This window comes from Drosophila miranda, chromosome 4, assembly GCF_003369915.1.
Source record: "Drosophila miranda strain MSH22 chromosome 4, D.miranda_PacBio2.1, whole genome shotgun sequence".
Lineage (NCBI taxonomy): Eukaryota > Metazoa > Arthropoda > Insecta > Diptera > Drosophilidae > Drosophila > Drosophila miranda.
In genome coordinates, this window is record NC_046677.1 from 3839054 (window position 1) to 3898263 (window position 59210).

The 59210-nt window shown below is 44.6% G+C and overlaps 13 protein-coding genes across 21 annotated transcripts; 4 read left to right on the top strand and 9 right to left on the bottom strand.

The window, feature by feature from the left end:
* Nucleotides 1-6351: 6351 nt before the first annotated feature.
* LOC108163044 (sarcolemmal membrane-associated protein) lies at nucleotides 6352-9606 on the bottom strand. The gene is made up of 3 exons (XM_017298099.2): nucleotides 8262-9606; nucleotides 7599-8171; nucleotides 6352-7533 (listed from the first exon to the last, which is right to left on the bottom strand). The coding sequence occupies exons 1-3, from the start codon at nucleotides 9405-9407 to the stop codon at nucleotides 6598-6600; spliced, it is 2655 nt and encodes an 884-aa protein (XP_017153588.2). The 5' UTR covers nucleotides 9408-9606; the 3' UTR covers nucleotides 6352-6597.
* A 1025-nt stretch (nucleotides 9607-10631) lies between these two features.
* Nucleotides 10632-13925, bottom strand: LOC117189138 (sarcolemmal membrane-associated protein-like). Its single transcript, XM_033394168.1, has 3 exons — nucleotides 12581-13925; nucleotides 11918-12490; nucleotides 10632-11852 (listed from the first exon to the last, which is right to left on the bottom strand). The coding sequence occupies exons 1-3, from the start codon at nucleotides 13724-13726 to the stop codon at nucleotides 10917-10919; spliced, it is 2655 nt and encodes an 884-aa protein (XP_033250059.1). The 5' UTR covers nucleotides 13727-13925; the 3' UTR covers nucleotides 10632-10916.
* A 1025-nt stretch (nucleotides 13926-14950) lies between these two features.
* LOC117189137 (sarcolemmal membrane-associated protein-like) lies at nucleotides 14951-19638 on the bottom strand. Of its 3 annotated transcripts, none has more exons than XM_033394165.1 (4): nucleotides 19520-19638; nucleotides 16900-18278; nucleotides 16237-16809; nucleotides 14951-16171 (listed from the first exon to the last, which is right to left on the bottom strand). In XM_033394165.1, the coding sequence occupies exons 2-4, from the start codon at nucleotides 18274-18276 to the stop codon at nucleotides 15236-15238; spliced, it is 2886 nt and encodes a 961-aa protein (XP_033250056.1). In that variant the 5' UTR covers nucleotides 18277-18278; nucleotides 19520-19638; the 3' UTR covers nucleotides 14951-15235. The 3 variants fall into 3 exon arrangements, with proteins under 3 accessions (XP_033250056.1, XP_033250058.1, XP_033250057.1); XM_033394167.1 differs by lacking the exon at nucleotides 19520-19638 and adding an exon at nucleotides 18945-19280; XM_033394166.1 differs by lacking the exon at nucleotides 19520-19638 and having other exon boundaries at nucleotides 16900-18432.
* Nucleotides 19639-20623: 985 nt separating this feature from the next.
* LOC108163043 (splicing factor 45) lies at nucleotides 20624-22655 on the bottom strand. 4 transcript variants are annotated; one of them, XM_033394169.1, is made up of 4 exons: nucleotides 22566-22655; nucleotides 22001-22156; nucleotides 20922-21945; nucleotides 20624-20852 (listed from the first exon to the last, which is right to left on the bottom strand). In XM_033394169.1, the coding sequence occupies exons 2-4, from the start codon at nucleotides 22136-22138 to the stop codon at nucleotides 20758-20760; spliced, it is 1257 nt and encodes a 418-aa protein (XP_033250060.1). In that variant the 5' UTR covers nucleotides 22139-22156; nucleotides 22566-22655; the 3' UTR covers nucleotides 20624-20757. The 4 variants fall into 4 exon arrangements, with proteins under 4 accessions (XP_033250060.1, XP_033250061.1, XP_017153583.1 ...); XM_033394170.1 differs by having other exon boundaries at nucleotides 22571-22649; XM_017298094.2 differs by lacking the exon at nucleotides 22566-22655 and adding an exon at nucleotides 22386-22543.
* Nucleotides 22656-24060: 1405 nt separating this feature from the next.
* On the top strand, nucleotides 24061-26689 carry LOC108162458 (protein-associating with the carboxyl-terminal domain of ezrin). Its single transcript, XM_017297203.2, has 2 exons — nucleotides 24061-24662; nucleotides 24722-26689. The coding sequence occupies exons 1-2, from the start codon at nucleotides 24453-24455 to the stop codon at nucleotides 26606-26608; spliced, it is 2097 nt and encodes a 698-aa protein (XP_017152692.1). The 5' UTR covers nucleotides 24061-24452; the 3' UTR covers nucleotides 26609-26689.
* Nucleotides 26690-27108: 419 nt separating this feature from the next.
* On the bottom strand, nucleotides 27109-32296 carry LOC108162457 (CCR4-NOT transcription complex subunit 3). The gene is made up of 11 exons (XM_017297202.2): nucleotides 31976-32296; nucleotides 31613-31768; nucleotides 31314-31411; nucleotides 30989-31138; nucleotides 30106-30924; nucleotides 29971-30040; nucleotides 29538-29915; nucleotides 29320-29478; nucleotides 28476-29128; nucleotides 28191-28400; nucleotides 27109-28064 (listed from the first exon to the last, which is right to left on the bottom strand). Exons 2-11 carry the CDS (start codon nucleotides 31635-31637, stop codon nucleotides 27966-27968), a joined length of 2661 nt encoding a protein of 886 aa, XP_017152691.1. The 5' UTR covers nucleotides 31638-31768; nucleotides 31976-32296; the 3' UTR covers nucleotides 27109-27965.
* Nucleotides 32297-33205: 909 nt separating this feature from the next.
* LOC108162460 (transmembrane protein 53) lies at nucleotides 33206-34977 on the bottom strand. The gene is made up of 3 exons (XM_017297207.2): nucleotides 34270-34977; nucleotides 33857-34217; nucleotides 33206-33800 (listed from the first exon to the last, which is right to left on the bottom strand). The coding sequence occupies exons 1-3, from the start codon at nucleotides 34542-34544 to the stop codon at nucleotides 33417-33419; spliced, it is 1020 nt and encodes a 339-aa protein (XP_017152696.1). The 5' UTR covers nucleotides 34545-34977; the 3' UTR covers nucleotides 33206-33416.
* Nucleotides 34978-35114: 137 nt separating this feature from the next.
* LOC108162459 (probable cytosolic Fe-S cluster assembly factor GL21135) lies at nucleotides 35115-36883 on the bottom strand. Of its 3 annotated transcripts, none has more exons than XM_017297204.2 (4): nucleotides 36740-36883; nucleotides 36567-36662; nucleotides 35844-36513; nucleotides 35115-35782 (listed from the first exon to the last, which is right to left on the bottom strand). In XM_017297204.2, exons 1-4 carry the CDS (start codon nucleotides 36800-36802, stop codon nucleotides 35166-35168), a joined length of 1446 nt encoding a protein of 481 aa, XP_017152693.1. In that variant the 5' UTR covers nucleotides 36803-36883; the 3' UTR covers nucleotides 35115-35165. The 3 variants fall into 3 exon arrangements, with proteins under 3 accessions (XP_017152693.1, XP_017152694.1, XP_033248431.1); XM_017297205.2 differs by having other exon boundaries at nucleotides 35856-36513; nucleotides 36740-36882; XM_033392540.1 differs by having other exon boundaries at nucleotides 36724-36868.
* A 1173-nt stretch (nucleotides 36884-38056) lies between these two features.
* Nucleotides 38057-43027, top strand: LOC108163233. The gene is made up of 2 exons (XM_017298391.2): nucleotides 38057-38508; nucleotides 42759-43027. Exon 1 carries the CDS (start codon nucleotides 38213-38215, stop codon nucleotides 38456-38458), a length of 246 nt encoding a protein of 81 aa, XP_017153880.1. The 5' UTR covers nucleotides 38057-38212; the 3' UTR covers nucleotides 38459-38508; nucleotides 42759-43027.
* Nucleotides 38504-42759, bottom strand: LOC108163232 (insulin receptor). Of its 2 annotated transcripts, none has more exons than XM_033393075.1 (7): nucleotides 41596-42759; nucleotides 41454-41534; nucleotides 41224-41384; nucleotides 41026-41151; nucleotides 40592-40945; nucleotides 40227-40497; nucleotides 38504-39966 (listed from the first exon to the last, which is right to left on the bottom strand). In XM_033393075.1, exons 1-7 carry the CDS (start codon nucleotides 42058-42060, stop codon nucleotides 38539-38541), a joined length of 2886 nt encoding a protein of 961 aa, XP_033248966.1. In that variant the 5' UTR covers nucleotides 42061-42759; the 3' UTR covers nucleotides 38504-38538. The 2 variants fall into 2 exon arrangements, with proteins under 2 accessions (XP_033248966.1, XP_017153879.1); XM_017298390.2 differs by having other exon boundaries at nucleotides 40227-40530.
* A 1277-nt stretch (nucleotides 43028-44304) lies between the features above and the next one.
* On the bottom strand, nucleotides 44305-46982 carry LOC117188669 (CLIP domain-containing serine protease 14D-like). Its single transcript, XM_033392858.1, has 6 exons — nucleotides 46877-46982; nucleotides 46635-46819; nucleotides 46183-46291; nucleotides 45917-46101; nucleotides 44559-44860; nucleotides 44305-44496 (listed from the first exon to the last, which is right to left on the bottom strand). Exons 1-6 carry the CDS (start codon nucleotides 46975-46977, stop codon nucleotides 44305-44307), a joined length of 1074 nt encoding a protein of 357 aa, XP_033248749.1. The 5' UTR covers nucleotides 46978-46982.
* A 90-nt stretch (nucleotides 46983-47072) lies between these two features.
* Nucleotides 47073-49379, top strand: LOC117188967 (LIM/homeobox protein Lhx4-like). Its single transcript, XM_033393712.1, has 7 exons — nucleotides 47073-47356; nucleotides 47480-47654; nucleotides 47772-47983; nucleotides 48049-48241; nucleotides 48317-48468; nucleotides 48535-48729; nucleotides 48820-49379. The coding sequence occupies exons 1-7, from the start codon at nucleotides 47353-47355 to the stop codon at nucleotides 49128-49130; spliced, it is 1242 nt and encodes a 413-aa protein (XP_033249603.1). The 5' UTR covers nucleotides 47073-47352; the 3' UTR covers nucleotides 49131-49379.
* A 4048-nt stretch (nucleotides 49380-53427) lies between these two features.
* LOC108163526 (chymotrypsin-like protease CTRL-1) lies at nucleotides 53428-58208 on the top strand. Its single transcript, XM_033393953.1, has 6 exons — nucleotides 53428-53614; nucleotides 55655-56020; nucleotides 56102-56210; nucleotides 56292-56476; nucleotides 57533-57834; nucleotides 57897-58208. The coding sequence occupies exons 1-6, from the start codon at nucleotides 53542-53544 to the stop codon at nucleotides 58008-58010; spliced, it is 1149 nt and encodes a 382-aa protein (XP_033249844.1). The 5' UTR covers nucleotides 53428-53541; the 3' UTR covers nucleotides 58011-58208.
* Nucleotides 58209-59210: the final 1002 nt, after the last annotated feature.

Sequence of the window (59210 nt, forward strand, 5' to 3'; positions counted from 1 at the left end):
CAATGAACATCTTCCTCCGAAATTGATGAGGGCGAATAATCTCCATCGACTTCCCAAAACCGCCTTACAATATCGCACAAATTAGTCTCGCAAGCGGAGATGACAGGGGGATCTTCAACGGCTGCTAGCGCCGCACGGGCTTTCTCAGAGTTTTTAATACTTCCTGACACTATCCAGCCAAGTTTCGTCTTCTGCAATGTTGGCAATTGGTCTGACAGTCGAATCTGTCCAACGCACATTAATTCGAAAAACAAACCAGCACCTATCAACAGATCGACACGCTGGGGCTTGGCGAAATTAGGATCAGCTAGTTTTAGGTTATTTGGCATTGGCCAATCCTTTGCGTCTAGGCCGAAGTTAGGCTGCATTCCTGTGATTGAGGCAGTGATAATTGCAGAGAGGAAACCGCGATAGCTTTCGTCTTGAGATTGCAGGACGATGTCCACAGCCTTGCTGGATGGTAGAATTGACTCTCCAATACCGGCGATTTTAACGTGAGACGGGTGAGGATCTAACTGCAGCTGATTGGCGAGTCTCGATGTTATAAAGTTAACCTGAGAAGCGGAATCTAAAATGGCACGACATGGAATAAGCGATCCAAAACGGCCCCTGACATATACGATTGCAGTAGCTAGCAGCACGTTTTGGCTAGGCAGAGATTTTTGACTCGAGGGGGAGGGCTAATATATTTGCTTGCTACTAGGGCACTTGCAGGATCATGCTGGGTCGATTCCGTGCTCGGCGACGGCAACTCAGCGTCAGCGCCCGACTGCATGTGGAGCAGTGTGTGATGCTTGGCTTGGCAATTTCTACATGCCCCTGACTTGCAGCGTTGTAATGAATGGCCTTTGTTGAGGCAGTTTAGACATAAATGGCGCTTCTTCACCTCCTTGTATCGAGAAAAAACAGGGAGATCTATAAATGCCTGGCATCGGGATATGTAGTGATCGGAGGATTTGCAATACTTGCATGTTGAGCTATTATGATCGTTAATGGAGGTGATTAGGGTGCTAGGTTTACTTTCTCCCACCTGCTGGCTAGGAATTGTTACCATAGCCGATCCCAAATTTTCCAGCATCCGACATCTTGCTTCCAAGAATGAGGCCATGCTTGACCACCGAGGCAATCCTGACGTCGGCAAGTTCTCTTCCCATTTCTCCTTGGTCTTGTGGTCCAATTTCGTGCCTATGATGAAGATCAGCAACCCATCGGAAATCTCCTGCGGGGTCGCCAAGGTCTGAAGTGCACGCAAGTGCGAATTGATTTTATCGCTGAGCGCGCGCAAGCCGATAGCCGAGCCCTTCTCCACCCCTTGCAGCCCGAAAATAGCCTTGACGTGTGCCTGAAAATGTAACAGTTTATTATCGAATCGCAACATTAGTAAATTCAACGCCTTGTCGTAATTCTCCTCAGAAAGTTCCAAGGAACGAATCGTATCCAGCGCAGCACCATCTAGACATCCACGAAGATATTGGAATTTTTCGATGATTGGTATACGATGGTCTTTGTGCACCATTGTCGAAAACATCGCGTGGAATTCTGGCCAATCCATGTAGCTCCCACTGAATCGCGGAAGCTGCAACTCGGGCATTCGAGAACGGCCTGTACTATTATAGGCGAACAACGACGAATTCCCCTCGAGAGTATGCCGAGCCGTTGAATTGGCAACATTTACCGTGCGAGCAGCCATCAACTCCCGCGACAGCCTGGACCTAACCTTGACATAAACATTCGAAAAGTCTAGCCGGGCATCATGGGCTAACTGCAGGAAATCCAGCCTTTCAAGGCTCGTTTGAGCGGCATCGAAATCCGCATTCATTCGCTCGATTTGCTCTAAGCGAGCTTGAAGTTCTGCCTCATCTAACTCGGCAAGCTCTTCCTTGGTAAGAAAGCGATCCATGGCCTTTAGTTGGCGCGCGATGGACTCGGCCTTGTGCTTGTAGAAATCTACATCACTCGGCATTGCTGCGTTCGCGACATTGGTAGGCTCAGGTGCTGCCATGTTGAGGTTTTAAAAGAGTCACTCAGCACGACCGAAAAAGACACCCTGTATACGTATAAACGTGGGAACCGAAAGCAAAGGGATTACAGCTAATGCCTTTAGCTGTGCGGCTGTGCGAGCTGTCCGATTCCGCTTTGTACTCCGCTTGTGTGTATTAGTGAGTTCGCTGCACTGCCTACCGCACTGCACTGACCGAATTGTCGCGACAGAGAAATTAATAGCCAGCAATGCGTGTATGTAGGTGTATGTAAGTGTGTTTTAGCACCGAATTGTGCTTAACCGCCGAAAATTTGCTAGGGCTAACGAATGTCGATCGCGAATGATTATTAATTGACACTGCAACTCTTCGATCACGTCGGGGTCACCAAATTTTATGTGGAGATAATGTTTTTTATCCCCAATTGGCCGACTAATTATTTCGAATTAAACAAAACTCGGCGCAGAAATAAAATTACGATATGTTCTTTAATGCGTGACATCCAAATTGCAAGTGTGGCTTGCCTGCCCTTTACATTGCCGCTCCGATCGCTAAGCGCAGCTTCGCTCGGCCGACGTCGGTAGGCAGACGCAAAGCGGAGATAGCGAAGAGCGAGCTGGCAGAGAGCGTTTAGCAGGGCAAGCAAGCGCAGAGCTTTAACAAACAAATGAGTGACATAGACATAAGTAACAAACAAAATAAGCGGCTGAGGGCCAAGAATTAGGTGCTATTTGGCAAGCAGCTAATCGGCTGGGTTCTGCTCCGAACACTGCACTTTAGGCATTTTACAGTTCTGTCTTTGGATGACGAAATCCAATACTCGGGATGGCGAAATCAATTGAAATGTTTATAGAAAAACTATTCCCGAAAGGGATCAACGATGCAAAGATCAGAAAGTTCAAGGCAGTCTTGATCCAGAAGCGACACCGAAAAGTCGAGCTAAAAACTAAGATCGCGCAAACCCTTTGTCCGGAATCCTTTGTAACCCTCAACTTAAATCTATATCTGTAAACTTAGAAGTTAAATAAAAACTTTTTAAAAACGCAATCCGCTACCGCAGTTATTTAATTTGCATGTTATAACGCCCACTGGCGTCAAATTTTTGCGTAATAAGGCCCGCGGGGTTATATGTTTCCGTCTTCGTTTTCGGATAAACAACTTAATATGTATTTTCTCCTTTGCTTTTTAAGTTTTTTTTTTCTCATATCGAACTTTTACATTTTAAATTTATTCCAGCTTATTTATTAATTCTCGGGGAAAAGCATGGATGCGTGTGGTTGCACTCGAGACTCATTTGAGTGCGCACGCTAGTATTGGGCAAGGCCACAGATACCCTACAGTCGTATGTAAATATAAAGCAAGCTATTGGTTAACATAATTTGTTTTCTGTTTATTTATATTTGCAACCTGTCCAGCAGGACAATCAGCTAATTTTGGTAGTTGAAAGGTGACATTTAATAGTACATAGAGTTACTGTCTGGCTTTTTTAAGGTGTTAGATGGGTGGGAGGAGGCAGTGGAGAGGGGTTCAGTGCGTGTTATGAGGCAGATCCAGTGGGTGTAACCTTGTTAAACGGCGGACGATGGCGCTACTATCGAGCAAATTGATCGCTAGAGGGTTGTTGTATCTGTCTAGACGATCCAGGTAGGCCTTGGTGCTCGTGGCGATTTCCTGTTAGACCCAGGGGATGTCGTGAGTGTCCTTATTGGTGAGATATGGGTGTGCTCTAGAAACGATTCTGAGAGCCTTATTTTGTAGTCTCTGGTTCTCCCGGTTACTGTGTCACAACGTCCTCACTGATACATACATAGGGCGGTGGTTCGCTGAATTTTCCCAGTTTTTTTTTTTAATCGTTCTTTTTGATAGGTCCTGCCACCACACCGTAACTCCATAGAGTAATATTGGTCTAACTATTGCTAGACATATCCATCTTAGCCCAATAGCCCAACCCTAAGCAACTGGCACTGTCGCTAAAGGAGAGCCTGCATCCATGTAATATTTGTGGGCTGAGGAGGAGGACCTTGTATTTACTCCCAAGCCGCGCGATAGTGTCCATTCCAATAGTTGCGCTAGCTTTGCGGGGATTAAGTCGCAGTGTTTGTGGGTATTTTCCCGAGAAGATAATTGCCACGTCGTCCGCGTAAGCCCCCCTTCCAGGACGCATAGAATCTTGTTGACTGCTATGTTCCACAGAAGAGGAGACAGGACACCACCATGCGGGGTGCTTCTGTTGACATACCTTGACTGGTCGGACGATCCCATCGATGATGTCACAGTCCTGCATATGAGCATCACCAAGTGACGGTCCACCCCATGGTCAGTCTGGGCTTCCGGTATGACGCCCGATACAACGTTGTTGAAGGCACTCTCAATATCGGGGAAGGCTATTAAGGCTAAGTAAGTACTCTTTGAGGTGCAGAGATTGCACTAACGCTGAGGCTTACTTCATGAAGTGCCGTTTCCGTTCCGGCAGGCATGCTGTGCGCCTGACAGCCACTTAATGTGTATAGTTGTCCTCAGTTGCAGCTCGAAGAGTCTCGCAAAGGTTTTGAGGAGGAATAGCAGTCACATAAACGTGCATTAGAAGCACTTAACCGAACATTGGCGATTTTCGCCAAACACTGGCAGTAATTCCAAGAGCAAGATACCAAAGAAATAAACGCTTACCTAAAATCATCGAATCTATGGCGCTATTTGAAGAGACTTCAGCTGACAACAGACATGAGAGTTGCAACGCAAAATGATATAACTGATGAAGATTTCTCAGAACAATTTCTGACTGTCGGCAATGGTCGAGTACCTGTCAACGAATCGAGCGGATTGATTCGAATTCATCAACAAAGTATTCCCAAACATCATTTCCACCTACAAAAATAATAAATGGTTGAGTGAGATGACCTTGAGTACATAATTCAGAGCGAGATCAATGGAACAATGCGTTCATTCAAATCTATTGATTGTGTTGCAAATGAAGATGAAGCCATCCAACTGAATCTTTAAACTCCTTGGATGTCCCTGGCTTTCCACCGCACAATTTGCGCTAAGGATTGGCTCCGCAGATTTAGTCATAGTATTCGAAACATAAACCAACCAAGACTGTAAGGGTAAGGGTTTGATGCTAAGAAAATGTATGAACAATTTAATTTACGCGACGATACTCAAAGGAGAACTCGAAGGTGAGGAAGTTCTCATTCCCAGGATTCCGATGATCCCAACAGATATGCCGTTTGACTATTAACAAATCAAAAGCCTATCTTCGAAAGTACGTGGTCTAAATCTGGAAAATCAATGTTCACTGGTCCGTCACTTCTGCGCCTGATAAAAAAAAAAATCACAAGGTGCTTGTGACTAAAGAAAAAAAACCAACCAAAAAAAAGGAAAAAAAACCTATTCAAGAATCGTTAAGAATTAAAAAAAAAAACATGATAAAATCAAAAAGTCAGCTTATTTATTGCCTGTAAGGTGGAAAAAAATCTTATAAAAATTGTTCTCTATAAATTAGCCACATTTAATTTAAACATTTTTAAGCTAGTTTTTAATATAAAACAAGTTTTTATAAAAACAGATTAAAATTATAGTGGAGTGGAGTAGCACTATGAAATAAGAACGAAGATACAATCTGTACATAAAAATCATAGCCCATTAGAAATGTTTTGTAGATGCTTATCCAAATTTGTACTTTTAAAATAATTTGTGCATAACAGCATTATGGTCTTGGATAATTTTCGATGAAACTTTCGATCGTTACGAATGCCAAGCGGCTGAAAATTGCACAATTCATTCTCAATGGTGGTCGTCGGCATAAGTGTGTTTTCAATCACCTAGAAAGAAGCTGTGCTGTTTCGGTTTCCCTCTAAGTGCATCGAACGCCTAAGAAGGTGGTACGACACGGGTCCGGGTCGTCAGCTTTTAAAGTAGATAGGTAAGTAATAACTGGCCTGCCAGATTGCAGTGCAGACATTGTCTGATTTTTTGTTGTTGTACAGGTTGTTTATTGAATTGTGGTTTGTGTTTCTGCATACATTATTACATATAATATATTCGTTTTATCTCATTTTTACATATTGCTATATCGCAAGCCTTCGTTTGTGGCCGTGTCCACGTGCACACTCTCCACCCGCTTACAAAGACATCGAAAATAAAATCAACTAAATAGTATAAATATATAAATCAACATTTAGCATATAAAATATAGCTGGTACTAGTACATCGTTATCGCAACTTAATGCTAGCTTTGAAGACGCGCTCAGGGTGCTATTGTGAGCTGGGATCTTCGACCGACTTATCCAATATTCGCTTCATGAAACCCCTTCGACAGCTTCTTCGGCTTTTCGAAGCTAGTCGTTGAGACGACTATTGAATTTTCGAGGAGTTTTATAATTAACTAACCTTGCGTTTCGTTATTTTTATTATGCACTTTTCAAATATTTGTATAATTATTTCTTATTTCTTTTCAAAAGTGGGTCGAAAAGCAAATGTGGTATAATAAAGCTCGGCTAAGGGACTACTTATGTATAACTGTGAAAATGCGGCGGACTCCTTCGGATTGCAATCCTGCTCAATAGCTCCAACAGCTCCGCGCTTGTATTTTTTGGGGTCTGGGATGATTCGGGGTGTCCTAGATGCGAATGGAGAGGAAGTAGATGAGGCAAGCAAGAGCAAGGCAGCCCAAAGGCACGAGCCGGTACAGAAGTAGCTGATTTTGGGGCTCCTCATGTTTCAGCTTGAGACGAAGCTGTAAGATTTCATTGTTAAGCTGTACATTGCTACTCTCAGATTGTTCTAGGCGTTCCTTGTAGACAATTAGCTCCTCCTCGCGTACCACCTGCGAGTCGTTTATGGCTGCGAGGTCCTCGTCCCAGGCTTTTTCAGTGTCCAGGCAAAGACTCTTGTCCTGGCCAGACGCCTGACGCGGCTCATTGTCTGCGTCTGCCTCTGCCTCCGACTCATCCTTTGCTTCTGTCTCCGTTTTAGGCTGCTCTGTATGGGCGTTACGATTAATTTCCTGCTCAAGTTGCTGCTTTAAATTGTCCATCTGCTCTTTCAGAGAGTGAATGTCGCTGGTTAGCAATACCGTCTTCTGTTTGTAACTATCACATTCCTCCTGCAGCATTTCGATAGCCTGATCTGTGGGGAAATCAGGTTCAATATTTGGAATCTCCTCATCGCGCACCAGCGTCTCTTGGCTTTTCAACTTGTGCATCAAGCCTACAGGTTGCGATTGGCTATTCGGATGCTCCAGCATTTCATCAATGCCATTCAGACGCGCATGCTTCGGCGAATTGTGAATGAATTCGTCGCTAGCAGCTTTTGCCGCCTCTCGCTTAATGCCCGCACTAAGCTCAGGTCGCATGTTTAATTCCTGCACATCGATCTCTTCATTCTGCCCCTGATCCTCATCTTCGGAGCCGACGTCGTTAAGGATAGCCTTCAGCACATCGGCGCCTAATGCGCCTCTGTTGAGATCTGAGTTTTGTAGCAACTTCTTCACCTGCGATCTGCGAATCACCTTTTTCTTGTTATCAAACTCGATCTTTTGATTGGACGTTTTAGTCTGAAAGAAGGGAGAAGGCGGGGGATATTACAAAAGCTAGCGTACGGACTATGTCATACGATTACCTTCCGATTTCCAGGCCCTGTCGTTGCTTGATCTTTCGTTTCCATGTCAAAAGCTTGCTCTACGGCTGAGTCCTTTTCCTGCGCCTCGTCCATACTTTCGTCGTCGCTGTTGTCCTCATATTCATCATCGTCATCGTCGGGAATAGCCGCGTCCAGCTGCTGCAAGACACTCTGCTCTTGAAGCTTCTGTTCGCTGTCATGCTCGTCTATGGTTTTCTGGAGTCGGACCACCTGCAGACGCAGGTCGTCCATCTCACGCTCCAGTTGTTCCTTCTGCTGCTCCAACCGCTGTTCCTCCTGTTCCTTAGCCTCCTGTTGCTGACGCAGCGACTCCTTCTTGTAGTCCATGTACTCCTGCTGAAGCTTCTCGAGCCGCGCATTGAAGTCCTGCAGCGTCTGCTTCGATGTACCGATCTGAGCACGCAGTAGTACGCAATCATTTTCAGAGGTCTCATTCGCCAACTGTGCCCTCGACAGTGCTTGCATAGCATCGCAGCGCTCTTGGTACACCTTGCGCAGAGCCTCTTTGGCAGTTAATTGATACGTTGTCTTGTCCTCCAGCATCTTTACAACCTGTCAGGGACAAAGGGACAGAGAGAGAGGAAGAAAGAGCGAGAGGTTTGTGACAGTGTCAGAGCAGCAGAAGGACAAATGAATCCTTACCTCGTTACGCAGCGCATTTTCTGGGACATTTTTCTCCATCATCTGCAGTTTCTTCTCCAGAAGGTTGATCTTGTGAATCAGCTGGTCCTCGGTTATCATGCTCTGCCAGCACATGGCCGAGTTCTTGCGCGTGGCGTCGAGCACCCCCTGCAAACTGTTCAATTTCGCCTTGAGGGTCTTCTCCCTCTGCGCGGCTTCCTGGAGAAATGAGTTGAGGCGCTGAATCTCGTCGAAACTAATTCTATTGGGTCCCAGCAGCTGCAGCTGATCCGAATCGATTGAGATGGCCTCCCTGCCATCGGGCATGAACAGTGTCACCCTGGCTATGATGCAGCCATGCACCTCCTGTCGCGAGTTCTCGATAACCTCCACGCCAAACTTGACCGTGTCGCCGAAGTGAAGCTCGGCCGGATCATTGCCCAGTTTGTTGTCGTTGATGAAGGTGCCATTGCTGGACTTGGTATCTTTGACCCAGAACCGGCCGTCCTGTGTGTACCAGAGTATCGCGTGATTGCGGGTCAAGACCTTGCAGTCAAAGATCGCGTTTTCCTCGCTGGCCTTACTCTTTGCTATCAGACGGCCAACCTTGCACTCCTGGTTCGGCTGCAGCAGAATGGACCGCGTCTCAAACTTGTGCGACTTTGCCTCGCACTGCAGCACAATTTTGGCTTCGCCCTTAGCCGTGACTGCTTCCGAAGTCGTCTCCGGGCTCATGTTTAGATCAGTGGATGACAATGATAATGCCAATCCCGGTGTCTGTGTCTGTGCTACCAACAGTGTCCCGTAGTCCGCCTCCCTCTGCTCTCTTTGCATGACCCCGTTGTTGTGTCCGCCCAATGACGTGAAAAGACTGCTGGCCGATGAAACACCCCCACCCACAGCCGTGTTGTTGGCGTTGAGAACCGAATTCAGTGTCATCTGTAGCACCTGGCTGGATGCAGGCAGTTGGGACGCCATGCGACGGTCTGGAGTGCTTGTACCCTGCAATGTGTTAGTGTTTGAGTCGGAGCCCTCCACATTATTGTTCTCCTGGTTCTCGTCCGACTCGTCCTCATTATTGCTGTCCGCCGTCTCCAGCTCGTGCTTCTCCCTCTCCATGGACTGAACAAGATCCTGCTCCGTCTTCATTGTGTTTGTCGAGTCCATATTTAAGGAGCTTTGAGATTTCTTGCGTTTTACAGTCGACGCCCCTCCTCCTCCTCCGCCAACTGCTGCTCTCACCGACGCGGTTCGGAAATTTTGAGTAAATTTGTAGTGTTTTTTGGAGAAACGAAAAAGTAAAATGTTAAAGGCACAAGCTATTTAAGTTTAAGTTAATATCTGTGTGGAAACGGGGCGAAACGACCAATACAGACTGAACTCTCACGGGCATCTTGGCTTGAGTTGAAAACACAGGGAAAAATCTCGATCGAAAGGGTTTAGAAAAATGGAGTGGAGAATAGAGAGATTTGTAAAAACCGCTCTCTCTACTCTATATATGTAAATACATACTATGTAAGAAACACACCCAATTTTGTCAGAACAGAATAGCTATTTCCTTATGGTGCGTACAAGAGTGAGTTCAGTGCAGGCGCAGAATAATGTTCCGTATTTAGTATAAAAATAGATTCTTCAAATTATAATTGAACAAACCGAATGCGAGTGCGAGCCGTTTCATGAGTGCGTGTGTGGTGGTGAGAACAGGGAGAACAGAGCCGCCAAAAAATGATCTTATAGTCGAGCGTGAAATGGGAAGGGGAAGTGCACCCCGCGCGGGTGCTCCACTATTGAGCCGGAAGATTGCTTAATACGTGCGTGCGATAAAAAACGAAACGGTGGACAGTAGCAGTAGCAACCCTTCGTCCATTCCCTCTAAGTGCATCGAACGCCTAACAAGGTGGTACGACACGGGTCCGGGTCGTCAGCTTTTAAAGTAGGTAGGTAAGTAATAACTGGCCTGCCAGATTGCAGTGCAGACATTGTCTGATTTTTTGTTGTTGTACAGGTTGTTTATTGAATTGTGGTTTGTGTTTCTGCATACATTATTACATATAATATATTCGTTTTATCTCATTTTTACATATTGCTATATCGCAAGCCTTCGTTTGTGGCCGTGTCCACGTGCACACTCTCCACCCGCTTACAAAGACATCGAAAATAAAATCAACTAAATAGTATAAATATATAAATCAACATTTAGCATATAAAATATAGCTGGTACTAGTACATCGTTATCGCAACTTAATGCTAGCTTTGAAGACGCGCTCAGGGTGCTATTGTGAGCTGGGATCTTCGACCGACTTATCCAATATTCGCTTCATGAAACCCCTTCGACAGCTTCTTCGGCTTTTCGAAGCTAGTCGTTGAGACGACTATTGAATTTTCGAGGAGTTTTATAATTAACTAACCTTGCGTTTCGTTATTTTTATTATGCACTTTTCAAATATTTGTATAATTATTTCTTATTTTGGTTCGACGATTAATTTAAATTTACGACTTTGAATTTGGTGCTCAAAAGTGGGTCGAAAAGCAAATGTGGTATAATAAAGCTCGGCTAAGGGACTACTTATGTATAACTGTGAAAATGCGGCGGACTCCTTCGGATTGCAATCCTGCTCAATAGCTCCAACAGCTCCGCGCTTGTATTTTTTGGGGTCTGGGATGATTCGGGGTGTCCTAGATGCGAATGGAGAGGAAGTAGATGAGGCAAGCAAGAGCAAGGCAGCCCAAAGGCACGAGCCGGTACAGAAGTAGCTGATTTTGGGGCTCCTCATGTTTCAGCTTGAGACGAAGCTGTAAGATTTCATTGTTAAGCTGTACATTGCTACTCTCAGATTGTTCTAGGCGTTCCTTGTAGACAATTAGCTCCTCCTCGCGTACCACCTGCGAGTCGTTTATGGCTGCGAGGTCCTCGTCCCAGGCGTTTTCAGTGTCCAGGCAAAGACTCTTGTCCTGGCCAGACGCCTGACGCGGCTCATTGTCTGCGTCTGCCTCTGCCTCCGACTCATCCTTTGCTTCTGTCTCCGTTTTAGGCTGCTCTGTATGGGCGTTACGATTAATTTCCTGCTCAAGTTGCTGCTTTAAATTGTCCATCTGCTCTTTCAGAGAGTGAATGTCGCTGGTTAGCAATACCGTCTTCTGTTTGTAACTATCACATTCCTCCTGCAGCATTTCGATAGCCTGATCTGTGGGGAAATCAGGTTCAATATTTGGAATCTCCTCATCGCGCACCAGCGTCTCTTGGCTTTTCAACTTGTGCATCAAGCCTACAGGTTGCGATTGGCTATTCGGATGCTCCAGCATTTCATCAATGCCATTCAGACGCGCATGCTTCGGCGAATTGTGAATGAATTCGTCGCTAGCAGCTTTTGCCGCCTCTCGCTTAATGCCCGCACTAAGCTCAGGTCGCATGTTTAATTCCTGCACATCGATCTCTTCATTCTGCTCCTGATCCTCATCTTCGGAGCCGACGTCGTTAAGGATAGCCTTCAGCACATCGGCGCCTAATGCGCCTCTGTTGAGATCTGAGTTTTGTAGCAACTTCTTCACCTGCGATCTGCGAATCACCTTTTTCTTGTTATCAAACTCGATCTTTTGATTGGACGTTTTAGTCTGAAAGAAGGGAGAAGGCGGGGGATATTACAAAAGCTAGCGTACGGACTATGTCATACGATTACCTTCCGATTTCCAGGCCCTGTCGTTGCTTGATCTTTCGTTTCCATGTCAAAAGCTTGCTCTACGGCTGAGTCCTTTTCCTGCGCCTCGTCCATACTTTCGTCGTCGCTGTTGTCCTCATATTCATCATCGTCATCGTCGGGAATAGCCGCGTCCAGCTGCTGCAAGACACTCTGCTCTTGAAGCTTCTGTTCGCTGTCATGCTCGTCTATGGTTTTCTGGAGTCGGACCACCTGCAGACGCAGGTCGTCCATCTCACGCTCCAGTTGTTCCTTCTGCTGCTCCAACCGCTGTTCCTCCTGTTCCTTAGCCTCCTGTTGCTGACGCAGCGACTCCTTCTTGTAGTCCATGTACTCCTGCTGAAGCTTCTCGAGCCGCGCATTGAAGTCCTGCAGCGTCTGCTTCGATGTACCGATCTGAGCACGCAGTAGTACGCAATCATTTTCAGAGGTCTCATTCGCCAACTGTGCCCTCGACAGTGCTTGCATAGCATCGCAGCGCTCTTGGTACACCTTGCGCAGAGCCTCTTTGGCAGTTAATTGATACGTTGTCTTGTCCTCCAGCATCTTTACAACCTGTCAGGGACAAAGGGACAGAGAGAGAGGAAGAAAGAGCGAGAGGTTTGTGACAGTGTCAGAGCAGCAGAAGGACAAATGAATCCTTACCTCGTTACGCAGCGCATTTTCTGGGACATTTTTCTCCATCATCTGCAGTTTCTTCTCCAGAAGGTTGATCTTGTGAATCAGCTGGTCCTCGGTTATCATGCTCTGCCAGCACATGGCCGAGTTCTTGCGCGTGGCGTCGAGCACCCCCTGCAAACTGTTCAATTTCGCCTTGAGGGTCTTCTCCCTCTGCGCGGCTTCCTGGAGAAATGAGTTGAGGCGCTGAATCTCGTCGAAACTAATTCTATTGGGTCCCAGCAGCTGCAGCTGATCCGAATCGATTGAGATGGCCTCCCTGCCATCGGGCATGAACAGTGTCACCCTGGCTATGATGCAGCCATGCACCTCCTGTCGCGAGTTCTCGATAACCTCCACGCCAAACTTGACCGTGTCGCCGAAGTGAAGCTCGGCCGGATCATTGCCCAGTTTGTTGTCGTTGATGAAGGTGCCATTGCTGGACTTGGTATCTTTGACCCAGAACCGGCCGTCCTGTGTGTACCAGAGTATCGCGTGATTGCGGGTCAAGACCTTGCAGTCAAAGATCGCGTTTTCCTCGCTGGCCTTACTCTTGGCTATCAGACGGCCAACCTTGCACTCCTGGTTCGGCTGCAGCAGAATGGACCGCGTCTCAAACTTGTGCGACTTTGCCTCGCACTGCAGCACAATTTTGGCTTCGCCCTTAGCCGTGACTGCTTCCGAAGTCGTCTCCGGGCTCATGTTTAGATCAGTGGATGACAATGATAATGCCAATCCCGGTGTCTGTGTCTGTGCTACCAACAGTGTCCCGTAGTCCGCCTCCCTCTGCTCTCTTTGCATGACCCCGTTGTTGTGTCCGCCCAATGACGTGAAAAGACTGCTGGCCGATGAAACACCCCCACCCACAGCCGTGTTGTTGGCGTTGAGAACCGAATTCAGTGTCATCTGTAGCACCTGGCTGGATGCAGGCAGTTGGGACGCCATGCGACGGTCTGGAGTGCTTGTACCCTGCAATGTGTTAGTGTTTGAGTCGGAGCCCTCCACATTATTGTTCTCCTGGTTCTCGTCCGACTCGTCCTCATTATTGCTGTCCGCCGTCTCCAGCTCGTGCTTCTCCCTCTCCATGGACTGAACAAGATCCTGCTCCGTCTTCATTGTGTTTGTCGAGTCCATATTTAAGGAGCTTTGAGATTTCTTGCGTTTTACAGTCGACGCCCCTCCTCCTCCTCCGCCAACTGCTGCTCTCACCGACGCGGTTCGGAAATTTTGAGTAAATTTGTAGTGTTTTTTGGAGAAACGAAAAAGTAAAATGTTAAAGGCACAAGCTATTTAAGTTTAAGTTAATATCTGTGTGGAAACGGGGCGAAACGACCAATACAGACTGAACTCTCACGGGCATCTTGGCTTGAGTTGAAAACACAGGGAAAAATCTCGATCGAAAGGGTTTAGAAAAATGGAGTGGAGAATAGAGAGATTTGTAAAAACCGCTCTCTCTACTCTATATATGTAAATACATACTATGTAAGAAACACACCCAATTTTGTCAGAACAGAATAGCTATTTCCTTATGGTGCGTACAAGAGTGAGTTCAGTGCAGGCGCAGAATAATGTTCCGTATTTAGTATAAAAATAGATTCTTCAAATTATAATTGAACAAACCGAATGCGAGTGCGAGCCGTTTCATGAGTGCGTGTGTGGTGGTGAGAACAGGGAGAACAGAGCCGCCAAAAAATGATCTTATAGTCGAGCGTGAAATGGGAAGGGGAAGTGCACCCCGCGCGGGTGCTCCACTATTGAGCCGGAAGATTGCTTAATACGTGCGTGCGATAAAAAACGAAACGGTGGACAGTAGCAGTAGCAACCCTTCGTCCATTCCCTCTAAGTGCATCGAACGCCTAACAAGGTGGTACGACACGGGTCCGGGTCGTCAGCTTTTAAAGTAGGTAGGTAAGTAATAACTGGCCTGCCAGATTGCAGTGCAGACATTGTCTGATTTTTTGTTGTTGTACAGGTTGTTTATTGAATTGTGGTTTGTGTTTCTGCATACATTATTACATATAATATATTCGTTTTATCTCATTTTTACATATTGCTATATCGCAAGCCTTCGTTTGTGGCCGTGTCCACGTGCACACTCTCCACCCGCTTACAAAGACATCGAAAATAAAATCAACTAAATAGTATAAATATATAAATCAACATTTAGCATATAAAATATAGCTGGTACTAGTACATCGTTATCGCAACTTAATGCTAGCTTTGAAGACGCGCTCAGGGTGCTATTGTGAGCTGGGATCTTCGACCGACTTATCCAATATTCGCTTCATGAAACCCCTTCGACAGCTTCTTCGGCTTTTCGAAGCTAGTCGTTGAGACGACTATTGAATTTTCGAGGAGTTTTATAATTAACTAACCTTGCGTTTCGTTATTTTTATTATGCACTTTTCAAATATTTGTATAATTATTTCTTATTTTGGTTCGACGATTAATTTAAATTTACGACTTTTAATTTGGTGCTCAAAAGTGGGTCGAAAAGCAAATGTGGTATAATAAAGCTCGGCTAAGGGACTACTTATGTATAACTGTGAAAATGCGGCGGACTCCTTCGGATTGCAATCCCGCTCAATAGCTCCAACAGCTCCGCGCTTGTATTTTTTGGGGTCTGGGATGATTCGGGGTGTCCTAGATGCGAATGGAGAGGAAGTAGATGAGGCAAGCAAGAGCAAGGCAGCCCAAAGGCACGAGCCGGTACAGAAGTAGCTGATTTTGGGGCTCCTCATGTTTCAGCTTGAGACGAAGCTGTAAGATTTCATTGTTAAGCTGTACATTGCTACTCTCAGATTGTTCTAGGCGTTCCTTGTAGACAATTAGCTCCTCCTCGCGTACCACCTGCGAGTCGTTTATGGCTGCGAGGTCCTCGTCCCAGGCGTTTTCAGTGTCCAGGCAAAGACTCTTGTCCTGGCCAGACGCCTGACGCGGCTCATTGTCTGCGTCTGCCTCTGCCTCCGACTCATCCTTTGCTTCTGTCTCCGTTTTAGGCTGCTCTGTATGGGCGTTACGATTAATTTCCTGCTCAAGTTGCTGCTTTAAATTGTCCATCTGCTCTTTCAGAGAGTGAATGTCGCTGGTTAGCAATACCGTCTTCTGTTTGTAACTATCACATTCCTCCTGCAGCATTTCGATAGCCTGATCTGTGGGGAAATCAGGTTCAATATTTGGAATCTCCTCATCGCGCACCAGCGTCTCTTGGCTTTTCAACTTGTGCATCAAGCCTACAGGTTGCGATTGGCTATTCGGATGCTCCAGCATTTCATCAATGCCATTCAGACGCGCATGCTTCGGCGAATTGTGAATGAATTCGTCGCTTGCAGCTTTTGCCGCCTCTCGCTTAATGCCCGCACTAAGCTCAGGTCGCATGTTTAATTCCTGCACATCGATCTCTTCATTCTGCTCCTGATCCTCATCTTCGGAGCCGACGTCGTTAAGGATAGCCTTCAGCACATCGGCGCCTAATGCGCCTCTGTTGAGATCTGAGTTTTGTAGCAACTTCTTCACCTGCGATCTGCGAATCACCTTTTTCTTGTTATCAAACTCGATCTTTTGATTGGACGTTTTAGTCTGAAAGAAGGGAGAAGGCGGGGGATATTACAAAAGCTAGCGTACGGACTATGTCATACGATTACCTTCCGATTTCCAGGCCCTGTCGTTGCTTGATCTTTCGTTTCCATGTCAAAAGCTTGCTCTACGGCTGAGTCCTTTTCCTGCGCCTCGTCCAAACTTTCGTCGTCGCTGTTGTCCTCATATTCATCATCGTCATCGTCGGGAATAGCCGCGTCCAGCTGCTGCAAGACACTCTGCTCTTGAAGCTTCTGTTCGCTGTCATGCTCGTCTATGGTTTTCTGGAGTCGGACCACCTGCAGACGCAGGTCGTCCATCTCACGCTCCAGTTGTTCCTTCTGCTGCTCCAACCGCTGTTCCTCCTGTTCCTTAGCCTCCTGTTGCTGACGCAGCGACTCCTTCTTGTAGTCCATGTACTCCTGCTGAAGCTTCTCGAGCCGCGCATTGAAGTCCTGCAGCGTCTGCTTCGATGTACCGATCTGAGCACGCAGTAGTACGCACTCATTTTCAGAGGTCTCATTCGCCAACTGTGCCCTCGACAGTGCTTGCATAGCATCGCAGCGCTCTTGGTACACCTTGCGCAGAGCCTCTTTGGCAGTTAATTGATACGTTGTCTTGTCCTCCAGCATCTTTACAACCTGTCAGGGACAAAGGGACAGAGAGAGAGGAAGAAAGAGCGAGAGGTTTGTGACAGTGTCAGAGCAGCAGAAGGACAAATGAATCCTTACCTCGTTACGCAGCGCATTTTCTGGGACATTTTTCTCCATCATCTGCAGTTTCTTCTCCAGAAGGTTGATCTTGTGAATCAGCTGGTCCTCGGTTATCATGCTCTGCCAGCACATGGCCGAGTTCTTGCGCGTGGCGTCGAGCACCCCCTGCAAACTGTTCAATTTCGCCTTGAGGGTCTTCTCCCTCTGCGCGGCTTCCTGGAGAAATGAGTTGAGGCGCTGAATCTCGTCGAAACTAATTCTATTGGGTCCCAGCAGCTGCAGCTGATCCGAATCGATTGAGATGGCCTCCCTGCCATCGGGCATGAACAGTGTCACCCTGGCTATGATGCAGCCATGCACCTCCTGTCGCGAGTTCTCGATAACCTCCACGCCAAACTTGACCGTGTCGCCGAAGTGAAGCTCGGCCGGATCATTGCCCAGTTTGTTGTCGTTGATGAAGGTGCCATTGCTGGACTTGGTATCTTTGACCCAGAACCGGCCGTCCTGTGTGTACCAGAGCATCGCGTGATTGCGGGACAAGACCTTGCAGTCAAAGATCGCGTTTTCCTCGCTGGCCTTACTCTTGGCTATCAGACGGCCAACCTTGCACTCCTGGTTCGGCTGCAGCAGAATGGACCGCGTCTCAAACTTGTGCGACTTTGCCTCGCACTGCAGCACAATTTTGGCTTCGCCCTTAGCCGTGACTGCTTCCGAAGTCGTCTCCGGGCTCATGTTTAGATCAGTGGATGACAATGATAATGCCAATCCCGGTGTCTGTGTCTGTGCTACCAACAGTGTCCCGTAGTCCGCCTCCCTCTGCTCTCTTTGCATGACCCCGTTGTTGTGTCCGCCCAATGACGTGAAAAGACTGCTGGCCGATGAAACACCCCCACCCACAGCCGTGTTGTTGGCGTTGAGAACCGAATTCAGTGTCATCTGTAGCACCTGGCTGGATGCAGGCAGTTGGGACGCCATGCGACGGTCTGGAGTGCTTGTACCCTGCAATGTGTTAGTGTTTGAGTCGGAGCCCTCCACATTATTGTTCTCCTGGTTCTCGTCCGACTCGTCCTCATTATTGCTGTCCGCCGTCTCCAGCTCGTGCTTCTCCCTCTCCATGGACTGAACAAGATCCTGCTCCGTCTTCATTGTGTTTGTCGAGTCCATATTTAAGGAGCTTTGAGATTTCTTGCGTTTTACAGTCGACGCCCCTCCTCCTCCTCCGCCAACTGCTGCTCTCACCGACGCGAACAATCCCCTCGCGGCTGTTCCAGTCGATGCTCCTCCGTTGCTCACTGTTGGGGATCCGACTGCTCCCGATGCTGTCGTCGATGTTGCTGGATCTGTTTTCTGTTCGTCATCTTTATTGTTCAGCCATTCGTTGCTCACCAAGACCATTACTGCACATCCGGAGTTTGGTAGCCAGGCGATTGGGTTCGGTTCGGAAATTTTGAGTAAATTTGTAGTGTTTTTTGGAGAAACGAAAAAGTAAAATGTTAAAGGCACAAGCTATTTAAGTTTAAGTTAATATCTGTGTGGAAACGGGGCGAAACGACCAATACAGACTGAACTCTCACGGGCATCTTGGTTTGAGTTGAAAACACAGGGAAAAATCTCGATCGAAAGGGTTTAGAAAAATGCAGTGGAGAATAGAGAGATTTGTAAAAACCGCTCTCTCTACTCTATATATGTAAATACATACTATGTAAGAAACACACCCAATTTTGTCAGAACAGAATAGCTATTTCCTTATGGTGCGTACAAGAGTGAGTTCAGTGCAGGCGCAGAATAATGTTCCGTATTTAGTATAAAAATAGATTCTTCAAATTATAATTGAACAAACCGAATGCGAGTGCGAGCCGTTTCATGAGTGCGTGTGTGGTGGTGAGAACAGGGAGAACAGAGCCGCCAAAAAATGATCTTATAGTCGAGCGTGAAATGGGAAGGGGAAGTGCACCCCGCGCGGGTGCTCCACTATTGAGCCGGAAGATTGCTTAATACGTGCGTGCGATAAAAAACGAAACGGTGGACAGTAGCAGTAGCAACCCTTCGTCCATTCCCCTTACCTTGGTTGTCCAGAGGCGGCAATAGTGGGGGCCGACCCGACAAAGGGGGAAACAATAACAGCCACCACTGTTGTGGGCGTGCGGCGCTTGGCGACTGGCGACTGAGCTAGTTATGCGCGTTCGAACAATGCGAGCGCTGTGTTGCTGATTGGCATGGAGCACAGCATAACATAACAAATTTGATTGGGGCGATGGCTTCGTGTGGCTGTGGCTGTTGCTGTTGCACTGCACAACTACATGCGAATGTTCCTGCAGCTGCAGCTGCAGTCGGTGGCTGGCTGGTTCACAAGTTCACAGTGGAGAACGATGGGTGGCGGGCGCAGAGGTGTGTGGACGGGCTGGAGTCGCGCGACTCGCCTTTTTGCAATAAAACTGAGACACATGAACTTTCTGTTTTACTTTCGCTTAATTGAATTTAATTACACAGACATAGGGCTGCGCCGCTGACGATTGAGAATTTACCGTTTTCTGCATTTGTGGAAAAAGGGAACAAGGAATGTTTTTTTGGCACACACAATTTTCCAATGGGTAATCTGCTGTCGACAATTTCATCATCGATGCGCCCTTTCACTCACCTTGGGGATTTAATAACTTTCTTCTTTTTTTTATGGTCTATAACTTGATTTATCTTTTTTTATTTCGTTTGGCTTCGATTTTAATTGTTTTCAGTTCTCCAACTCTTCACAATAGGTAGTCGTATTAGACACGACACGACACGACATTCTATTGTGACTTGCCACAATAGCAAGGTATGGTAGTCACATATTAAATCAAGTTTGCTTTAAATATAAGTAACTTGTAATAATTATCTAAATATTTATTAAAATAATATACTTACGTCGTTACAGCTACGTGCTGCGTCGTGTATAGACCGCCTAACCTATTGGCTACCAGATCAGCGAATTATGGCGCAAATGACAGTTACACTTTATACGATAAGTGTGACCGTATAAAAATATCACCTGAAATCGATAAAAAGTTTTCTCTCAGCTGATTTTAGCCCGATAGACAAATTAAAAATTCTTGAACTGGACTTTTTACAATCCTTGTCTACTCGCTCTCGCTCCTTTGCTCACTCACTGACACATGCATTTAGAGCACATTCATGCATCGAAAAGAAAAATAAATGAGAGCCGGTGCTGGAGAGACGCATCCACTGGACGATCCAGGAGACCCAGTACATCCTCCGAGCCTTACTCAATGGCTGCTATGTCTAAGAGATCGGGACTCGGGTCTGATTGCCGACAGGCTGGACAGTAACATCTACTGGTGAAATGCGACGAGCCGCCCGCGGTTTCCCTGCACCAGGACTACGTGGACTGAAGCGACTGAAACAACGGAGACATTGAGCGGGTGCACTTGACAGCACAACGTACATCACCTGTCTGCTGGTGCTGAAGGACAAACGACAGGTAGCTTGGAAGACGGGGCATGACCTCAGCCTGCCCCACCCACTGCCAGCTGGCCAAGGACGGGGTCTCCTGCATCCCACCAAAGAACAATTTCATCTTCAGCCAAGAGTAAGAGTACTTCATTCTAAACAAAGGTAGACAGTGCCACTTATTTCGTTTCGAGCGAGCGCACGAAAAAAAGGAACACAGTAGAAAACGAATAAAACGTCCTTTTTAAGAATTTTTAAATTTGTCTATCGGGCTAAATCAGATAAAAGACTCTGCACGTCGTTTTCTAGATTTCGTAATTATTAGATATTTTTCCTACATTTCATTTTACCTGAAACATATGTACATTCCATCCTAGAGTATCACAGGCGCGATCTATACCAAATAGAAACCGCATTTTTTGTTTGCAAAAACTAATTTAATTGAAAACTTTTAAATTTGTCAAAATTGTAAAATCCAGCACGCACTTGTCGTCCTCCGAAGAAACGCCCATTAAGATCTACAACAGCTGGAAGGGTAAACGTAGACGCATTAGCTAAAATGTGAAAGCAAAATAGACGATACACAATGTAGTTACCTTTAATGGCACTTTCAATGCGCTTAAACTCCACAAAGATTTTGACGGCATCTTCTGGCGAAGTTCCGAACGCTTCATGAATGATGACACTATTCACTTCCCCATACTTGGTGTTACACTCGTCCTTCACTTCTGGCTCCAGCTCCTCATCTACATCGCCAGGACCAACCATGTTTCGCAGCAAAACCACTTTACTAGGATCTTTCATTATTTCTGTAATGCTGGGCACAGGCTCAGTGGCAGCAGGTGTAGTCACTGCCATTGGAAGCTGCGGTGGTGGCATAGCCAAATGGCCCGGGCTTGACGCTGAGGGAGGCGACGTGGATGGTGGCGTCACGAACACATCCTTTTCGTGAATGATGCGTCCACCACGCTTCGAGGTCTTCTCCACTTGCAAGGCCATGGACATTCCCTGCTCTGATTTTCCCAGTCCCTGTCCATCTTTAAAACCATATTTCGCCATTATCTTGGCAGCCACCGAGCTTGCTGAGTAGGGTATTGTTACGTTGGAGGAACCATCTCCATTGTCGATGGATATCTCTTGCAGTGACGGCGGTGGAGCGATTGCGGCGCCCCCTCCTTGTTTTGCTACAGATCCCGGGGGTGGGGGACTGTATTTGTCCTCATCGCTTTGCCTCTGACCAAATCCGCTGAACTTCATTGACGGCGGTGAACGTGAGGCGTCATCTCTGTGGTTTTCTCGGCGTCCACTGCGACCACGTTTTCGATCTCTATCCCTATCGCGATCGCGGTCTTCGCGGCCGCATCCTCCAGCGCCGCCAACACCACTGTTTCGTGACTTTTCACTGTTCTTCGTTTTTTCTTTTAGTTTCTCATACTCGTTGGGCCACTGCGGATCGTACTCATCCACAAAATCCCAATCATCTTTCTTTATGCATTCAAGTACCGGAGGTGGCAAAGCGGTGCCGGAAATTACGGGTTTGGCCACCGAAATGTTCGAAAAGGGGGGAGTTTCCGATTCCGCAGGGCGCTTGGAGCGGAGATTTACCAGCGGTGTCATTAGCTGAAGATAAAAAAGTTGTACACCGGTGTAAATTATGTTCCTCAGACAATCTCACCGGTTTCTTAATCGGTTCCTTTGGTTTGGGAAGCTGCGCCTTTTTAACTGCGAGCTGGGTTTGCAGCATTTTGATGCCCGATGACCATCCATCTATTTGACTAGCTCGAGCTTTGTCTATATCGTCGTAGAGATCCATATTTTTATAATTTTCCACCTAAAAGTCAATTAGTTGATATGTATAAGTTAAAGCCAAGCCTGTTTAAAAGTGGAATCAGAATCAGAATCAAAATCCAGCCAGCATTCGTATCGGTGCGTTCCTGAACGCAGACACTTTGCTATAGTGTGCGCAAATGCGTTATTGACAAAGAAAATTCTGACGGATGCTGATTATATATATTTTTCGAGATTCAACTGATTTTCAGAGTTTGGTTAAAAGCCCCCACCGCCAAGCTTAATCCTTATCCGCGGCCGATAAAATTAAAACATAAACATGCTCCACACACACAATAAATATAAATAAACGGTCTTAAATATGCTGACGAATTATTTAAGTTCGATCACACATATTCCTCGTTTTTGATATCCGGTTTAATATTACTAGCTAGATAGAATCAATTTTCTACTTGACTGGCTTGTTTGAAATGCTTGATTTGTTTTCCTTGCTTTAATTGTTTTATTTTGGTGCCTCAACATATAGCCGAACTTAGCCCACTTAAGCCCCCTCTATTAAAATAGTTCAACTACTTGAGGTAAAAGGTGGAAAATATTAACGATTGTAAATTCTTCTTGTAGATTCATGCCATCTTTCCTTTGAACTAAAAAAAAAACACGATATCTTTCACCTGAACGGCGCTAAAATGATTAAATTTGCATTATTTTCGGTGGAATATTGAAATACCCCCTTGGCTTATAATAGGTTAATCGTTCTCCGTCAAGGATGGGAAACCATATTGCTCAATTTTGATCTTCCGCCAAATAATTCTGGCTATATAGAACATTTAGCCACGCGCACATAATTTTATCCAATTAATGAATCAATTTTCTACTTGACTGGCTTGTTTTAAATACTTGATTTTTTCCCCTCTACGGCGATTGCTTTAATGGTTTTATTTTGGTGCCTCAACAACAGTATATCGGTAAGAAATCGAACTTAGCCCACTCAAGCCCCATTTATTTAAACAGGATAACAATAGAGTTAAACCACGGAAAATATTACTATTAACAATATTATTATTCTATTATTATAGTTCTTCTTTTAGATCCACCCTATCTTTTATCTTTGCTTAAATAAAAGACCACGAGATCTTTAACCTGAACTGCGCTTAAATTCTTCAAAATTCAAAATTGTCGTAGAGTGTATTTTAATATTCACTGGCCGACAATGGTCTAATCGTTCTCTGTCCATGATCGGAAATCAAATTCCTCGTATTTAGATATTCTCTTGCTACCTTAGTAAAATGGCTGTAAAATGTGACGTTTTTTTCAACACCATATTTTCTTGATTTTTTCTATATTTTTAGTTAATTAGCTGTAAATAAGTTCAAAACGAAAAGCCAGAAAAAATACAAAATATTAATTTTTTGAATAACAAAAAAAAAATTATTTTATATTTATGTCAAAGAAAATGGAAAAACAGTTCCAAGAAAAAAGTTTTAAGAAAAATTAGCTCTATTAATAATTAATGGAGTTTTGGTAGAGATAATACCTCAAAATTGTCTCATTCATGATTTAAGTCCTTCAAGGTATCGTACTGCCTTGTAAAAGCATAAACTTTTGCTGCAAGGAAGCTCCACTTATACTCAATTGGATTTAAGTCCAGACTCATTGCTTCCCACTTGATCAGCGGTTTATTGTGTGTTTCAAAATAACCCATTGCTAAAATTTCCATTGATCACAATGGAAATGCTCAGCAAATGAAATTAAATCTACCAATTCTATATATGCTTGAGGATACATCCTGTCGGATAGAAAACATATTGGAGACTTCATTTTAGCACTAAAGGCAGCCGATATCATAAGCGCTAACCATACAGTATATACTGTATATATATATATATACTGTATGGTTAGTGCTTGTAGCAGTTGCTCGTTATGACGATATTTATTAAAGAGATCTGAATCCGTCTGAATTCAAGTCCAAGAAATTGTGATTTTCAAAAAGGCCATGCGCGCATCTTTAGCGCAGTTTGCCAACTTTGTTTTGATACGTGAGGTTACAATTTTCGTGCAAAATTTGGCTCACACGTTGCCTGGGGATTGTGCAAATGCCGACGATTTATGCGGTAACCGTGTGGATCTATTAAGTCGATCCGCTTATCACTTATCACTGCGCTTCTCAAAACATTAAAAAACATGATTGCACATACATACATATATGTATGTAGCGGTTTTTTACGTCGTGAAACGTTTTGAAACGTCTGCAGAGTATGTGGAAAAAGGTATGTTTCCAATTAGTTTCCATGCGAACAGCTGAGTTGGGAAAAAAGAAGTAGCTCTAGGCTCCAACAACAATGGGCAATGAAGGAAGCAAGTTAAAAGGCTTAATTATTGACAAAAATGCGGTAGAGGTCAACGACTTCTGGGCCCTATATAATGCAGAATCCCCAACGACGTCCAACGAAGAGGGCGGCGGCGCTCAACTTCTGTCCATATTTCAAGGTGAAATTCTAGTGAAGGGGCAACTATGGAGTCCAGTGGGCCCTATGGAGAGAGCCATAAAGGTATGAATGAGAAAAGTAAATCCTTCCCGAATGTATATAATTAAGCAAGCTTTTTTTAGAACCTCATGATCTATCGACATCCGTACATATTAAAATATGTGACCACATGGGAACAGTCGGGACAAAAGCATCTTGCCACGGAGAGAGTCAGGCCACTTAACGACGTGCTAGCTAAACAGAGCGACATACAAGTGTGCCTGGGTCTACGAACTATACTGCGCAGCCTAATATTTTTGATTGAAAAGGCACTGGCAAGACATTTGAATATATGCACACATTCCGTTTATGTGACAGACAGTGGGAGCTGGCGTCTGGCTGGCTTCGAGTACGTTTGGAAAGCTAAAGAGGTTAACAAACAATTGCTCGATCTTGCAAGTACTTTTATGGATCCAAAAAACCTCGGGGAAGATTTTGAGCAGTTCGCTTTTGCTTCCCTATGCGAGAGTGTCCTGGAAAAATGTAGACCTGCTGCCGGCGACGCTGGTACTCCGCATGTGCCCGAGTTTCGCGAGTATTGCAGCACCCACTTAAAACACAAAAACACGGAGCTAAGACCCAAGCTTTCAGCCGTCTTACTGCATCCGTACTTCAATCATGAGTTTGTACTAATACATTCCTTTCTCTTTGAGTTGCCGTTGAAGTCGATCCAAGAGCGCCAGCAATTTTTTAGCACATTAATTGAACGTTTGCGTTGCTTTGATGAGCAAATGGTGGCCTCTCAGCTTGCCAGCGATTTGCTCTCCAGGATGGTTCTACTCGATCCCACCGCCCAACTGTGTGTGCAACCGTACGTGCTGCGGACAAAGGCCACAGACGGTGCAGGCGCAACTGTATCTCTGTTTTCTCCACAGACTTACGTACAGTATCTTCTTCCACATATACTCAAGATGTTCCGCCTCCGAGATGCACAAATCCGTTTGATACTATTGGACTATTTTATGGAGTACGTTCGTCTCTTGGACGATGAGCAGCTACAGAGTGAGATTCTCCCGCATTTGCAGCTCGGAATGAGCGACACCAATGACGTGCTAGTGGCCAAAACATTAAGATCCATGGCTGATTTGGTGCCTATTTTAGGGGCAAATAAAGTTCTAGGTGGAGACCGTCGCCGCTGTTTTTCCGATGGTCGCCCGCATGCAGCTGTATCCACAGATAGCCAGCATCTGTTGACAGAGCCGCGTTCCATAACTCCTTTAATGAATGGCAATTCCATAGATGCAGAAGACGACGAATTCATGGTTTCCGGCAGCCCCCTGCCAACGGAAAACAATGTAGCTCCTCTGTCGTTGCGACTTAGTCCTGATGGCGGAGAAGACGAGAAAGATCTGACGAATTTAATTGAGAAACCTCAGGAGACGGACCGCAGCAGCCACCCTGAAAACAATTCCAATAGTTTCACCGCTGCCCACGACAACACACTGATCAATGCGGATGAGGAGGAGGTCTGGTCCGACTGGGACACTACAGATGAGCTGCAGCGCCTGCATGTTAAGCAAGCCGGATTGGAGGAACAGTTGCCCACTGGCGAGTTGGCTTTGAATATTTTGGAGACCAACAGTAGTGCCTCTACGCAGGCGACGCAAACCTCTTCGAGCGACTCCTACCGTACCGCCTGCTCCAACCTATCAATATCAACCACCAAGCTAGCGGCGCAACCGAGTCGCACGCTCATCGATGATCTGAACGCCCTCGATATACAAGTGCAGTTGGCTACGCCGCCGGGTAGATCAGAGTTGACAGAGTTTGATTTTTTCAAGGACATGGAGCCGGTCATAGAATGCAAAGCAACTAGTAGCAGTGCCCCGACAGAGGTGATTCATGTGGACGCCAGTCGCTTTGCGGCAGCCACAGTGACCCCCAATGGTGACGATCTGGGCGATGAGGCGAATCAGGGTTGGGGTCACGACGATCAGGATGAAGATGATGTTGTATGGGGCACGAACTAGAACACTAGAACAAGAGGTCTGCAGGTTGAAATTCTGTAAACTGCACAATAAAGTCCATGCCATGTAATTGAATGTCATGTATATTTTGATGCATTTTCATTAATCTTTAAAATGTTTTCAGTTTTTTTTCGTGTTGTTGTTCTGCATGCGTTTAAAACTATTTTTGTAAAATTGTTAAATATTTCCTCATACATTGCTAGCAAAAATGCTATATTTACGCAAAAACATTCTAAAATGCGGTTATTTTCCATTTACTTTATCCATTAAATTAATCATTTGACTATTAATATTAACATGTAAACACTCCATCAGAATAAAATCTAAAAACAAGCGTCTAAAATGAATTAACGGAACAAGTTCTAGCTTTTACTTCGGTGCCGTGCCATTTGGAGGAGATCTCGGATCCAACGAGGAGGTCGAAAGCAAACACTCTAAACACATCTTAAAGCAAAGGCTAGAACCATTCCAACGTAGAAAAATCAAAAGAACAGAACGCCGAATAAGTTCAACTATTTACTCACGCTTTTATTTTGTTTTTGTTCTTATATTTAAAAAAGTTTCATTTATGCATTAATTTGTTGTTTTGTTTCCTAGCCTTTCGACACATCATGCAACTTAATCAATGATCTTAGTAATCGTAATTACATTAATAAATTTAAATAAGATCAGCTGAAATTTGTTTGTTTTTCTTTCGCGTCTTATTCTAAACGCGAAAAAACGCATAAAAATCGGTGCGCTAAATGTTTTTGATGTTTCTTTTTTTTTTGTGTTTGTTTTGTTTTTTATCATTAAAAGTGTACTGCATTCGGATGCGACTTTTATACATTATGCGAATTGGGAGTTGAGAGGGAATCACGTAACTCTTTGCAATGCTATTTGCTTGAATGGATTGAAGGTACGCTAAGCGACATGGATCTGATCTGGGGTCTGGGGTCTGGGAGTTTTGCATGGTTCGGTTCTTATTTTGTATCTCTCTTGCGCTTGATTTCTGGAGGGCCTTGTGAGATGGTTCGAATAGTGTAAAAAAAATAAACGTAATTATAAACAATAAAACATTTATATAAAAAAGCATATGTTTTTACATGCATTCCGAACAATTATCATACTTCATTTTTTTCCTTTTAACTTATGTTTACAGTTTGCTGGCATTATCGCTTATTTTTCTTTCCTCTTCTCTCTCTCTGTTGTTTATTGTTTCTAGGCGTATGTAAGTGTAATGGTTATGGGTTTGAGTTTGGGTTTGGGAGCGGGTGGGGTTGTGGTTGTGGTTTTTTATGAAAATGGTATTGGTTTCATTTATTTTTTTAATGGATTGATTTTCTTATAGACAGACGAAGCAATACACATTGCAACATTATCAATTGAGCTCCTTGTCTTCTAAGTACTTGTATTCAAAGGTGAATCCCTCCTTCTTTCGCTGACTCCACTTTTCATAGTCAAAATAGATGTACGTACCCTGGGAATAGAGCGGAAAGGTAGGAAAGTTCTTGGTCAATAGACTGCTGTTCCTGCTGCTGATTAATTTCTGAGTAATTTCTCCGGCCATTGCCATTGTCATTGCCATTTGATCTCCTTTGCTCACCTGTTCGTAATCATCGTTGATAATCTTGGGCTCCTCGTGCCGTTGAAACCACATCATGTACTTGGTGTGGAATCGCCAGCTTTGCTTTTTCAGTGCCTTTGCGGCCAGATATTGGGCTTTGGAGCCTTCCATGTAGTAGAATACAAAGAAAAGCGTCTCCGTTGAGAGTCGTTGATAAAATTCAACAGTATCGTATATTGGCAGCTGTGCCTGGATTGAAGTGAAAATTTTATTTGTAAAATTGTAATTCATTCGCATTCATACACTATTCGCATGAAGACCCACCTGGGGATAGTGCGCTGGCGTGGGGACTGGGGCGCGATGGAAATACGTTTGGAGCTTCTCCGTATCCATGGGCTGTGGCAGGTGATAGTAGGCGGCCTCCATCATTTGAAACTGCACCTGATGTTCTTTCTGAAGTGGCGTTGGCCCCAACGGCGTTACTCCCAGCAGTGTCGGAATGTGGGCTTCCGTTGTGGCCATTTGCTGTTGGGAAGTATGCGTCTTGACACTACCGCTGGTTGGCTGACCCGCAGCATTTGCCAGATTCATGAGCCCACTGCCAGCTGTGGATCCATTGCTGGCTGCCGCGGCATGTGCTGCAGCCGCAATTGTTCCCATTGCAGCCGCTGCCGCTGCCGCTGCCGCAGCAGCAGCTGCGGCTGCGGCTGCAGCTGCATTTTGCTGCTGTTGGGACGCCACTTGCTGCGGCTGGTTGGCAGTATTTTCCGTACTAAAATGCTGTTGTAGGAGTGATTGCTGCGACTGCTGCTGCCTCGTGTCAATGTTGCTTTGCTGCTGCTGCGTCTGCGGCTGCTGGCTTAGCGAATTGGCATCGCTCGCGGATCGATTGATGGCTTCCTGGGCCATGGTTTTCAATGAAATTGCATCAACGACATTGCTATTGCTGTCACTACTACTGACCGAGACAGGTAGACCTGCAAATATCAAATACATTTTCAATCAATTTAGTTAAATGGCACAGGGGAAGAGCCGTCTGGCTGCTCCCAGGGTAAATGCTTTTTTTAGGCGCTTTAACCAATTCTGATCAACATCTGTCGGGTGGCCAATCCGAGGCTTGCACACCAAATGTGTTGTGCCGTTCCCGACAGATATTGGGACATCATACCATTTTGTAAGTGTGAGGAATTTGTTTGAAGATTGGATAATTGTGCCGGCTGTTGCTGCTGGTGTTGTGGCTGTTGGGTCTGTGCGCCGGCTCCCACAATGGCGGCTACCGTTGTGGCTGTGGGCTGCTGTTGCAATACAGGACCGTTTTCCAGGAGTGCTAGAAAGAGGACTCCACGATAAATAAGAACTTTACGCATGCCTGTATCTGGCGCATACATGTGTTGTGTTTTGCCACCGCCGCAAATGCAATTGTTGGTGTTGCTTGAATCACAGATTGGCCTTGAACGTTGCTGATACTTGCAATCGCTGGTGTAGCAGAACTTGAGACGGCTGCTGCGGCAGCTGCAGCAGCGATGCTGGCGGCAGTTAGGCCAGGCGTTGGGGCATGCGGCTGTACGGCAGGATTGTGACCACTGGCTGTTGGTGCGGCCGCCCCCGTGCCTGCGCTCGCACTAGAGCTTCCACTGCCACTGCCGTTGCCGCTACCGTTGCCACTACTGCTGCTCGGGGCTGAGTTGGAGGCAGCTACCACCGCTGCAGCCGTGGGCAGCTGCTGGTTTTTACTGGGCGTTGAGCTGACAATCTTGACTTGAGCTAAACAATGGAGAGTCATTAGGAAGACACGACAGGTACAGTTATAGGTACTTACTTTCACTACCCGGAGCCACCTTGACCGTCGCACGAACGGGCGTGGGCTTGATGATCTGCTGAGGTTGTGGCTAAGAAAATAAGGAAATAAGGGTTCTGCCTCCATATGATCTCCATGTTCATCCACAATACATACTTTCGATTTGCTGATGGTATTGCTTTCGCTGCTTTTGTTGCGTTTATCGCCGCTGCCGCCGCCTCCGCCCCCGCTTAAGGTGGCCGCGCTGCCCGCCGGATCCGTCGACGTTGTCGCCGAAGATGAGGCCGCGCTGGTATCGCTCGCATATCCCACATTGCTGCCATTCGACTGGGCCGCTGCCTGTTGCTGCTGGAACAAGGCAGCGCTGGCCGCGCTGCTACCAGTATTCGCTGCCGCCTGCACGGATGGCGGCAGCACTTGTTGTACTGTGACGGGCGATTGGGATGGACTGCCTCCGGAGGTAACACTGCTAGGGGACCCGCTGGTTTCGTTGCTATTGTTGCTGTCCGTTGTCGCCGTCCCGCTGAGCTCCACCTCGTCCAGGCCAATGATGTCGTCGTAGATGAACTCATTCTCCTCGAAGTCAGGCTCTTGCGACGAATCAATGTAATATTCGACATCGTCTTTGATCTTGTTCACTTGATCCGCTTCGACGCCGTCGTTGTCGAGCAACCGAAGCAGAGTTTCCAGCTTTGTTATGTGAAATTTATGCCTGTCCAACTTGGCCCGCAGGTCGTCCATGCGCTCCTGCTTATCCCGGTCTAATCGTTTCTTTTTACCCGCCAGCAGAGACTCAATTTCGCTTTCGTATTGATCAATTTGTATTTGCAGTGAGCTAATTGAGCTGGTTAACCAATTTCGCGCATCGTCTTTGATCCGCTGGGCTGGATCCATTTTTTGTGCGGCGCCCAAGCCTTCCTTGGAATAAGCCTTTGTTTTTGTCTCGCGCTCGACCACCTTGAAGCGTTCCATTTGCTGTTAGAGAATGAATGATTTTCAGTCACATCCAATACGATCCAATTCATTTAGAAAATCTCACCGTTTCAATGAGCCTTCGATTTTCAAGCAGAGCGCTCTTATCCTTGATCTCGGCCGAGGCAATCCAGGATTTGATTTGATCTCGTAATCGCTGAAGCTTCTTGATTTCCTTTTTGAGATCTGCCTCATATTTCTCCTGCAGATGTTTTTGCTGTGGAAAGAAAGGCAAGAAACAAAATTCGAATTAATTTGCTTGCTGAACTTCAAGAGAGAGCGGAGTGGAGTGGAGTGGAGTAGAATATGGAGTAGAGCTGAGCTCCGTTTGATCCATTTGTTTATACAGTGTGTAAAACCATCCGCTAGACAGATCAGTTTACAAGTCTTACCTTCTGGTTAGTGTTCGTAGCATTGTGTACTTTCTTCCAAATATCTTCAAACGTTTCGACGCCCTCGGCTACTTTTTTTAAGCATCGATCAATTTCGCCTAGCCCCACAGAGAAAATAGAAAATACAGATGTGGTTGTTTGTAATTAGGAGACATTTTCACTTGTTTATGCATATGTATGTAGAGCACTGTATGCACTGCACTGTAGAGCTGAGAAGGCAGACACACACACGCACACACACACACACACACACACACACACAGTGCAAACACTTTTAAAAGGAAATCTGTTTTTCTTACCTTGCAGTTTCCTCGTCGCAGCCATGGCTATGTATGCTCTTGTGGATTCTGTTGACGCAGAAAGTCAGACATAGTCTGCTTCTAGCTGTGGCGGAGCAGTTCGTTGGTTATAACACCCTAGCCGCCTGGGCAGGAACCCTTTCTGTGCTCTGGAGTCTGCAAATGTTGCAAAAGTTTAATATGCAAGCAGTAGTTTAGAAGGGCCAACAGCACACACACAGACACAGAGCGCGGCGTGGCGGCGAAATGTGTCGAATTTTGTTGTGTGGTGATGCGCGTATCTTCAGATGGAGGGAGAGCACCGAGGAGTCAGTCAGTGCAGCGGACTGGGAACCCTCTGCTCTGGGTTAATTGACCATTTACCTCAATTTGGCGAAAACGCTTCTCAGTGTGCAGCCAATAAATTACTGACTTTTCTTCTTGCGTGTAGGGATACCTTCGGGCCGTCCGCCGATGCAAGATTTCGATTTTTTGGCTCAACTCAGTTCTTTGGCGGTTTGGAGTGGCAAACACAAGGTGGCAGCTGTGCTTGTGTTGTCTTAAAGTTGATAAGTTTAGCTTTTAAAATGTGCTGAGGTTTGAAAGATTTAGAGCTGTTTGCATTTATACATTTAAATACGCTTAAAGATTTTTCGCTTGCTTTTTTGTTCTCATCTTCTTCGCACATTCCGCCATCTTGAAACTGAGTAGCCGCCAGGGCTGGCGTGGTGCTTCAACGCAGTGTTGATTTTTATTTTTACTGCCCTGCGGAGTGAAATAGTATGTAGCAAGTAAAAGGCTTCATTTTTAAAAATGTTTCTCCGAACGCTCATATTTGATTATTCCAGAGGTAGATAATGCGGAATGGGTCTTCAAACTGTAACTGAATTGATTCGTTTACGGTATTTTGGATATTTTAATATTAAAATCTACTCGACATATTTACCCTTTAAGATTGTTTAAATCGATATTTATTAATTTATTTATTTTATCGATTTTTCGATATCTATAGATTACAAAGACGTGCAAATGCAAAAGTGGATCGCATTTTTTCCCATTGAACAATATCTATTCCATCCTATAGCTCAAAAAAATGGGGAAAACGTAAAACACAACATATGCATAAAATATGCACAAATGGTGCTTATTTTCATTAATTTTTGTTTCTTTTAATGCAGTGTCCTGTCCTGCCCGCCGCACAGCTAATGACAATTGCTATTATAAATTTAATGATTTTTACTAAAAATCGGGATGGTGCTCGGGAAGAGTAGCTTTGCATTGACTGTCAAGTGCGAAATATTCGAATATCCTTTGGTGCAAAGATAACTGATAGCAGCTCATAGCTGATAACAAAATTCAGAGAAAAACAGATACATATGTAGGTTCTTGCTGGATAGATAGTTCAACAGAAAGAGGGGGATTATAAATTTTCGTGAATTCCGATACGATCACATTTTCTAATAACACCATTAAGGAAAGGACTTCAACCGATTCGTTTTCGAACCGTTTTTCACTCGCTCACTTCAATTTAAACTTAAAGAGTAAGGTGCCAAAAGCGCCTTTTACAAGTTACATATAAGTAGAGAGCAGTCGATGCAATCGACGAACAGTTGCTTACTTTTTGAAATTAGGGTTTATTAACTGCGCTTTTTGCTGCGGATTTTGCAAAATGGTTGCAAAGATTTAGTTGAATAACTCTTAAATTCGTTTCTACTATAAAGCGCTTAAAGTTGTGTTTAGTAATTACATTTTTCTTTAAGAATTAATTGTTACACTGCTCGAATGGTTTTACAATTATTTTGTGCCTGCGTCGGTTTCCGTCCATCTAATCGTACTTCAGATTTGTCTGCTGTTGCTTCTCTTGGAGCTCGTTGGACCCACATCCCGGGTGAGCAACGGTAACATTAAAAGCAGGTAGTGCCATGCATTTCCTAACAAAATTGCAGACACATTGGACATACTGATCGGGATATTTGGTATAGATCTTAACGTGCTCAGCATCCTCGAAGCAAGCCGACGTAACATCAATTCCTTGATCGCGACGCAGCCGAATGAACTTCTCTACATCTTTATAAGGGATAACCACATCGCCCTTGGAGTACAAAAATAGCTGGGGATATTTGTTTGCTTCATTTTTTAGATCACAAAATGGACTGGCGTGGACCGGTGACGATTTCACAAACAAGCTTTTAAAGGCCGCAAACGTTTCCTTGAAAACTGGAGCCGTTAGATCTTCGCTTTTCGCGATCGTTAAATTCTACCTACCTCCAGAAACCACAGGAAACTCAGGCCGATTGTTATTACCAGCGCTGAAATGCAATTGCAGCGCTTTTCCTTCCCGTAAATGGCCGTAATAGCGCGATACAACCCCAACATACGGCGCTCGCCAGGTGCAGAGTCGAAGATGACGCCGCGCACCTGCAGCGGAGACTTGTGCTTGATGACAGCCAAATTAATGTGCTGATACAAATAGGCACCGCCATTAGAGAAGATGTGAAAAATCAGAGGGTGAGCATCAAAGTTCATGTCTTGAATTAGCTTGAGGATCTTTTCGCCAATAGGAATCATCTCGGAACGCTTCCAGAACAATGTGTCCACCGGTGCCGTATATCGAACTGTAATAAGGCTGAAAGAGGGGGAAATGAAACCCCAGGCGGCAGAGAGCTCCACAAACTTACCCTCTGTCCTCGTATATCTTGGAATACTTCATTAAATAGCGGTCCTGGCATCCCGCCCAGCCCAGCAGCATTACAATGGGAACATTGTTATCCTCGTTGTCATTGTCATTGGCCAAAACAAAATCGTTCTCTGCAGAGGGCTTGGGAAACTTGATGAAATATTCCAAGGCATCTTCTCGCTCTAGACCTCCGACTCTTCTAGTCGCCGTTGCTCCGTACTGAGTGGCCATATCATCCGCTGAGAGGCCATACGGATGTGTTGATGGAGACGACATCTTGTCATCTAAATCTGTAATCTCCACTCACTTGAATTTCTTATATAATAAAAACACAATTGTGATTTGTTGGGTTTTGAGAGCTTTTGGTTACGCAAAGCCTACTGCCAGGATACGGTTCGCTCGAAGTCCTGCAGCATGTGTATTGATTTTATCAGCCCCCCAACGAATACTGATTAAAAATGTCAACGATATCCGTTTTGTTTCTAAGGACAGTTGCTCCAGCTCATTGATTTTTTTCACCCAGCCACCAGCCACACAGCACCAGACAACGATAACACGACTTGACCTTCCTTCGCCAAAAATGCTTCCTGATGCAGTAGCAGTAGCAGTAGCAGCAGCAACAGCAACATGCCGCATTCCAATGGAAATGGCCGTTGCGGTTGCCGCTTCCAGCCGGTGGTCCTCTTCGCTATTGGGTTGGACATGCGCAGTGGGCTTGCCCGACTGATGTGCGTAATATGCAAAAAGGTGAAAGTTGTTTCCAAACACCCTTGGAGCCTTCGTAAAAAAAAAACTTTTTTTTTCTTCAAAATGGGGTAGCATTTTCAGATTCAACACAATTTTAAATCGAATTAACCATATATGGACGTACATATGTATGTAAAACCAACCATTTAATTACCATTTAATATTAAGTGCCGTTGAGAGTTTCTCGACTGCATGGTAGCAAGTATGGAGCAGCTCATTTGACTTGTCCGTGTGGGACCCATCAAGAAAATCTCTATAGATCAGCTTCGTGTGCGCGTTGTCAGGCTGAGAGCGAGGAAGTTTCTTATACAACTCCTCAAGCTGCTGGGTTAGCTCGCGGACGTGCTGGCCAGTGGTGGGACGCACCTGGGCGCCACCATTGATGCAGCCGGAAGGACAAGCCATGACCTCAACAAAATGATAGCTTGCCCCCTTGCCACGCTTTAGCTTTTGCACCAGATTCTGTATGTTTCTGAACCCATTCGCGATAGCAAACTTCAAAACTGTCTTGTCATCCTTTTCCAGCGAAATCTCTCGAAAGTCACGATTTCGGAGCTGCTTGAAACTCAGCTCCGTGGGTGGAGCCTCGTTAAAAAGTTCTTTGGCTGCAAATTTAAAGATGTGCTCTGCGTAACCGCCAGATAGTGTAGCCTCGTGTGACCAGATCATTGATTCGGGTCTCTGTTCCGACCAGGGCCAGTCCAGATCTGACGCTTCGTGCTCGGAAAGTGACCGTTCATCTTCGTTCAACATTTGTTCCACCTCAACTACAAGTATAAGAAATTGATATTATTAATTTGTTTTAGTTCTTCATTTTGTTTGCTTCACCGATCCTCTGACCTGAAGTAATAACACAGTCCACATCCCGCGATTCATTCACTTCACTGTAGAAATCCATGCGCGACGCTTCGAGCTTCTTGTCGTAGCAAGGCATCACTGTTACGTGGTAGATCCGTGAACCAGGTATATTCAGTTTCTCCGCTAGAAATTGCTTCACCAGCACTCCCATAATCTGTTGCGGTGAGCGCGTGGTTGCTATGTAAGGTAGTATAAAATTGCCATGTGTCTTCTCTGCGTAGCATACCCATCCAGGGCACGAAGAACTTAGCATAGTCAACTCCTCGTTGTCGCGGTATCGTTCTACGAACTCCTGCTGGCACTCCAGGAGCGCGAGGTCGTCAGCCACTTTGGTGCACAGGACATAGTCCACTCCCAGGCTGCGAAAGTAGCCGGCCAAGTGTCTGGCAGTTTCTTCCACACTTAACTGATAGCGATGGGCCAGGCTCAGAAGGGGCTGTGTGGCAATGGTGAAAACAATTGTGCGAACTTGTTCCATGTCCCCAGTGGCTTTAACTTTTGCATTTTCCCGCAATACCTTCAGTAGCTCTTCCTCGCTTTGTTGCGTGATAAGCACAGATTCGGCTGAGGTTATGCAGCCAGAGCAAGCCAGGCAATCCTGCAGAGTGATTTCCACCTTCTGCAGCTTTTGTTTGCCGCTCTAAAATACATTTTTAGGAAAAACGGTCCTTTGCATCCATCCACTTAACTTACCTCTGATTCCTCGTAGTACCCATCCTCCTGCACAGTGATTTTAGCTCCAGTCTTTGATGTTGCTGTCTTATCTACCGTCACTGGCTTTATACATTCCTAAGTGGATCATTGTGAAATAGCGTTAAACGTTAAATTGCTTTGAATGCTGTAGCCATACTTTGCTGATACCGAACCTGTGATGGTGTAATGAAATCATCTAAATCAGTGAGCTGCAGCGCACCACTGAACCTCGACATGGCTCTGATTATTTATTTTGTGCAATAAAAAAATCACCTGCAAGAAATTCGAAAACAAGGTTCACTGTTGCCAAATGGGCTATTTTATAGCTAGTTCTGCTCTTTAGAAAATCTGGCTCGAATGTCCACCGAATTGGACCACAATGTGAAATCCAAGCTCAGGAATAGGGACGTGACTACACTGAATATTATGCATTAAATAATTAAATTACTACTAAATGATATTCATAAATTGACGTGATTATACTAAACATTTGCAGCTTCATAATTTTACATATACTAATTTAGAGATAAAACGGCTATTTTGTCTTCTTAAAAGTGGGAGCCAACACAGCACTGATCCAGGTTGCATTTTATACACATCGATAGTTTTCTACGATAACAAGGAGACTCTCCTCAAAACCAGTCAAGTTCATGGGGTATTTTATTATATTTGATCACATATAAAAACGTGATTAGCGCTGAAAACATAAATATATCATTTATGATTTATGAATTTGAAATCATTCCATTTCTCGTTTTTTGATGCGAGTGCAAAGAATAAGCTAATGTTAATTATTGTAGTCTGAATTCAATTATGAGGTGAACACCACAGGGGTGGGATGGCAGATGGAGATAAGATAGGTATATAAACAATTTTGAAATAATATTTTTTTCATATATGTATGTGTATAGGGAAAAAGTATATCATGTCATCCCAGGTTCCAATGAATTAGTCAGTCGCTGTTTTAATTCAATACCAAAGACAATTTTGCTTTTTATGGTCTGCTTGGTATCGGGATCGAGATATATATATATTTTCAAATTGCCTTGAATAAATCATTATTAATAATGTTTCAAGGCAACTTGAAAAACAGAACTTGAATATTAATTTTTTAAAACTGCGTATGTTTATTTTATAAACAATCCAATGAAAAGGACTTCTTAAAATTAGCCAATCTTTTAGAAAAGTTATGTGTGCAGGTCAGAAAGTCCTACCCAATATTAAACCGAATATCCAAATCGAGAAGTATAATTTCCGATCATGGACAAAGAGGAATTAACCCATTGCCAGTTGATATTAAAATAAATTCAACCAAAATTATGAAACTTGAAGAATATTAGCGCAGTTCACGTGAAAGATGTCGTGGTCTTTTTATTTTTAAGTAAAGACAGATCTACCTGAAGTATTTACAAACAGAACTAATTTCCGCGGCTTCAGTCAAGTTACACAGCTTTTTAAATGAAAGGGGGTTAGGTGGGTTAAATTATATTTTTTTCATCGGTATAGATATAAACAAAACAAATCAAGAACTCCTTCGGTAAAATTTAAGTTGTTTATTTTATTTTATTGTATATATCCGGAGTCCGGAGTAAGCCAAAAAAGTATCCATTCTCTAACGAATAGATAGTTATTACACAAAAGAAAAGATGCGACGCCGAGAACTCCAAACTATTCAACTAAAGCTATCCGAGCTGAAGGAGTATGAACAAGCGAAGCTGGAGCGGATCAAGACGCGCCAGCAGGTGGTGACGCCGCGCACGCCAACCCCCCCCTCGGACAACGAGGTTTTGGCGATGCCCTCAAGCAGCGTTCCATCAATACTCCTGGCTAGTGGCGCTACTGAAACCGAGGAAGGTGCTTGTTCCACGACCAAGCCCACCTCGTCTATGTAACTCGCCCTGCAATCGAAGGCCTGCCATTCCTGACTTCGCTCATGGTATTCGTAAGTTGAGATTTAATATCTGTTTTAGGCTTACATTCGATAATCATCCGGGCTGCTGTTGTTGTTGTTCTGAAAACGAACTGTTTCAAAGCCATCTACGAGGATCTCGCGATCTTCTGTGTGATGGCGCTCTCGCAACCATTGCTCCCTCACGGGTACATAACGGAGACCAGGCAGTTTTCTCCAGCACCGGCGCTTGTACAAAATCCACATTAGCGACAGCGAGCAGCCGAAGAGGAAGCAAACCAAAAATATGCTAATGCCGCGTGAATGAGACGAGGCTGTTTTCACCTGTGAGACTTCTAGCGAGGTGTTAAGTTGTTTTGTCGGTCTACTGTGGGGAAGTATTTGCTCCTGCTCACTGCACCATGTGATTGCCACATAAGGTGTCAGCACGTCTCCTGCGAGGGAATGCACCCGGACGGCGCATTCGCTGAAGGATACGTTCAGCTGCGCCGCGTACACGTACTCGGCTGTGGCGTGCTGCAGCCTGGTCAGGCAGCTCATATGGCTGTCGGACAGGTTGTTGCGATAGTGTACTACATAGCTGACCACCTGCCCATTCGGCTGGACGGGCTCGGCAAAGCGAAGGATGTACTTTTTGCTGTCTGGGACACGACAGGCGGTCAATTGGGTCAGTAGGTCCGCTCCCAGTGTGTAGTTGGTGCGCTCGTTGAGCGTAGTGTGGCTACTGCATCCCAGATCGCTGCAAGCCTGAAGCTGGAGTGAATAGAGTCGATACCGCTGCAGCTGGCGGAGTTCGTACTCCGAGGTGTTGAAGGGTAGTTGCACCCTCAGCAGAGGGGCATGCTCCTGGTCCAAATCGTGACACTGATCTTGGTTATCCAGGCTGCACCGATACTGCTTTCGCATCTCCGCAATAAAGTAATGATCGTCTGCCTGTTCCGCCTGGTGTGCGCAACAATCGTCGTAGTCCTCAAATGCTCGCCATTGCCCGCCATCCATATCTTGCCACAAGTAGGACGGCTGGTGGCAGTAATCGCGGCTATCGATGTAAGCCTCATCTTCTCCCAGCTCATATACAGTCAACATATAGTGATGGTGATTATGACTCTTCATACGCACTGTCAGCGAACTATCCGTTTTCCTTACAAGTTCCAGTAGCGGTGGCTGGGGTATGTCCCGTTCCGTCTGCACGTAAAGCAGATCGCTGCGTGCCTCCTGGCTGAGATCCCCTCCGAAAGTTCGTAGCAGGCAGGCGTACCGAGTGTCCGGCTCTAGCTTGTCTAAAACGAAGAAGTAGTGGGTACCATTTTCGGAAAGCTCATCGGGGAAGAGAAGGCGGCGCTGCCAATTGATGCGTATGCATACTGGAGCTTCCAGCTCGCTTTCCTCTGGATAAAATACTCCTGGCGGCAATGGTCTGTGGACTAATTCAAGCTCATGGCTGGTTTGGGACTTAGGCCAGCTTAGTTTCACAGTGCGATGTGTGCGTTTCTGAAAGTGAAGATATGATTAAAACAAAGAAACGGGAGTGTGCAAATCAGCTTGCTCCAGCTACAATCATCTCTAAGACCTAAGCGTTAAACAAGGGCAGACAGACGGAGGGATGGGCGGACAGACGGACAAATAACTATTTATGTACTTTATCAGGTCGGAAACATTTCCCGCTGGCAGTGACACACATATACAGTAGGTCTACATCTGTGTACTTTTTGAGTACCGGATTTAATGATGTGTGGATTGACTTAGCTTACTTGTACAAATAGTAGCAGCTTTGATGGACTGCAGAGAACCTCTTGGTCGCTGGTCTGCAATGAATCCAGTGACCTGTCATGAGTCACGACACCCTGGAACTCCTTCATATGCTTGTTGCACAGTTTGTTGTTGCGATGCATGAACATTCCACCCTCCACGAACTCCAGCTTACTCTCTGGCATCCAAAGTTCGCCCAGTTGCTTGTTGTCATAGAGTATAAGAGCGTAGTGGCGATTCTCCAGAGGATCTCCATGAATCCGCTCCAAATTGCTAAGGAATTTTAGGCTTCTAAGCTGGGACGATCTACAAAAAGCGAGATTTTACTCACTGATGACAACCTACCGTTGTCCGTTGCGATGCGTACCGATATACTTTAAGGTGTCCACGTATTTCACGAATGCTGGTCAGGCTCTGGACCAGCTGTGTCTCGTTCACTTGATTGCGTATGGTTATAATCAGGCTTCCATTGACTATCTGGCAGCCACGGAGCTCCTCTGCGTCCCCAAGATTGTAAATGGTGATCGCATTGCTTGACGGTTCGGGCGAACATACACTGATACAGGCCTCCTGCGGTCCACAGCGCATGCACTCGTTCTTCTCATTGGCCCTGTAGCCACTTGGACAGAAGCCGACGCACTGAGAAACGAATGTAAAGTGGTTGTGCTTTTTCACGCACTCCTCCTGGGTGTAGCAGCGCTGATACTGCTCCAGGAGATACCTACAAAAGGAATTATATTTAAGATGAGGCATCAAAAAATAAAATTTAAATATCGCCATCTTCGAGCCTTGCTAACTCACTTGCGTTCCGGGCACCTCTTCACACAGACGCCTTCGTCGCTGATTCCGCGACAGATCTGGCAGGCGGTTGCTGATCCGTTTTGGTGACAGCCCCCCAGACACTCGTCATGGCAGTAGTCAACTTTTCTGTACAGTGTAGCGGAATTAAATGAAATGTCATTGGCCCGATGAGTTGTCAAGGCCTTTACGAGTACTTACACCTTATAGTGGGCGACATTGTCATTTTGGGACCGCTGACACTTGAACGTTGACCAGCAGTAGGAAGAGTCGCATCCCCTGCAGACACTTGTGTTGCACCTGCTGGATCCAACCATGATGTGATTCTCACCCCGGCTAAGGGTGAGAAGATCCCAATTAACCTAGTTGGGGAGGAAGGGCAAATGCAGCATTATACATGACAACTGAAACATTTCACCTGTTACACAAACCCCTTCGTGCTGACAGAGTTTGGGACAATTTCCAATGTATACATGGCCACGTTGGATTGCCACCAGCGAGGGGAACTCCAGCTGGAAGGGGAGGGAAGCGTTGATTGAGAATTTCCACCTGGCATTGCTGTTATTCTTTTACGTATTCTAGGTCCGGCATATTGGTCACTCCCAGGGCGTAGTTGAGAAACAGCCGACGGCCGCGTATGACAGTCAGATTTGGAAACATTTCGTCGACGCGGGTCAGGCCTCGCACCTCCGTGAAGATCATGAATTCGGTAATTTCCTTCAGCTTCGGAAACTTGTACGTTGAGTAGTTGCAGTACGGTTGGGTGGCAATGAGCGTGATCATCACGTAGCCGGTAACCACGGTGCAGTTGTCCAGCAGGTTCATTTTGCTGCACTCATTGCGAATGTCGATGCTGGTACACTCGTGCTCCGGGCCCGGAGCTGCCGCAACCGCACCCACACCCACGCCGCAGCAGGCCGTGAGCACCAAAAGAATCAGACCGACAGCGTTGTGGCAAAAACTCATGCTGTGATTTGGTTTCTTGTTCTCTGCGTGTTGCTCTTTCTGCTGATTCTGCTGAGACCGAACGCTCCTCATTGCTTAGCTCTGCTTTCGATCCGATATTCTTACAGTTAGGTACATATGTATGTATGTATGTATTGCACTTGCGCCGTCTCTCTTGCACTCTTGCTGCCGTGTGGCTAATTAGCGCCCTGGCTGGCCGCCCATCTTGATTAGCCCAATGTTTATGAGAGCGGCTCTTCGCGCTGATGTTTCAACTCGCAATCGGGGGCGAAAAATCACACGAGTTTCCGCTCCCGAAGGGGTTAATTCTCTTTGTTTTTGGACACTGCTGATGCTTAGCTGTCGAAAAGCTCCAGAATAAGCAAATACTTGCACTCACGCACACACACACAAACAATGGAACGGGACACTAAAAATTGATGTACGTATGTATGTATGTAGTATACGCACGTTACACATTATTTGTATGTTTTCTGTTTGTATTGTTTTATTTATCTTTGGCTATTTATGTTATTTACTTTACGCTCTATTCCCTGTCTCCCGTTTACGGGCAAAGGCTGTCCGTCTCTTTTCGCAGCGATTCAGTGCGTGAGAGTGTGCGGGGCGGGCTTACCCCCCGAACTGGGGTGATCTCAAAACTTGCCACGGCTGAAGATCATATTGATGCGATGCGATAAGTTCGAGTCGTTTTTTGTTTTGTATAATACTAATTGGTTTTTGTGATTTAAACAAATTTTGTAACAGCCACATATGTTTTTCTATCCTTTCAGAAACGCCTTGGACAATGACTATGACTTTGACCGCATCGTCACAATCTCTCGATCGCTCAACTACCAAATATGTACAAGTAGATGTATCATTTTATTTAACAGAATCGGGTTCTTCGAGGCTCACGGAATTTCGAACGACTGTCCCTTAGTTAGTCAGTCTGTAGTTATTAAGCACTCGTTTAATTTCTTTACTATAACAAACCCCAAACTGTTCGATGTAAGCAATCACGCAAGAATAAATCGTAGACTATGAAGAAATTTCACGACGACACCTGCAGTTTGGGGAGAATGTTCAGACGATGTGCCCCTCGCAACGATCATTTGCCGACTGGCCGTCTGGGACCGGACCTCGTCTGTCTGTGGAGAGCAAACAAATTGATTTTTCATTTAGTGTCTTATGCGGCCGACCCTGGGGTATCCAAAACAGTTGATACACTTCCCCAGCGGGGCCTTTTCTGTATTACCGCATCAGACGCAGGCCGTAAATTGATTAAAAGGGCGTTTGATTTCCGAGAAAAAGTTAAGAGTCAAATTAATGCGTCGTTTGCGCTGGTGGCACCATACCTTATGCAATGGGATCGTTCTGGGCTCAGATTGATCCCCACTAATTCTCTCAGTGTAGTCTTCGGACTTTTACTGCTTCGTTCTTGGCCGTCAGCATCTGCATTCGGCTAAGAGTTTTGGCCAAGGACCAACCAGCTCATAAAACAGCTGACTCCAACAGCTGCTTGGCATTGATTGTCGGCCCCAGAATCGGTATACATGCATAGATAGTCCCACACACACACACACACACACACATACACACAACCCACCGACAGACATACAGCCAGCAGGAAATCAAGTCAGAGGAGTCCTATACGGTACAGAAACCCAAACTGTGGTAGCAGCATTCAAGCATTCAAGAAGTTATTAACTTTAACGAGCGGGAAAGAGAAGTTCTGACAGCATAGACTATGCTGATTCATAATATGAGCACGATATTTGTACACACTTGAATTTGTGGCATACACTATAGTACTTGAACTCTTTTTGAGCTGAAGGAAAATTGAATAAATATATCAGCTTTTAACAGACTTTGATTAGAATTGATTGGTTTCGCCCTTCAGCTATGAATTGTGTGGAAAACAGCGTAATATACATACATATGTACATATGTGCTATGCGAAATTAAATTCAGCTGATTCGATTCTGAAATTAAAAGTGGACAGTCGGAGTTTTTGCTGTCGATACGTGCGCTCTTTGAGTTACTCTGGGAGAGAGAAAGTCCGAACAGTAAAATTGTTGCCCTTTTTTCTGGCTATAATAATGATCCGACTCCAGCCCGGCCACAAAATTTCTCGACTTGCGACTTTGAGTGTAAGTAAAGCTCATTTGTATAGAAGATCATTTCATTTTTTTCAAGCCGCAACGAATGGTTCGTGTCAAAGTTCAATTAATTCAATTAAATTAATTGATTGGGTGCATGCGAGTGCTCTGATCCACATATAAGATCAATGGAAAGTGCTATACAAGTACATGCACTACATATGTACCTATGTATGTATTACACACAATGGATATTGACTTTAAAAAATATATTTGAATTATAGTTTATAATGCTAAATTCACTATTGATATCTGACGTAATATAATGATTATGGTAAGTAGCTAGTATCCAGTCGGTGAATTGTGTCACGGACGTGAAGACACTCGGCAGTCCGCCGCAATTGTCAGAGCCGAAGGACATGATGCCAATCTGTGGAAGGGACTGTTAGCTTGCAATTCCAATGAAGTACAATTCACCTGTGAATTGTGTACCTGTGAGAAGATTCCGTTCTCCTGTATGAACAGGGGCGCTCCGCCAAAGCCCTGGCAAACATCCTTGCCCTCGCCGCCGGCGCACATCCATTGTCCTTCAATCGAATTAGGAGACTCGAGGGCGCCAGTAGAGCCATAGTTGCGCAGACAGAGGTCCCAGCTGGTCAGCGGCACATCCAGATGTGTCATCTCAGGCTGGCGAATGCTCGCCGTGGAAATCTTGCCCCATCCGGCGATGGTCGCCCGCTTCCCCACCACCAGGTTGGCGCGTGTCTTCTGCAGACAGATCGGCTGTGTGGCCACTACCGAGAATACATATAAATGGGAGGGAGGGCTGCTATTAATCTTAAGTCCGGCTGCTGTAGCAACATTGTTGCATGCCATGACCCATTGATTAATCCCGTGTTCGGCTCACGTTCTTTTATTGGTCATTATAAAGCAGTAAGGGTAACCAAGAACAAGTTGGCCGGCCATCTGGGTAACGCCCAATTTGGTTCGCACATAATGTGTTGCTTGCGACGTGGACACCTTGCAATTAGCCAATCGATTTCGGATCTTCGGATCTTCGGATCTTCGGATCTTGAGTCCAGTGTCTGTAACGACTCTTATTTGTTGTGATATTTTTGGAGTGACTGCCATAAAGTTTTGCGCTTTCATCATCACGTTTCGGTTAAGGCCAATCTTTCGGTCGGCAACCAACAATTTAAAAGTATCAAGCAACAGTTCTCAAAAAGATCTCAATGGAACGAATTATTAATGTAATGTATTCTTGCGTTGTTGCTGAAAAAGATCTCGGTCTACAAGTCCTACGAATTTCCCTCTTTTTCTGCAGCCATGATCGATCGATGATTGATTAGAAAGTATAATGAATTACATTACAGCCACTTAGAAAATGAACTGGCTTGAGCTTCAGGTCTCCTTCCATGTTCTACAATTTATCGTAAAGCTATGCAGAATCTTGAATCCAAAGTTCGTAGCCATTGAGCCGAATCTAAAAGCTGACAATCAAAGCTGACCATTGCCCAGGTCGCGCTCAAGTCATTAGCTGCAACAGCAAGCACGCACCAAAGCCCAACGCCGCCCAATTAAGCGATCAACAGCAACCAGTAACCAGTAAGCCAGACCCAGTCCAGTCCCCTCTTGTGGGGGATGGGATCCTAACCTTAAATTAGCGACATGCGACCCAGATGGAGGGTAAACATGGAGCATGGTCGACATTTGTGAACTTGGAGCGAGTGGATGTAGAGATGACAGAACAAAACGATTTTTAATTAACGTTGACACTGCCATGCGGAACCGCCCCCTGGGACCCCATTTACGAATACTCCTCTATCGCTATGCCTCTTATTGGCACTTACCCGAGTAGTTGAGCGGCGTTTTGAGTACCAGGAGGGCAATGTCATGATGGTAGCTGCCTTGCTTGTAGTCTGGATGGACGATCACATGGCTGATGGCATGATTCACGGAGCGTGGAGCGCAGAATCCGGTGTTGGCGCAGTCCGGATCGCTGGAGGTGTCGTACTCGCCCACGCGCACTGACGACCTACAAGAGTCGAGTGAAAGTCGATTAGATCCGATAAGTACGAGTCCATCCGGCTGCCACTGGAGTCTGTGACCCACTTACAGTCGATGCCCATCGGCCTTGGCCAGCGCACAGTGGGCGGCCGTCAGGATGACACGGCGCGCGATGACAGCCCCAGCACATGGATAGGCAAAGGCTCCCGTATTGACATCTGAAATAAGCGCACATCATGGCTACTGCTGGCTGCTGCGTTGCAGCAGGGGCTGAATTATTTGTAAGCTTACAGATAATAATGGATATAATATGGTTGAGGGAATTATAATCCGAGCATAAGACCCTTAATGGCTTATGCAAGGAATAATACGATCCACAAAGCGGAAGGGACAACGGCATATGTATAGTATCTAGTGGGTCTAGGAATCGTGAAGTTTATGCGGCTCAACAAATCAGGGCTATCTACGTCACCCTTGATCAAGTTGTGCACAAAAATCACACCAAGCTTTTTTCTACGATTAACTAAGGATGGAAGGTGAATAATAATAATAACGCTCTACTTGGGAAAGATGGCAATCGCACAATTGCATCCCAGTTAACTAGCGAGGTGCAAATTCCTTTGACCACCTCTTTATAAACCCAAGCACGGCCATGGCCCATGGTATGGCGTCCAAAATCAGGGTCATCAACTAGAGTATTTCCCTCAAGAGAACCATCGCAGAATGAGTAAGTAGCCAAAAAGTAGCTAGAACGATAAAATGTCATTAATTTGCATTTCGAGGCATTAAGGTGTTATACACACCATGACTGAAAGTTATTGAGTTCAGATTGTAAGCGATATTGAAGTGAAATGTCCTTATATGTGAAAACAGAGCTTGACATCATCCACATACATAAATACATATAGAAGGTAATAAGACATTTATACAATTTAAAATTGGAACTATTTTCAACACCAAATTTTATGAGAGAAGTATTTCAAAAGTTATAGTATGCCCTTGGATTTTTATTGGTTTCGGCTTTGATCATAAGATCTTAAGAGTTGTATACTTTCCTTGAAATGTTTGCGTCAGAGAGAAAATGTCATCTTGAATTCAAAACGTAACATTGCATCGGTTGCTTGATTTGATTGTATTTGATTACCTTTTTAAAATAGGCACTTTTCAAATAGACGACAAAAGAAAAATCAATTTTGAATCAAATTGCTCAATTACAATATTTGTTGCCTAATGAATACTGGACTTAGAAGAGTAAAAAAACGCACAATTGTATAAACAAATGGGTAATCTTAAACTGATCAGAAAATTTAGAACGTTTAGCCCCACCACCAGTCGTCATATACATAACACGATTCGCCTCAACGATTGGCCTAAACGAAAGCCACTAACAAAAGATTTCCTCACAGCCACGATACCAAAGTGCGGCGGCTGCCACGAACTTATCTTGGACCGATTCATCCTGAAGGTGCTGGAGCGGACGTGGCACGCCAAGTGCCTCCAGTGCAGCGAGTGCCACGGCCAACTCAACGACAAGTGCTTCGCCCGCAACGGTCAACTTTTCTGCAAGGAGGACTTTTTCAAGTAAGTAAATTTCTCTAATGCCAGCCGGAGTGGCTGGAGGGGCTGAAGGGACATCCCCTAGTTGAAGCGTCGCCGGTTTAATGAAAAATCTCCCCTTGCCCCATTGCCAATGTTTGGGTCGAACAGACGGTACGGTACAAAGTGTTCCGCTTGTGATATGGGCATACCGCCAACGCAGGTGGTGCGCCGGGCCCAGGACAACGTCTATCATCTGCAGTGCTTCCTGTGCGCGATGTGCTCCCGCACTCTCAACACGGGTGACGAATTCTATCTGATGGAGGACCGCAAGCTCATCTGCAAGCGCGATTACGAGGAGGCCAAGGCAAAGGGTGCGTGACGTGAGAGATCCTTGGCAGAAGGCAATGGCTAGACTTGATTCTTGGATAAATTGCAGGTCTCTACCTGGATGGCTCTCTGGACGGCGATCAGCCGAACAAGCGTCCCCGCACCACAATCACCGCCAAGCAGCTGGAGACGCTGAAGACCGCCTACAACAACAGCCCCAAGCCCGCCCGACACGTTCGGGAGCAGCTGTCGCAGGACACGGGCCTAGATATGCGGGTGGTCCAGGTCTGGTTCCAAAACAGGTAGGTGTCTATCTGTCAGACACTCTTAAGTGGTAACGGCACTAACCTTAGTTGCATTTTCTAACAACATTACAGGCGGGCCAAGGAGAAGCGACTGAAAAAGGATGCGGGACGCACCCGATGGAGTCAGTACTTCCGCTCCATGAAGGGGAACTGTTCGCCACGCACTGACAAATTCCTCGACAAGGATGAGATAAAGGTCGACTATGACAGCTTCAGTCATCATGGTAAGTTTGTGCTCTGCCTGATAGCAGAATAAGTCATTGGTATCATTGGCCGTGTCCTCGGAACAGATCTAAGCAACGACAGCTACAGCACCGTCAATTTGGGCCTGGATGAGGGCGCCTCACCGCACAGCATACGTGGCTCCTACATGCATGGGAGCTCTAGTCCGTCACAGTACCCGCCGAGCAGTCGCTCGCCGCCGCCAGTCGGCCAGAGCCATACGTTTGGCTCTTATCCAGACAATATTGTGTACACCAATATAGGTGAGTGGCTCGCGTGCTTTCTCTACGAAAACAGAAAAGAGAGGAGTCCCCAGTCTGTGTCTAACGTGTGTTCTCCGAATCCCGGCACAGATCATGCGACGGGCTCTACTCTGCACGCCAGCAAGTCACATCACCGCCTGCACAGTAGCAACAACGTCTCGGACCTGAGCAACGACTCGAGCCCCGAACTGGGCTATCCTGACTTTCCGCCGAGTCCCGATTCGTGGCTGGGCGACTCGGCCAGTACCAACAACACCAGCAACAATAACACCAGCAACAGCAACCACAACAACAACAACAACAACAACAACAACAGCAACAACAACGGAGGCAGCGGCAGTGCTGGAGCCAGTGCGAATGTCACCAACGCAAACCCCGGAACGCCAAGCGTACATTACTGATACTCAAATCTGCTTTTGCGTTATTTTGAGATGCAGTCCCGCAGTCTTCTTCTCTCTGCCCAGCAACAACAACAGAAGCTGTAGCAGCGCCATGTTGAAAGCTCTCAGTAACAGCGACAGCGAAGCTAATCGGTTAACGGGAGTGAGTCAGGAGATGTGGCAACGCGGCTGAGTTAAGATTGTAGATTTCAAGTTAATGCCATTTGGGTGCGTCTTTATATTCCGATTCGTGATCTCTCAACTTTTTGGGTACGCAGGACATCTGTTGATGGGGTCCGAGTCGCCCCACATGGCATAACCCTTAAAGCCTTATTTGTTTATTTTAGATAAACAAAACCCTTACAAAATTTGCTCAAAATAATTCATTTCCTTTACTTGGTCATCGGCATCGGTGAACTGAACACAGAATACGTATTGGTACTTACCTTAAAGCTTAATTACATCACATCTTGGAAAGCCGCTCTATCATTTACCATTGTAGCCCTGATATTTAATTGTAAATAATGTATATTTGTGTATAGTGAATGAACTCTAAAACTGAATTTTAAATTAAATTAAGTCTGTATAGCGATAGCGTCAAACAAATGCGGAGTAGGGTAGTAGAGCGAAATATGCATACGTATGTAAGACTCGAGCCCAAAACAAGTTATTTATTGCTTTATATAGGAATACAACAAAATTGCATAGGAGAAATATCAATTACGAAAACGTGATGTCGTATTTATATCTAAACCCAAAAACGAAAAATATTTAAACAGAATAGAAATGTCAGTAAAAAAGCAACTACGTAAAACAAATGATAAAACGAATGCGATGAAATTACTATTACTATTTGACACATAAGAATAAAGACACAAAATTTGCTAATTACCGGAGTTTAATTACAGTTAATCGAACAATTTTGCTCGAATTGTGAAATGCGGAATTTCAAAAACTTTTTTTGCGGAATCTACCTAAGTAGATTCCAAGCGATTAAAGTTTAGTTTTTTTTTTGATTTTTCATTCAAAAACTTTTAGCTACGCTACGCAGATTGTGAAGTGAAAAAATGTTTCTATATTTTCTGAGGTATGTACTATCGAATAGTAATTATTTGTAGATTGTGATTTGCAAGGTATCTGCGAGTAACAGCCTTCTGCTGGTGTCACACGGTCCACTTTATCTTGCTGCACCTAATTGCATCGCCATTTTAAAGATGCATTGCATATCAACGTCCAGATTATACAGCTATACAAAAGAGTACAAATTTTGTGCTACACTTAACGACGGGATACCAAAATATGTGTCTTTAAGGCCAGACAATTAAAACTGGCAAGCCAGCTGAAAAATAGCACCAAGAATACAAAGATGCTGGTAAAAATTAAAAAATATAAGAAGTCAACTTTTGCAACAATGGTGTATCCAAACTGCACAGTGACAATAATGAATTTCAATTTTTTTTTTTTGGCTTCTTTTAAAAGTACGCCAAATAAAAGGATTTTTTAAATGTTTTAAATACAAAATTTTCTTTAAGATCATAATTTGTAAAACCCGATTTATTTTTGTCATTTTACTGTGCTAGCGGTGAATCGATAATCGAGAGCTCAGTTTTCTTTTAGTTTGAAAGCCTACACAAATGAACGTAAGTGGCGCTACTGAGCAGGTGGCGCCACGGCCACTGCTTGATCTAAAATAGAACTAGACTGTATAATTGTTGAAATGAGATTTCTTAGCATATTTTTGGGTGTACATGAAACCTATCGGGTACAATTCGATTAGGCAAATTCAAATTTATTATTAGATAATTATATATTTTGTTATTGTTGTTATTGTTTTATATAATTTATATAAACCAAAGCCCCTAAACAATCAGTGTGATTCAAAGGATATTTAGTTGGGTCCAGCGTCAAATCAAGGAGGCGTGGATGTGTTCCTGTTCTTGGGGATAATTGGCGCTAATTAACGATTAGTATAGTAAAGATTATATTATGGCTATAGAAACCTACAGTTGCAGATCGAAATTTCTGAATTGTTCCGTTTCCCTGATCGTTTAAGAATGTTGCCATTGCTGCTCCTGGTTCTGCTACCTTGACAACAATGCCATTCGACTCAAATCCCTTGATCGCCTTTTGCATGCGAAGCAATGCACTATCGGCACTATCGCGCCCCTTACCCCTGTCCGTTACCACACTTTAATTTAATTGTACAGTATAGCATGGAGAAAATAAATAAATTTAAAAAAAATATTTAATTTAATAATGGTCATAAGTCAATAAAACTTTGGCAATTTACTCACAGCTTAGCTACGTTAATGGGCACATAAAAACGTAAAAAGGTAACGGTTCGTACTGAAATTGCAGAGGTTTTTTTTTGCACAAGCACAATTACACCGCAGAGGCATCTACGTATATACGCATTATGTACCTGAATGATGTCTGAATGTACACTACTGGTCAGAATAATAAGAACACGCTTTTGACCTTTTCAATGAACGTAGGGAACAAATTTAATTCACTTTTAGTTTTCCGACCTACAGTAGATTATACAAATCTGAAACAAATTAATTTCGCACTTCAAATATATACTTCGTTTGAATCTAAAAAACATAATAAAAAGGTGGTCAAAATAATAAGTACAGCAAGTCTACAAAACCAAAAACACAATGCGTATCAACATTTTGTATTATTTTCTTGTTATTGGGTTTCAGGAGAATGACTTGGCTTTTTCTCCGAAAAGATTTAGTTTTCGTTTCGTCGCTCAATAATATTTTATTATTATTTTGACCAAACAAAAAATGCCCATCCAGCAAGACTGTAAGTTTTCCATACATTCAACAAAATTCGAGCTATTTCATATCAAATTAGTACGATAAATATGAACTTATTATTTTGACCAGTAGTGTATGTTATTACCATGTATTTGAATTGTTTGACGGTGGTTTAACAGTTTAGATGCTCAATTATGCAATACCATACTGTACCAGTGGACTGTCATACAAATGGGTTGGAAAATTGTTGTTCCTAAACTCGGCTCGGCACAACCAAAACCAAAAGAAGTACTGCAGATAGGAGTGATTATTTCTAATAGATATCATACGCTAAGTGCCGTAAAAATGAAACGAAAGTAAAGCTTGACCATTATGTACTAACAAAGAAGAGGTAATACAACATAAAACGGGCGGGGGACGTTGTGAGTCGCTGCTACGGACGCCACTCTACATTTATACACGATACTTGGTCAGTATGGTTCTCCGCCGCCAGAGGGCGCTAAAATTGAACGACAAAGAGTTTGAGAGGGAAAAAGAGAAAATCAGTCAGACCAACATTCCGATCTGATCCAGACTCATCAATCTGGTAGATATGATAGGGTAAATTTCTATGATTGTGCGTTTTTCATTTTCTCGTACCCTAAAAATAGAGGATGCGACAGATTTTTGTCTTTTGTGTGGCGGTAGGTGGCGTGGCACAAATCTAATATACCCCTATACTCATTTTGAGTATCGGGTATAAAAAGAGGAAATACAACATAAAATTACAAAGCCATTAGCCATACGTTTGTACTACTGCACACACAAATGTACATACAAGTATAAAACAATTTAATGTGCGTTTGTCGCGCTCGTTTTCCTGCTTGAAAAACTGGAACCATCCGGCCAGAGCCAGCCGGCTGAAGTTTGGTCAGTGAAAGGCAGCGGCTTATCAAACCCCACTGATCACATCAACATTTTATTATTGCCTAAAAATAAAATACGAATTCGTATGCCAAAAGTGGAAGAAAGTTTAGGCTAGGCACCAAGTACTCCCTGAAATAAATAGACTAACTATCAGTCCTCTTAGTATAGTGTACTCGCCTTAGACATCCGGCTAACTCTAATAGTTTAAAGTTTGTCAATTCGTCTTGAAAGAATTTAATAATTCTATTTCTTCTAGCATTTAAGTGACAGGCCTGGCAGCTCAGAAAGGCGCAGAAGGGCGCAGAAGGGCGCAGAAGGGCGCAGAAGGGCGCAGAAGGGGCTAATGCGACTAGGCAGTCATTTTTGGTATTTACCTGATGTGTGCATCGGGTAAATCACATTTGAATTGTTCGTAATGAATTGTAGTGCAGCAGAATAGAAAACAAATGAAATGAAATTCCAATCTGGAAATGAGACCATATAACATATGTACATATGTATCAGTTAATAACCGCAGACAGACGACCAGTAGAGGGGCAGTAGCCGCGGCTATATGTACATATGTATGTGTCACACACACACACGCGCACGCATATGTAAGTAGGGTATATTTTCATTTTCATTTGGCCAGATCGCTCCGCTTAGTTGAAAAAGTTTAGTTCACCTGCACGGTTCGAATGAACGGAAACCAAAAGTTCTGGGCCACACCACAGATAAAAATACAGTGCGCGAATAATTAGCAAGTGTTTCCAAGTGTTAAAATGCAGTCATTATTTTTATTTCTCATAGTTTGCCAAATCTTGGCAGGCGCTCGAACGGAATCCGGGGAATTCGGTAGGACTAAAAATTGTTTTTACGCTTAGAAGTCGGAGTTATACCCGGCACTCGAAGAGTTTAGAGATAAATAAAGTGTAACACCCCACCCAGAATGAGGCGTTTCCGATCGTATAAGGAATATAAATATGTAGAGCATATTATATTATACATATAGTCTCAGACCATATGTAGAGCAACAATATACCAATGAAACAGGAGTATTTCCCTAAAGACGAAAATCTGGGGCATCGCCCATTTTGAAGTTACAAGAAAACCAAAAAAGCAGAATCATTGAAAATCCAGCAATAAATATCTAGCTGATTGCCGAATGTCGATCAAATCAGATTATTATTATAGTCTGAATGAACAAATCAATTTGCAGCCTGTACACTTCCACGCGCCACGTGTAGTGTGCGCCCTCTGGCGGAGGGTAGTGATACGTATAAAATCATATATTGAATACAAAAATAGTTCTTAGGCTCACATGTTCCTTTCCTCTTTCGTCGAAAAAACATAGCAACTCGCCGTCATGCCGAAAAAACAGTTCCCCTCTCTTTTGTCGAAAGAACGGTTTTTCGCAGGAAAACATAGAATCTCGCCGTCTCGCCGAAAAAAACTGTTCCTCTTTCGGCGATAAACATAGCAACTCGCCATCTTTCCGAAAAACATTGCATCTCACCATTTGCTCTTGCGTTCGACCGATCGTTTATCATCTAAAGTCGAAATCTTTTTGGCTAGCTACATTTCATCAGATGGCTCTGAAAGTCGGCTTCAAATGTCCTTGCTTCAAATATCCTCCGGTTCAAGGCATATCGGTATGTGGCATATTTCAGACACTTTATGCATTCTTCTAAACATTTGCTGGGGTACACAGAATGATGCAAATGGATCATGGATTGAACGTATATTTTTTTTATTTATTAAAAATTTAAAAGTTTTCTTTCGAAATTTCCTCCAACAATTACTTTCTCAGTGGCGCCACATTCGTGAAAACTATACGTAGTTCGCACGTAATTGCTGCAGAAATATAAGTCAATAGTACGAGGGATACTTTTTTTCCGTACGTTTCAAAAATAATTGAACTGTTGCCGATAGGGACCAAAGTGTTTTCCGTGCTACTTGCCAATAGATGGCGCTAAATATCAGACTCTAATTAATAAGGAAATCGCCACAAGAATGTTTGGGAAAAAACAAGAATTTTCGATTCTGTCCCTCATAAAATTATTTTAAAGAAACTACACCTAATTATGTTTTTACACGGTAGATTGGTTCCGGAAAAACCCGTGTAAAAAAAACCCCTGAAAAAAAGACATCGTATCTCTAAAACATTTTAAAATTACGCAAAAATTAGGAAACGGAAAAACAAATTTTCGTATTAAACATGTCTATTGCAAAATGTAACCCCCTTAAATTTCCAAAAAAAAGGGAATTCCCCTAAATTTTTGCTATCTACCAGTAAATTTCTTTGTATAACAAATAAAGAAACAAATATCTACATATTCTCTCTATGCTCATTCTTGTTTTCGTTTGGTTTCTAGATGTTTGTGAGTTGTGTGCTTTTTTATCTATTTGTGTTGTGTTATTTTGAACCGTAGTAAAGGGAAACGAGGGGGAGACCTGCAGACCTGCTAATATTAAACGACACGACAAAGAGTCCGTGCGAGAGAGACAGAAAATCAGTCTGAGCGTGTCGTCGGATGCTGCGTAGCCACTGAAAATTGTTCCTTTTGCCTATAAAAATTATCTTCAATATTGTGGATGAAGGGGGCGGAAGGGGCGGTGCGAAGTTTTGAAATACAGAAGTCCGGATCTAAAATGTCGTTGCTCTAGCTCTTATAGTCTTTGAGCACTGGGCGCTGATAGGGACGGACAGACAGGGCTCAATCGACTCGGCAACGATTCCTTCTGGGCGTTACACACATCCATTTTCACCACAAATATAATATACTCATTTTGAGTATCGGGTATACCAAGACCGTGTGAAGGGGGGGAAAAAATCATGGTTTTGAGTTGAACAGTTGGAAAAACTAACATTTATTGATTCTTCCAACATTCTAGAGAAACTACTGATCCCCGTAAGCTACGTACAAAGCAAAGCGAGCAAAGCAAAACCAGAGAATGAGACGACTGTACACTCGTTAATCGCTCGCTCCTACTACCAAGAGAACAGCCAGTCCGAGTGCTCCGTGGGAACGGAATGCACGCCGCTGCACGACTGTACGGCCCTGATTTACGAGGTGGCCAGGAGCTGTTATTACGGCGATAAGTCGCTATACTGTGGGGGTGCTGCCGAGGAGATGCCGTACGTCTGCTGTCCGAGCAGTCCGCTGGAGAAGAACCAGGTGTGTGGCAAGTCTCTGGTGCAGGGACACTTTTACAAGGGACTGGGCTCGTATCCGTTCGTGGCGCGCATTGGATTCAAGCGTAAGTTTCAGTGGCAGTGGCACCTGATGAAACCTGATGAAACCTGATGATTCGAGTAGCCATGATGTGCGCTTATTTCAGATGTCAATACGGGAGCCTTTGCCTATCCATGTGCTGGGGCTGTCATCGCGCGCCGTGTCATCCTGACGGCCGCCCACTGTGCGCTGGCCAAGGCCGATGGGCATCGACTGTAAGTGGGTCACAGACTCCAGTGGCAGCCGGATGGACTCGTACTTATCGGATCTAATCGACTTTCACTCGACTCTTGCAGGTCGTCAGTGCGCGTGGGCGAGTACGACACCTCCAGCGATCCGGACTGCGCCAACACCGGATTCTGCGCTCCACGCTCCGTGAATCATGCCATCAGCCATGTGATCGTCCATCCAGACTACAAGCAAGGCAGCTACCATCATGACATTGCCCTCCTGGTACTCAAAACGCCGCTCAACTACTCGGGTAAGTGCCAATAAGAGGCATAGCGATAGAGGAGTATTCGTAAATGGGGTCCCAGGGGGCGGTTCCGCATGGCAGTGTCAACGTTAATTAAAAATCGTTTTGTTCTGTCATCTCTACATCCACTCGCTCCAAGTTCACAAATGTCGACCATGCTCCATGTTTACCCTCCATCTGGGTCGCATGTCGCTAATTTAAGGTTAGGATCCCATCCCCCACAAGAGGGGACTGGACTGGGTCTGGCTTACTGGTTACTGGTTGCTGTTGATCGCTTTATTGGGCGGCGTTGGGCTTTGGTGCGTTCTTGCTGTTGCAGCTAATGACTTGAGCGCGACCTGGGCAATGGTCAGCTTTGATTGTCAGCTTTTAGATTCGGCTCAATGGCTACGAACTTTGGATTCAAGATTCTGCATAGCTTTACGATAAATTGTAGAACATGGAAGGAGACCTGAAGCTCAAGCCAGTTCATTTTCTAAGTGGCTGTAATGTAATTCATTATACTTTCTAATCAATCATCGATCGATCATGGCTGCAGAAAAAGAGGGAAATTCGTAGGACTTGTAGACCGAGATCTTTTTCAGCAACAACGCAAGAATACATTACATTAATAATTCGTTCCATTGAGATCTTTTTGAGAACTGTTGCTTGATACTTTTAAATTGTTGGTTGCCGACCGAAAGATTGGCCTTAACCGAAACGTGATGATGAAAGCGCAAAACTTTATGGCAGTCACTCCAAAAATATCACAACAAATAAGAGTCGTTACAGACACTGGACTCAAGATCCGAAGATCCGAAGATCCGAAGATCCGAAATCGATTGGCTAATTGCAAGGTGTCCACGTCGCAAGCAACACATTATGTGCGAACCAAATTGGGCGTTACCCAGATGGCCGGCCAACTTGTTCTTGGTTACCCTTACTGCTTTATAATGACCAATAAAAGAACGTGAGCCGAACACGGGATTAATCAATGGGTCATGGCATGCAACAATGTTGCTACAGCAGCCGGACTTAAGATTAATAGCAGCCCTCCCTCCCATTTATATGTATTCTCGGTAGTGGCCACACAGCCGATCTGTCTGCAGAAGACACGCGCCAACCTGGTGGTGGGGAAGCGGGCGACCATCGCCGGATGGGGCAAGATTTCCACGGCGAGCATTCGCCAGCCTGAGATGACACATCTGGATGTGCCGCTGACCAGCTGGGACCTCTGTCTGCGCAACTATGGCTCTACTGGCGCCCTCGAGTCTCCCAATTCGATTGAAGGACAATGGATGTGCGCCGGCGGCGAGGGCAAGGATGTTTGCCAGGGCTTTGGCGGAGCGCCCCTGTTCATACAGGAGAACGGAATCTTCTCACAGGTACACAATTCACAGGTGAATTGTACTTCATTGGAATTGCAAGCTAACAGTCCCTTCCACAGATTGGCATTATGTCCTTCGGCTCTGACAATTGCGGCGGACTGCGCATACCAAGCGTTTATACGTCGGTGGCTCATTTCGCCGAGTGGATACACGACAACACGCCGCCTGAATAAGCTCCTTTCACATGATGTAAATGGTGTTAATGTTAAATGTTCATGTAAATATAATACGACATATATGTACCAATTTTTTGTACCTACTTGCCCCATTACAAAACATTACAAATGGTTATATTTTGATTCTGTATAAACTTGAGAATGTGACCAAGCAAAATAGTTTTGTGTAGGGCTTTGGTTTATCTAAATTATCTAAACCAATAAAAATAAATAATTATCTAAATAAAAATTATCTTATTTTATTTTTGAATTTGTTTAATCGAAATGTACTCGATAGGTTTTATTTCTACATGACTTTGCATGTACACCCAAAAATATGCTAAGAAATCGCACTTCAACATGACTTTTACACGTTAGATTGATTCCTGAAAAAACTGTGTAAAATAGGTGATTGGATAAAACCTGTTAAAATTAGGGAAGAAAATGACACGTTGGAAAAACCAAATTTGAGTATAAAAAATTTGACCAGTAAATTTGCTTGTATATGCTTGTTATGTATACGCAAAAAACGAAAGAGAAACAAATATTTCTAGCTGCTTGGGAGGTGAGTGCGTGTTTTTATCTATTTGTGTTGTGTTATCGTGACATATACAATTTTTTTTTATTTTTAATCTGTACAAAAACAGAATTAGTCCGTTTTAGGTCAAGCAGTGGACGTGGCGCCACCAATGAAATTTTACATGTTTTAGCAGTAAGATAATAGATGTCGCGTTTGCTCCGTAGCGCCATTTAAGTTCATTTGTGTAGGCTTCGAACTAAAAGAAAACTGAGCTCTCGATTATCGATTCACCGCACAGTGGAATGACAAAAAAAATCGGGTTTTACAAATTATGATCTTAAAGAAAATTTTGAATTTAAAACATTTAAAAAATCCTTTTATTTGGCGTACTTTTAAAAGAAGCCAAAAAAAATAAAAATTGAAATTCATTATTGTCACTGTGCAGTTAGGATACACCATTGTTGCAAAAGTTGACTTCTTATATTTTTTAATTTTTACCAGCATCTTTGTATTCTTGGTGCTATTTTTCAGCTGGCTTGTCAGTTTTAATTGTCTGGCCTTAAAGACACATATTTTGGTATCCCGTCGTTAAGTGTAGCACAAAATTTGTACTCTTTTGTATAGCTGTATAATCTGGACGTTGATATGCAATGCATCTTTAAAATGGCGATGCAATTAGGTGCAGCAAGATAAAGTGG

Coding starts and splice junctions, on each gene's coding strand:
- LOC108162457 (XM_017297202.2), bottom strand. CDS start 31,637: ATGGCTGCGACGAGGAAACTGCAAG. Junction 31,412..31,612: donor TGCGACGAGGAAACTGCAAG/GTAAGAAAAACA, acceptor CTGTGGGGCTAG/GCGAAATTGATCGATGCTTA. Junction 28,401..28,475: donor CGCCAGCGCACTATCCCCAG/GTGGGTCTTCAT, acceptor ACTTCAATCCAG/GCACAGCTGCCAATATACGA.
- LOC108163043 (XM_033394169.1), bottom strand. CDS start 22,138: ATGGATCTCTACGACGATATAGACAAAGCTCGAGCTAGTCAAATAGAT. Junction 21,946..22,000: donor AGGAACCGATTAAGAAACCG/GTGAGATTGTCT, acceptor TTTTATCTTCAG/CTAATGACACCGCTGGTAAA. Junction 20,853..20,921: donor CATTGAAAGTGCCATTAAAG/GTAACTACATTG, acceptor TTACCCTTCCAG/CTGTTGTAGATCTTAATGGG.
- LOC117188669 (XM_033392858.1), bottom strand. CDS start 46,977: ATGTATTTATGTATGTGGATGATGTCAAGCTCTGTTTTCACATATAAG. Junction 46,820..46,876: donor CTCAATAACTTTCAGTCATG/GTGTGTATAACA, acceptor TTATCGTTCTAG/CTACTTTTTGGCTACTTACT. Junction 46,292..46,634: donor GCGATTGCCATCTTTCCCAA/GTAGAGCGTTAT, acceptor CGCTTATTTCAG/ATGTCAATACGGGAGCCTTT.
- LOC108163233 (XM_017298391.2), top strand. CDS start 38,213: ATGCGACGCCGAGAACTCCAAACTATTCAACTAAAGCTATCCGAGCTG.
- LOC117189138 (XM_033394168.1), bottom strand. CDS start 13,726: ATGGACTCGACAAACACAATGAAGACGGAGCAGGATCTTGTTCAGTCC. Junction 12,491..12,580: donor AAAATGCGCTGCGTAACGAG/GTAAGGATTCAT, acceptor TGTCCCTGACAG/GTTGTAAAGATGCTGGAGGA. Junction 11,853..11,917: donor CAGGGCCTGGAAATCGGAAG/GTAATCGTATGA, acceptor CCCTTCTTTCAG/ACTAAAACGTCCAATCAAAA.
- LOC108162458 (XM_017297203.2), top strand. CDS start 24,453: ATGGGCAATGAAGGAAGCAAGTTAAAAGGCTTAATTATTGACAAAAAT. Junction 24,663..24,721: donor CTATGGAGAGAGCCATAAAG/GTATGAATGAGA, acceptor AGCTTTTTTTAG/AACCTCATGATCTATCGACA.
- LOC108162459 (XM_017297204.2), bottom strand. CDS start 36,802: ATGTCGAGGTTCAGTGGTGCGCTGCAGCTCACTGATTTAGATGATTTC. Junction 36,663..36,739: donor ATTTCATTACACCATCACAG/GTTCGGTATCAG, acceptor TGATCCACTTAG/GAATGTATAAAGCCAGTGAC. Junction 35,783..35,843: donor TACTTCAGGTCAGAGGATCG/GTGAAGCAAACA, acceptor TTATACTTGTAG/TTGAGGTGGAACAAATGTTG.
- LOC108162460 (XM_017297207.2), bottom strand. CDS start 34,544: ATGTCGTCTCCATCAACACATCCGTATGGCCTCTCAGCGGATGATATG. Junction 34,218..34,269: donor AAGATATACGAGGACAGAGG/GTAAGTTTGTGG, acceptor CCCCTCTTTCAG/CCTTATTACAGTTCGATATA. Junction 33,801..33,856: donor GTTTCCTGTGGTTTCTGGAG/GTAGGTAGAATT, acceptor CCAGTTTTCAAG/GAAACGTTTGCGGCCTTTAA.
- LOC117189137 (XM_033394165.1), bottom strand. CDS start 18,276: ATGGTCTTGGTGAGCAACGAATGGCTGAACAATAAAGATGACGAACAG. Junction 16,810..16,899: donor AAAATGCGCTGCGTAACGAG/GTAAGGATTCAT, acceptor TGTCCCTGACAG/GTTGTAAAGATGCTGGAGGA. Junction 16,172..16,236: donor CAGGGCCTGGAAATCGGAAG/GTAATCGTATGA, acceptor CCCTTCTTTCAG/ACTAAAACGTCCAATCAAAA.
- LOC117188967 (XM_033393712.1), top strand. Junction 48,242..48,316: donor CAGGTCTGGTTCCAAAACAG/GTAGGTGTCTAT, acceptor ACAACATTACAG/GCGGGCCAAGGAGAAGCGAC. Junction 48,469..48,534: donor TGACAGCTTCAGTCATCATG/GTAAGTTTGTGC, acceptor TCCTCGGAACAG/ATCTAAGCAACGACAGCTAC.
- LOC108163232 (XM_017298390.2), bottom strand. CDS start 42,060: ATGAGGAGCGTTCGGTCTCAGCAGAATCAGCAGAAAGAGCAACACGCA. Junction 40,946..41,025: donor AAGAGGTGCCCGGAACGCAA/GTGAGTTAGCAA, acceptor TTCCTTTTGTAG/GTATCTCCTGGAGCAGTATC. Junction 40,531..40,591: donor GGACACCTTAAAGTATATCG/GTACGCATCGCA, acceptor CGCTTTTTGTAG/ATCGTCCCAGCTTAGAAGCC.
- LOC108163526 (XM_033393953.1), top strand. CDS start 53,542: ATGCAGTCATTATTTTTATTTCTCATAGTTTGCCAAATCTTGGCAGGC. Junction 56,211..56,291: donor AAGGCCGATGGGCATCGACT/GTAAGTGGGTCA, acceptor CGACTCTTGCAG/GTCGTCAGTGCGCGTGGGCG. Junction 56,477..57,532: donor AACGCCGCTCAACTACTCGG/GTAAGTGCCAAT, acceptor TATTCTCGGTAG/TGGCCACACAGCCGATCTGT.
- LOC108163044 (XM_017298099.2), bottom strand. CDS start 9,407: ATGGACTCGACAAACACAATGAAGACGGAGCAGGATCTTGTTCAGTCC. Junction 8,172..8,261: donor AAAATGCGCTGCGTAACGAG/GTAAGGATTCAT, acceptor TGTCCCTGACAG/GTTGTAAAGATGCTGGAGGA. Junction 7,534..7,598: donor CAGGGCCTGGAAATCGGAAG/GTAATCGTATGA, acceptor CCCTTCTTTCAG/ACTAAAACGTCCAATCAAAA.